This window comes from Mytilus galloprovincialis, chromosome 9, assembly GCF_965363235.1.
Source record: "Mytilus galloprovincialis chromosome 9, xbMytGall1.hap1.1, whole genome shotgun sequence".
NCBI lineage: Eukaryota > Metazoa > Mollusca > Bivalvia > Mytilida > Mytilidae > Mytilus > Mytilus galloprovincialis.
This window is the reverse complement of record NC_134846.1, coordinates 51,533,072-51,600,934: the sequence shown is the minus strand read 5'-3', so window position 1 is coordinate 51,600,934 and position 67,863 is coordinate 51,533,072. Positions and strand designations below refer to the sequence as shown.

General features: G+C 32.2%; 4 protein-coding genes across 10 annotated transcripts; 3 read left to right on the top strand and 1 right to left on the bottom strand.

The window, feature by feature from the left end:
- The first annotated feature begins 7,052 nt into the window (after window positions 1-7,052).
- LOC143045238 (uncharacterized) lies at window positions 7,053-11,488 on the top strand. 3 transcript variants are annotated; one of them, XM_076217600.1, is made up of 2 exons: window positions 7,053-7,135; window positions 9,345-11,488. In XM_076217600.1, exon 2 carries the CDS (start codon window positions 9,363-9,365, stop codon window positions 11,424-11,426), a length of 2,064 nt encoding a protein of 687 aa, XP_076073715.1. In that variant the 5' UTR covers window positions 7,053-7,135; window positions 9,345-9,362; the 3' UTR covers window positions 11,427-11,488. The 3 variants fall into 3 exon arrangements, with proteins under 3 accessions (XP_076073715.1, XP_076073714.1, XP_076073717.1); XM_076217599.1 differs by having other exon boundaries at window positions 7,064-7,220; XM_076217602.1 differs by lacking the exon at window positions 7,053-7,135 and adding an exon at window positions 8,199-8,338.
- Window positions 11,489-21,132: 9,644 nt separating this feature from the next.
- On the top strand, window positions 21,133-30,258 carry LOC143045243 (pre-mRNA splicing regulator USH1G-like). Its single transcript, XM_076217608.1, has 2 exons — window positions 21,133-21,490; window positions 28,566-30,258. Exons 1-2 carry the CDS (start codon window positions 21,324-21,326, stop codon window positions 29,857-29,859), a joined length of 1,461 nt encoding a protein of 486 aa, XP_076073723.1. The 5' UTR covers window positions 21,133-21,323; the 3' UTR covers window positions 29,860-30,258.
- A 7,653-nt stretch (window positions 30,259-37,911) lies between these two features.
- On the bottom strand, window positions 37,912-56,563 carry LOC143045236 (actin-related protein 2/3 complex subunit 1A-B-like). 5 transcript variants are annotated; one of them, XM_076217594.1, is made up of 14 exons: window positions 56,446-56,553; window positions 54,558-54,645; window positions 53,612-53,763; window positions 52,937-53,042; window positions 52,017-52,134; window positions 51,457-51,516; window positions 49,859-49,965; window positions 49,593-49,604; window positions 47,504-47,606; window positions 47,061-47,136; window positions 45,355-45,458; window positions 44,771-44,860; window positions 43,848-43,938; window positions 37,912-38,275 (listed from the first exon to the last, which is right to left on the bottom strand). In XM_076217594.1, exons 2-14 carry the CDS (start codon window positions 54,622-54,624, stop codon window positions 38,237-38,239), a joined length of 1,125 nt encoding a protein of 374 aa, XP_076073709.1. In that variant the 5' UTR covers window positions 54,625-54,645; window positions 56,446-56,553; the 3' UTR covers window positions 37,912-38,236. The 5 variants fall into 5 exon arrangements, with proteins under 5 accessions (XP_076073709.1, XP_076073711.1, XP_076073710.1 ...); XM_076217596.1 differs by lacking the exon at window positions 56,446-56,553 and adding an exon at window positions 56,332-56,352; XM_076217595.1 differs by lacking the exon at window positions 56,446-56,553 and adding an exon at window positions 56,243-56,260.
- A 163-nt stretch (window positions 56,564-56,726) lies between these two features.
- LOC143045235 (protein canopy 4-like) lies at window positions 56,727-67,618 on the top strand. Its single transcript, XM_076217593.1, has 7 exons — window positions 56,727-56,910; window positions 58,463-58,586; window positions 58,816-58,956; window positions 63,141-63,225; window positions 66,469-66,586; window positions 66,858-66,956; window positions 67,387-67,618. Exons 1-7 carry the CDS (start codon window positions 56,775-56,777, stop codon window positions 67,458-67,460), a joined length of 777 nt encoding a protein of 258 aa, XP_076073708.1. The 5' UTR covers window positions 56,727-56,774; the 3' UTR covers window positions 67,461-67,618.
- Window positions 67,619-67,863: the final 245 nt, after the last annotated feature.

Genomic DNA, 67,863 nt, shown 5'->3' with positions numbered 1-67,863 from the left:
TCTTCTATTTGTGATCTGATTCTGATGTTAAGATCTTTGAAATATCATGAAAATAATTTTAAAATTTAATATATATATATATATATAAGGAATAAGATGTATTGAACTAATATAGTACTTGAATCATCATCAAATTGAGTGAATTGGGTTCAGGACTATGTTGGTCTACTTCAAAGGAAAAGATTAATTGGTGATTACGGCCATACTGTGCCGTGTCTGATCCTGTCGTGGACACTGCAGAGATTTTCACACTACATCGTGTAATTAATTGATTTGTTGACCATTGGCCAGGTTAATTATATCAATATGTGCATGCAGTGAGATCAGTTAGTTCATTAATTAGATGATCAGTTTAATAGTAATTGCATTAATGAAATTGAACGTTGAAGTTCTTTTGTTTTCACTAGCTGTTAAAATTCAATTTATTTTGTTCAACAATTTAGATCTCTTTGTGCACATTGTCAATTGAAACTAGAATTTTGACAATACGTAACTATATTTATTGGTGTCCAAGATTTATAAAAATGGTTAATGCAACACTTATCTTCACGAATTTTACAATAATTTGGTCATTTCACACTATTTCGCAATAGACTGTCCTTGGACTGTCATACTAATATAATGGTCACATATTTCGCACATCTCCGAAAAAACATATTATATAGCTGCGTATGTAATAAAGAATATAATAAACCAATATGTCAGTTTAGTTGTTAATTATCACAATTAACATCATCACCATTTATTGAGTTTATCAGACTTGTTAATTGCATTCGACTCATGATGATGACACGCGTGCCATTGTAATTTGATTATTATAATATCAAAGATTAAATTTGGTCAAGGATCACTCGACAATAAAAGATACAGCAATACAAACAAATATAGTATAAAACAGACATTAGAAAGTGGGGTCTAAAAATGCCTTACTAAAAGTTTTTATAAACAATAAAAAAAAATATATATATAAAAAAAAAATTTACAACAATTTTTCGTCACATGGGTTTTCTTACAGATTTGTTGTTTTAACACATCATTATGACACTGACATACATAATCATAATTCAAAGTAATAATATTTATAATCACTTTAAAAATAAAACCATGTCAAAATGATTATCATGGATTAAATGATAAGAACAAGGACATACCCTTAAGGTAAACTATCAATCATTGACTATGTTCTTCACAGTTTAAATAGTCACTATCAATTTAATGACATGTAAGATATGAAGAAAAGGGGTTGTAACGGTACAACTAACAACAATATCCTTGTTGTCTTTTGAAAGCTTCAAAATATTAAATTAAAGAATACATCGATGATCGTCTTGCAATGGCGAGTTATCTCGGACAAACCAAGACACTGCTTTAAGTCAGGACAACGCTTAATTGTAATCGGTATACTAAATATACACTTTTTAAAACCGATTACTTATATATCAGAACGAGAACATCTTATAGTAATGTGACATAGATATGAACCCTGCTTTGTACATAACCGACATGGCGACCATGACTCTGTGTTTAACGTGCTATAAGTAACTATAGGTGAAGTTCACAGGAAGACATCTTATTACTCTGCCCAGACACACAGTTCTGACTCTGCGAGCAGACACGTATCTGCTCTTAGTGCCGTCTGTGCTTAGGGGAGTAGCAGCAGATATCCACAATTTTCAAGTCTATGACTTTAACCGTCCGGAATTAAATTACAACCGTTTGCACAGGAAAGTAGCAGGCTTCCAGGAGACAAACATGGTGGGTTAAAGAAAAAAGAGACAAGGCATAAATGAGATAAAATATTACAGTTAATATTTTTTTAGTTGATAATATAACTTTACTTAAACTAGTACACTTCATTTTAAAAATTTCGGAAAGAAGAAGCAGTATGTTTTTTATTTGCATTTTTTGTTTGTAAAATGCATAACGTCTAGAACGAACGCCAGGCACTAAAGACGTGAGATGTATAAAAACTGAATAACCATCCAAAAGAAGGAGCCTGTAATTCAGTGATTGTCGTTTGTTGCTATGTTGCATATTTGTTTTTCGTTCATTTTTTGTACATTAATTAGGCCCTTAGTTTTCTCGTTTGAATGGTTTTTGTCATTTTTCATTGCTGGGCCCTTTCTGGAATACTATGCGGTATAGGCTTTGCTCATTGTTCAAGGCCGTACAGTGACCTGTAGTTGATAATTTCTGTGTCATTTGATATTTTTGAATGAGTAGTCTCGTTGGCAATCATACCACATCTTCTTTTTCATAATAGCAAACGATATAAATGTATTGTATTTTACATGTACGGTTTTATATGAATTATTAGGTGTCTTCATTTTTAAAAACAATTATTAAATGCTTATAAGGAGTAAGCATGTTGTCATGCTGTCACACATTTTAAAAACATTTTATTTTGTTCAAGTTACATGCGTGTATTGGTTATTTGTGTTTGATTTAGAATTGACAGTATTTGTACCAAGGGCGATAACTCTAATTTGTTCTTATGACTTGAACGCAGAGCACAGATAGATAAATGTCTACTTGACTGAATCGGTTGACTTCATTAGTTCAGAATTAAGGTCTTAGTATTAACAAAACTTATATCTACACATGGTTTTCATATGGTATATTCCATTCCTTGGATTTTTTTTCACTTATTTTATTCGAAGCAAGGAAATTATCTAAAGACTTCTATATTATTTTACTGATACAGGAAAACAGGTGAACCTTCATTATTCATAAGGATACTATTATAATGTTCCCTGTCTCGGCATTCTTACTTGCATATCACCACCACAGAAAAAAAAGACACATTGAGAAACTGCGACGAGCTTACTGGAAATATATAGAGAGTATAGTTACAACACAACAGATCGATCACAAACTTTAAGGCACTAGCAAGGAGCATTGTTGAATCAACATAAAACAAGATACCGTGACGTTCATAGATATTATATGTCTCTGATCAAACAAAAGACCTGAAATTTGATAAAAACTTTATCAACATGCAGATAGATTTCAGCAAAGCATTTGATAAAGTGTTGAACACAGTCTATTAACACATGAATTTGGATCCAAAAGTTCCCAAGAGACAGAAAACAAGCTGTACTCTATTGTAATGGAATTTGATGCGATTGTCATAGAAGTGAGAGGTTTAGCTAGCTTTAAAACCAGGTTCAATCCACCATTTTCTACATAAGAAAATGCCTGTACCAAGTCAGGAATATGACAGTTGTTATCCATTCGTTTGATGTGTTAGAGCTATTGATTTTGCCAATGATTTGGGACTTTCCTTTTTGAATTTTCTCGGAGTTCAGTATTTTTGTGTTTTTACTTTTTGTGACAAAATAATTGATAAAAATCTCAAACTAGGTCGGACACTTTTATTAAACGTTGAGTGGGATCAATATCATTACTACAAATTATAGTTGGGTAGAGAGATGAGACAAAAGAACAATAAGCAGACCATGCTATATTACAAACATATCAACAAAATTTCATTAATTCAACACTTATTGTATTCTAGATTTTCCTGTTGCTGATTCCAGCCTTTCTTCAATTGATTGTGAGTTTGCTTCCTCCTTTATTGTGCATGGTATAAGTCAATACGATAGCTAGAGTTTCACGCTACGATAACAGTTGTCACAATAGAACAGTGTGAGGATGTTTAAAGTGACAGGAACATCAACAAAGCCTGGAAAAACACCTCTGAATTACAGTAAGGAGGTACAGCATAAAAAATAGATACAGCATTTTATCAGTTGAACATTTTACCTGGCCAGATCGTTAACCACAAATTTCAACAAAAGCCACCTGAAATCGAGGATACAACTATACCGTGTGTGCAGGAACCGTGGACACTTCCACCGCAAAATAACTTTCAGTCTGTTTTTTACCAATCAACAACCAGTTGACCGCCTGTTGTGTCGAGAACTTTACAGCTAACAAAAGTTGATCGGCCGAAAATTCCGCACACCTTGCTGGTAAATTCAAAAGGACCAACAACAACTGGACCAGCGCCACCATCTCTTTCAAATACTGGTACTCCGTTGGCAGTAAATACACTCCCGCTGCCTCCTTTACAGACACCGTCTCACTTTTCAGCCAAAACTGTATCAACTACAACGACAGCAGTAACAGTTGGGACAGCAGCAGCAACAACCGTTCCAGCTACACCTACTACAGCAGTTTCGATAACATCTGCACCAACAGCAGCAGTCCCAACCATATCATCAGTAATTTCAGCAGGTTGGACAATAATACCATCCCATGCTGAACATTTATCTTAAAGATTGAGAAATTTATAGGCGACAATTCGCAAAATCCTGAAACATGTTGAAATGATTGAAAGCAATATTGTTCATGTTATGTCGTGGAATTGTCAAAACAAAAGAGTGCAGAGTCATCCCCTTTCCATTTAGGACACCATGTCAGAATTAAGTATGTCACTTTTTAACTATTTTTGACGAATTGCATGATCTCTGTTTTCAAAGCGAGATTCAAAGAATAGCAACGTTTGTTATATATATATATTTACACCTTACAATATTACAAATTCATCAAGAGGGACTTAATCTGTATTTGATTATTTATCAAAGTTGTTAAAACTGACTACACATAGAAATATATCTGACCATATATTACTGAATGGGTTAAGGTCTGATTTTAAAACAATTGTCATGACAAAAGAACTCCAAAACATATAAAAGTTTATATATTGTCTTAGCAACTGTTTCGTTTGTTCTGTCTTGTGGTAAATATTGTACATAATTGACTGTCTTCTCTATATCTATGTATATGTTTTATTGAGAATAAAGATATATATAGTTATAGCTTGTCGCAATTTTAACCAAAGGACAGTGAACCAGCGAACATACATATCTTCATTTTGTCGAAGACAAGTGCCTGTTTGCATATGATTTTTTAAATACCAATCATAAATGGACTTCACATTTTATTGTTTTGAAGTGACATTAAAAAAATAGAGACAAAGTACACACGAGGGATAGGGTCCTTAATTTCTGTATTCTTTATTTTTATGCCACTTTTCTCTATTCTTCTTTATATTTTTATCCCATTATTCTCTCCTTTTTTAAAAATGGGGAATGTGTCAAAGAGATAACAACCCGACCAAAGAGCAAACAACAGCCGAAGGCCACCAATTGGTCTTCAATGCAGCGAAAAACTCCCGCAACCGGAGGCGTGCTTAAGCTGGAACCTAAATAAACTGGACCCTGCTGTTGTTTCAATCTTGTCTGTTGCGTCGAAGTATCAATCAGCGGGTGGCCAGTTAAGAACCTACACAAAAATGTATACTAGTTCAGTGATAATGGACGTCTAGTATCATACTAAATTCCGAAATATACACAAGAAACTAAAATAAAAAATCATAAAAGACTAACAAAGGCCAAAGGCTCCTGACTTGGGTCAGGCGCAAAAATGCGGCGGGGTTAAACATGTTTTTGAGATTTCAACCCTCCTCTGTGACCTCTGGCCAATGTAGAAAAAACAAACACACAACAACACGCACAGTACTTGAAAACTCAGCTCAAAAGAGGTCCGAGACCGATGTCAGAATATATAACAAAAGAATCTAAACAAAATGACAATGATACATAAATTAACAAAGGACTACTAGCAGTTACTGACATGCCAGCCCCAGACCTCAATTAAACTGATTGAAAGATTATGTCTTCGACATCATATGGATATCAAATACAACCCCTCTCGTTAGTGGCATCATAACATATATGGGAGGAATATAACCCGTATCATGCCAACATTTGTCTATTGTCTAAAAGCAATTTCTCTTTCAACGGACTTATCATTTCTAATTATATTTCCAAATGTTTTGAGAATTTTCTTATGAATTTCTCCCTCTATAGGAATACGCCCTAATAATAGTAAAGTTGCAGCTATTGTTGTGCGTTTAGGAAAGTGCTGAATTTGCTTTAATAATTGTCTAAAGAATAATTCCATCTTTTTTATATCTGTATTTGAGAGCGACATGACATCTAAACCGTATAGAAGTCTAGGTATAACATATATTTGTATCAAGTGTACAGAAACTTTTGGATTGACTCTATTCAAACCGTGTAACCCCGCACCCATGAGAGAGTATACAGTTTTCCTTGCAGTAGTAATACGCTTGTTCAATGCTATACATGCTCCTAATTGATTTCTTTCAAAAGTTTGTAAAAGTGAATTATAAAAATCTTATAGGCTGTCGGTAACCAGATATCGCGCGGCCTTGTCTTACACCTTGTTGTTCCTCTATTGAATTTGAAAGCAACCCTTTAAATTTAATTTTTGATTTAAGATTTTCATACCATCTTTTAAAGATTAACCAATTGTCCCCGGTGTAACCAAACTTGTGCATTTCTCTCATCAGGCCAACTTATGCCAAAGAATGTCAAAAGCTTTCCTTGCATCCATTAAAGCCACATATGTTGGTGATTTTGTCTTTATTGCTTGGATTATAAGTTCAGTTAAAATTAAAGCAGCAATAATAGGCATTTCTCCGGAGGTAAATCCTTTTTGTAGTTTATTTTGGTTTTTAGCTACAGAGTTGAGATAAATGAGCTTTCTCAACAACTTTTCCTACTGTACTTGTAATATTTTTTTTCCGATATGAGTTCGGATCAATTTTTGGTTTTCCATCATAGGACAGGCTATCCAACCTTTCAATAAAGTTGGAATATGTAAATGTTTAAAAATAGCATTTACAAAAAAAGTCATTATAGTTATCATAAATTAATAGGTCCACCATATTTCAAATGTTCAGCTGCTATATTTTCTTCATCATCAGATTTATTATTTTTCATTTCACTAAAATACTTTTCATTTCACTGACTTCTGTTACCGGTGAAATATTTTCTATCTTATTTTCAGTAAAAGTTTTTATTAATGTTTTATATCATTTTCAACTAGACTAAAGTTTTCATATTGACGTCTTATTATATAACACACAATGCTTTCCCGCCGAACTTGGCATTCGTGTAAACTTTTTGTTTATGGCGCTCCATTCAAAGGAGAGATTATTTGAAAAATAAGGAGAGGAAACGCATTATTTGTCGTTTCTTTCTCATTTCAAAACTGAACTGCTGGGTACCCATTTTTTTTCCAGGTCTGGAAACTTGTTTAGGTCAGTGAGTTAAGCATTACATGAGTAGTTAGACACATGCCAGCATAGACAACAAACCAACGTTAAAACTATAAAGCGAATGCAGGTACAGAAGACAAATAATACTTTTGGTTTTATTTAATTTTAGGTGGACATGGTGGACGAACATTGCTGTAAATTTTACACCACAGACACTTGTTTCTGTCAATGTGGGGGTTACTATCAACACCCGTACGAAAGTGATTTCGTACGGGTGTGGATAATAAACCCCACATTGACAGAAACAAATGCCTGTGCTCACAACTCCCACAACTGTAAGTGACAGGTTAAACTTAAAGGGTGTAACTGTCATGTGACTGAATGCCAGAGTGGACAGCACAGGCACTTGTTTCTATCTGAGACTACTATAACACAGTTTATAGTGTTATAGTAGTCTCAGTTTCTATCCATGCCGGGAAGACCCACTATCAATGTATCATAAATATACATTGATAGTGGGTCTTCCCATGGATAGAAACAAGTGCCTGTGGACAGTTTCAAATGCAATTCAAGTGTTTTTTTTTTTAAATTTTTACACCAATTGCAGGAAACGGACAAAAATGCACATCGAAATCAAAATAAGATTTTATCTTTCCGAAACACAAAATGCAGTATAGCTAGTTGACAGTCGGAGGGTATAACTTTAAACTTAAATACATTAATTTGTAAAAGAAAAATAAATATACAAATGTTATTTGTGGACTAAAATTTTAATTTATTGTAATAAATAATGATCAGAGCATGCAATGATGTACTGCCCAAGATTCCAAGTAATTCCCAAGTGTCTCATATATTAAGTTACTTAGATATAAGAAGATGTGGTATGATTGCTGATGAGACAACTCTCCATCCAAGTAAGTAACAATTTATAAAAAGTAAACCATTATAGGTCAAGGTATGGCCTTGTATGCCTGTATTAATTAATAAAATATAAGCGCATAAGGTATGAGTGTCAATGAGGCAACTCACCATTTAAGTCACAATTTGTAAAAATAAACCAATATAGGTCAAAGTGCGGTATCAACACAGAGCCTTGGCATGAACAGCAAGCTATAAAGGGCCCCACAAAATGACTAGTGAAAAACAATTCTAACAGCAAAACCATCAGTCTATCCAATATAAAAAAACCTGAGAAACTGTAAACGCTTATGAACCACATCACAATTGACAACCACTGAACATCAGGTTAGTCTTTACCAAGAGTATTTTTTTTTAGGTACAGTCATTTTTGTTCCTTTGTCATGCTTGTTATTGATGAACCTTAACATTAAAAGATCTAAATGTCAATCTAATTAAAAACCGATCTCTCATCGCTCCCGTTTTCTGATATGTCGCGTGGGAGATCTAACGAAACCCGCTTTGAGGTCACATGTGAGTGACCTCGTAGGTGTGTCTTTTTCGACCAATGAAATTGTGTCTTCCATGATCTTGAAAGTTTAGCGAAAGGTAAAGGGGTGTAACTCATTTTATTTACGACGAAATCGTCAGTCAAAATAATTCATAAACTTTTTTGATTGGCTTATTAATAGGTCGTCAACTCATTTGCATATCATTATAAATTCATTACTTTTAGTTCACTCACATGTGACCTCAAAGCCGGTTTCGTTAGATCTCCCACGCGACATATCAGAAAACGGGAGCGATGAGAGATCGGTTTTTAATTAGATTGTCTAAATGTCTAACTAAATAAAATAAAAAAATAAGTGTATTTTGATGAAACACACTTTTTTCTCATTACAAGGAAGGAGCAGCTGAACAAGCCACAGAAACACACACACATATCTATTGGAGTATTGGTCATCAGGTTGCACTGAACTGGTTCAATTTTCATTTTTATACACTATTCCAGTGACTTATACATCTACTAATGAGTCTCAGATTGTACCTGTCCAAATACAAATAAGAAATGAATTTAACATTCTTAAAAAAAAGGGGGGGGGATGAAATGACCAACAGACTGAGAGGAATGTCACAGTAACATTTTCTCAGTTCTGATATAAAACAAATTATATAAGGTGCAATGTGTAATTAAAGAAAGGCAATTTATAGTTGGAAATTTTTGTGTTCAGGAACAGGTTTCAGTTCATTCTTTTTCTTTTGCAGTACTCATTGAAAGATGTTGACATAACTGTCTATCTTCATCAACATATGAAAACTCCTTTAAATTTACACAAAGAATTTTTTATTACAGAAATTAAAGTGAGAAAATATGGACAAAGACCAGCACCATAACAGCTTAGAACCAGCAAAGGGAGAAAACAGCTTAGAACCAGCAAAGGGAGAAAACAGCTTAGAACCAGCAAAGGGAGAAAACAGCATAGAACCAGCAAATGAAGAACAAGAATCTGAAGTTCCAGAAGAGGGTATTTCTCAGACTGACATAACTTCTGATAAAAATACATCAATCATTTCTACACTGAACCAAAAGGACGGGAAATATCAATGTACAGTTTGCCAAAAGTTTTTTCTAAAACACACAATCAGACGGCATATAAAAAATTTCCATGCTGATGGTAAAACGCATGTTTGTAGAATTTGTCTGGCAGTTTTTAGTCAAAAGTATGATCTTATAATTCATACGAAAACCGCACATGCAAGACCTCCGAAGTACAAATGCAATATTTGTGACAAAACTTATATGCACAAGAATTCATTGATTAGACACAAGGAATGCCATTCTGATACAGAATTTCTTTGTAATATTTGTAATAAAAACTTCAAATCAAGTGATAGTCTTAAAAAGCATTGTTCTTCCCACGGAAAAGAGAAAAAATATATATGTAGCGTGTGTGGAAATAAATTCATGGAAAAACATTATTTAAAGATTCATATGGCGTCCCATTCAAACGACAAACTTAGGGAATGCACAGTATGTAATAGAAAATTTAGTACTATCGCTCAATGTAAAACCCATGAAGAAAAAGTGCATGCTGGGAATATTACATTTACATGTCCAGTCTGTAATAAATTTTATTTCGAATCTTATCAATTAAAAAACCACATGAAAAAACATTCTGTCGCTGAAAAGAAACCTGGTTATAAATGTGGCACTTGTGGCAAAAGTATAACAACTCGTTGGTCATTGAAAAAACATGAGTTAAGACATTTGGGAGTTGAAAAAATTCGATGTGATATATGTGACAAAGGTTTTAGTGATAATTATACATTAAAGAAACATAAAAAGTTGATACATACTCTCAACTTTGATTTTAAATGTCAAATTTGCGGCCAAGGCTTTGTCTGCAAAGAAAAGTATAAACACCATCAAGCAAGGCATCTCAAGATTAGAAAACATCAATGTAATTTCTGCAAGAGAAAGTTTTTGTTAGAGAGGAGTTGCATAAGTCATATGAAAATAAAACATCAGGATGAATATTTTGCTGGTAGAAAATCGTCTCTTCATGAATGTGAATTTTGTGGGAAAAAATTCTTGTATTTAAAACTTAGAAATGAACACATCAAGCTTCACACTGGACACAGACCACTTATTTGTCAATTTTGTAATAAATCATATAGAACACAACAGACTCTTGCACTTCATGAGAAAAGACATACAAATCCATTTGAGTGTGGAATATGCCATGCACAATTTATTCAAAAGCATTTGCTTTTAAAACATTTGAAAAAACATGAAGATACTACTACCAAAGACCATCAGGAACAACAGAATATCAATGTTAAAGAACAAACACAATTTGTTCATGATAATCTACTTAAAATTGAGGCCAATAATTCTCATGATTCAATGTATATGGTACACTCAGCAGGAGCAGTGGATGAACAAAGTCAATTTGGAATAAATAGTCAACTGTCCAAAGAAAATCATACATCAAAGGAATTAAGATGTAGTAACGATGTGTTACAACTTCAAGGTGGGATTCAACAAGCATGTGAGACTCCACTAGCATTGTGGACTGAAGGTCTAAATATAGAAGCAGTGAATGATGAGATAAAACCAGAAATCATAAACGAAATTAAGGAGGAAGTTAAAACAATTGAACCAGAGACAAACGATCATCAAATGAAAGAACAAAGTACATTTCTTAATCATGGTCAAAGATCAGATACAGAATACTTAAGTACATGTAGTTCTGGGTTCCCTTTGAAAACAGAACACACTTTACAGCAGAATATAGTAAACCCATTAAATGGTAATGTTGTAACAATGACTAAACTTGGATCAGTGAAGGTGAATACTGAAGATCTTCAGAAAATACTCAATAGGGGAAATATTTTGGATATCATAAAATCTCAGACACCAAATGATTTATAATGAATTACATATGCAAGAGTAAGTTTATTATTATCTATTTATTAAAGTTTGTATTTTTCTGATCTATTCTTTTATTTTTTTAGTGGCAACATTTTTATACCCTGTCTGTAGTGAAGGGGACATTAAGTTTTACCCTTGTATGTCTGTATGTACGTCCGTCTGTCCATACGTCTCAAAGTTTGTTTCTGCTCTATAATTTTAGTTTTCCTCAACCAAATGTTATGAAACTTATATCCTTTAAAAATTGAAATATTGGTAAATTTTTCTTTCTGGTCTCTTACTTTTTAACCAAATGTTATGAAACTTATATCCTTTAAAAATTGAAATATTAGTAAATTTTTCTTTCTGGTCTCTTACTTTTTAACCAAATGTTATGAAACTTATACACAATATAAAAAAGAAGATGTGGTATGATTGCCAATGAGACAACTCTCCACAAAAGATCAAAATGACACAGAAATTAACAACTGTAGGTCACCGTACAACCTTCAACAATGAGCAAAGCCCATACAGCAAAGTCAGTTATTAAAACACAATGCTTATTACCACAAAATACAGATCAAGTTTGAATTTTGGTGGTGTCACTCTAACCAATCTAGATTTGCTGAATTTTCGTATTCATTCTCTAACTTAAGTTTACCTCAACCAACTGTTATGAAACTAATACACAATACTTATTATCACATGGACACATTCACCATTTATTTTTATGATACAATAACATGTGAACTTTGAAAGTTTGCATTGCAGTAAAATTTCCATGAGAAACATGAAAAAAATTAAAGCTTCAGTATTAACACAAATAACATAAACATGATCAATTCCTCAATCCTTCTTGTCCATTATTTTAAGGAAATCATTCAAAGTTTTCACCATTACTCAGTTTGTAAAGACAAGGCATAAGCAGTCTGCACATCACCCCTTTTAATATATAGGTCAATATGACTTACAGGTTGACACCAATAAGACAGCAACCCAAAGATACGAAACACCAATTAGACAGGAACCCAAAGATACAAAACACCAATTAGACAGCACCCAAAGATCTAAAACACCAATTAAAACTAACCCAAAGATACAAAGTACCAATTAGACACAAAACCCAAAGATACAAAACACCACTTGGACAGCAACCCAATGATACAAAACGTCAATTTGTCACCAACCTAATGATACAAGACACCAACCCAAAGATGCAAAACACCAGTTAGATAACAACCTGAATATACAAAACACCAATTAGACACCAACCCAAATATACAAAACACCAATTAGACACCAACCAAAGATACAAAACACCAGTTAGACACCAACCCTAAGATACAAAACACCAATTAGACACTAACCCAATGACACACACACACCAATAAGACACAACCCAAAGATAAAAAACACAAATTAGACACAAACCAAAAGATATAAAACACCAATCCAAAGATACAAAACACCAATTTGACAGCAACCTCAAGATATAAGACACCAAGCCAAAGATACAAAACACAAATTAAACAGCAACTCAATGATACAAAACGTCAATTTGTCAGCAACCCAAAGATACGAAACACCAATTGGACAGCAACCCAATGATACAAAACGTCAATATGTCACCAACCTAATGATACAATACACCAATTGGACACCAACCCAAAGATACAAACAACCAGTTAGACAGCAACCTCAATATACAAAACACCAATTAGACACCAACCCAAATATACAAAACACCAATTAGACACCAACCAAAAGATACAAAACACCAATTAGACACCAACCCTAAGATACAAAACACCAATTAGACACTAACCCAATTATACAAAACACCAATTAGACACCAACCAAAAGATACAAAACACTAATTAGACACCAACCCTATGATACAAAACACCAATTAGACACCAACCAAAAGATACAAAACACCAATTAGACACCAACCCAATTATACAAAACACCAATTAGACACCAACCAAAAGATACAAAACACTAATTAGACACCAACCCTATGATACAAAGCACCAATTAGACAGCAACCCAATGTCACACACACCAATTAGACACCAACCCAAAGGTATAAAACACTAATTAGACAGCAACCCAATGATACACACACCAATTAGACACCAACCCAAAGATACAAAACACCAATTTGACAGCAACCTCAAGATATTAGACACCAAGCCAAAGATACAAAACACAAATTAAACAGCAACTCAATGATACAAAACGTCAATTTGTCAGCAACCCAAAGATACAAAACACCAATTTGACACCAACCCAAATATACAAAACATCAATTACACACTTAGCCAAAGATACAAAACACCAATTAGAAACCAACCCAAAGAAACAAAACACCAATTAGACAGCAACCCAATGATACAAAACACCAATTAGACAGCAACCCAATGATAAAAAACGTAAATTTGTCACCAACCCAATGATACAAAACGCCAATTAGACAGCAACCCAATGATAAAAAACGTAAATTTGTCACCAACCCAATGATACAAAACGCCAATTAGACAGCAACCCAAAGATACAAAATATCAATTAGACAGCAACCCAATGATACAAAACACAAATTAGAAAGCAACCAAATGACACAAAACACAAATTAGTCACCAATCCAATGACACAAAACACCAATTAGACAGTTACCCAAAAGTATAAAATAACACCAATTTGACAGCAACCTCAAGATATTAGACACCAAGCCAAAGATACAAAACACAAATTAAACAGCAACTCAATGATACAAAACGTCAATTTGTCAGCAACCCAATGATACAAAACACCAATTGGACAGCAACCCAATGATACAAAACACCAATTGGACAGCAACCCAATGATACAAAACGTCAATCAGTGGCGTAGCTTGCATGTATGCTCAGATGCTCAAGCATCCACATCATTTTTATCAACAACAAAAAAAGGTTAAAAAAAAATGTGTTCGTAGGAGTTAAACTCGTATGTATCCAAATGTAACAAGAATTGTAATATGAGGATAACGTCCAATCATTTCTAAAGCAGTATGCGCGGTCTTTTATGTATGATCAATTAGTTTATGTAAACAAGATGTATCAATCGCAGAAAAGTGTTCTGAATTTCTGACTTTTTTGGTGAAAAGTCTAAGTTGTCAGCTACGGCAAGCCCAGACAGAGGATGATGACAGTCAGACCCGCGGAGATGTCTCATCTGAAATTGGGCCAAGCGGAGAGATGGTTCCTACATCTGACGTAGCAACGTTACTAACAACTAAACCACCATGTATATCCTGATATCGTTTCCTCTGACATGAAAGACGACGTAATAAAAACGTGAATTTGTAATAGAGTGTGATCATTCATGGGCTTATATATACCCCGCGTTTCCATCTAGATACAAATAATAATTTTTCAATAAAAGAAGAGCCAATGCTCCCCATATTGCATTTTTTTTTATCTATCCAAGAAGCAAGGCCAATAACTAAAAATAATATCTAAAGAGAAATAAAAGATTCAGAGCAAATGCAATGGGATTTCCATTATATTTTTTTATTTCAAAGGGGCATAACCGGTTCAAAATATTTGATCAGGACTTATTTTTGATAGTGTCAAAGACATTGCTGATGATATTTAAGTTTCATAAAAATCTGGCAAGAATTATACACATGCGAGTGCCAACAAGACCGAACAGACGGAGGGACGGACGCCCGATATTTCCATGTCCCCTGCAACGCGTTAAGCGAAAGATTAATCACTATGTTCCGAAGTTCCGGCATATACAGATGTGCCGCTGTAATGGGTCCGTTTTTGAGATGTCAAATATAAGATTTGGTGGAAACTTTTACATCAAATATTTATCATGTTTATGAAGAGAATGATGGTAGTTTTGAGAAAACAATAAAATTATGTTGGAAATATATGAATGGGTGGGTATTTTGAAATTACATAAAAAATCTAACAAGTGTCGGATTCTGGGGGTGTACATGTGCAAATAGTAAATGTCCGAAAGAAATATATAATTTTCTGCATAAAAAGATCTCCAAAATTTTTTCGCCTCGCTACGCTCGGCACCAGTCTGGCGTCCACATCATTTCAACCCTGGCTACGCCGCTGTCAATCTGTCACCAACCTAATGATACAATACACCAATTAGACACCAACCCAAAGATACAAACAACCAGTTAGACAGCAACCTATATACAAAACACCAATTAGACACCAACCCAATTAAACAAAACACCAATTAGACACCAACCAAAAGATACAAAACACCAATTAGACACCAACCAAAAGATACAAAACACCAATTAGACACCAACCCTAAGATACAAAACACCAATTTGACACCAACCAAAAGATACAAAACACCAATTTGACATCATTTCAATGATGCAAAACACTAATTAGACGGCTATCCAAATTACCAAATGATACAAAACGCCAATAGATAGCAACCGAATGATCAGAACACCAAAAGACAGCAACCAAAATGATACAAAACAACAAGAATAAGTTAGAAACCCAATGACACAAAACAACAATAAGGCATTAAGAGGTTAAGATGGTGTCTTTGACAACAGATTTATCTAAAATATGTCAAGGGCTAAATTTTCCTAAGTCTGAAGAAGTTGTAATACATTTAATAGAGTACATCAAAGATCTGACATTTAATTTTACATGAACTGATCATCAATCGACTGCTCTCATTTTGCTCGGGTTTCATTTTAGGAAAATATAATAGATGGAGATAATTTGTAAAAAGAAAGTCTTCAACAAAATAAGGTTTAAGAAAAAAACAAATTGGCAGCAAGTGTTTGCTGACAAGTTGTAGGAGTTATTGCCCTTAAAATATTGTTAGTTTCAGCTTACCTTGCATGAATGGTGATCAGTGGCGGATCCAGGGGCGGGGGGGTCCGGGGGTTGGATCCCCTTTTTTTGGACGATCATTTGAATGGGGACATGTGGTTGGAACCCCCTTTATCCTGTGTTAGGAAGCCCCCTTTTTAAAATGGCTGGATCCGCCCCTGACGGTGATCATGTTAACTTTGCGTCTATCCTTGTTGTTCATTGTCTGTCGTCTACCAAACTACCTAGATATTCTGGTATCTTGTTTAATAACTGTATCTTGGTATAATTATGATCCATCAACAAATATGGCAGCTTTTGCTTAAAATAGAACATATAATGGTAAAATTTTGCAAATTTCTAAGCTTTGGGTTATTTTCTTGAAAACTATAACAGAAAGATAGAAATTTTTTATGAGTAACTTTACCTAAACAATAAGATTTTTACAATAATTCAAACTGGACGAATAGTCAATTGACCCCTTAAAACAATTGTCATCCATGAAAGCTGGTGTTTGTCTCGCCTCTGACAAAAGTCACAGCATGCGAGACTTGAGTATTACTGTCCGGCGGTTGCGGCGATGGTGGCGTAAACTGTTTGTTTAAAGCTTTATATTTCTGAAGGTGGCAGACATGGATGCTTCATATCTTGCTAAGATACCTTACATGTATGTTACGAAGTTTAGATATCTATCATATGTCCATTGTCCTTCACCTCATTTCATGGTTCAGCGACTGCTTGAAAAAAGGAGTTTTTTTGTAATATGAATTCCTCACTTATTATGAGTAATATCTGTAATACTAAAATTACGAGGTCCAATTTGTCAGCCGTCATCACGTAAAAACGACGAATCAAAGAATTCAGCTTTATATATAAATAATATAGTACAAAGGTGTAGATTAAAAATTACACCACTCCAGGCCATTTTGTTTTCCACGTAATTAATATTGCCAATAATTAAGAATTTCCGGGTCGAGTCCGATACCGATACCAATAGTATATTCACCTGTTACCTATTACCTTATCTGTACGTTCCGCATCTAACAGGTGCACCAACAAACGGCGTATTTAGGATTATGCTATATACACGGATCATAATCACAGGGTTGACACCTATTGTAGTATTTTAATCAGTAAGACTTTCTAAGATAACAATACGAATACTAAAAATCTGGACTAAAAATGAGGTGTATATAGGAACCGTTTTCAATTTGTTAGCGGGCATGACATAAAACAGTGAATCAAATAATTCAACTTTATTTATAACTAACATAGGACAATGCTGTTGATTAAAAATTACTCCATTCCAGGACCTTTTGTTATCCAAATAATTAATATTACACATAAAACAGTGAATCAAATAATTCAACTTTATTTATAACTAACATAGGACAATGCTGTTGATTAAAAATTACTCCATTCCAGGACCTTTTGTTATCCAAATAATTAATATTACCAATAATTGATAAGTTCCAGTTCGACGGGTTCAAACAGAAAGATTTGAAAGCAGAGAAAACTGTGTATCTTATTATCGGCATGACTTTATCAGATAAAAAAATAATACTAAAATAAGGCTTGCGCATAGTTATATACTTTAATTCAGTCACGGACCCGCGATATCACGGGTGTGTTCTAGTTAGGATAACCATTTGGTTCATAGGTTCCTTGCAACATCTATATGTCAATCACCAGGGTTCACCTGATCTCGACCTCATTTCATGGATCAGCAATCAAGGTTAATGTAACATGAGTATGTCCGTTCTTCAAATACTATTAACAGTAGGTTAATTAAATGTGATGTATGGAATGACTGTAATGTGTGCATGTCAGTCTGGCAGGTTTGATCTGACCTCGACCTAATTTTTATGGTTATTGGGCAATTTCTAGCTTTTGTGGTTTGGTCTGTTTTTTCAAGTACTAATAGCTGTAGGTCAACTATATTTGGTGTATGGAATGGTTGTATTATTGTGATTTTACAAACAGGCACACATGACTGTTTGCAATAAAGAAAACAATAGATATCAAAATGGCATATATTTTCACCAATAGCCTCTTGATTCATGCACAGTAGGTTAGAATTTTTTTTATTATATGTTTATTTAAACACAAAAGAAAAGGCATAAAATTTATCTTTTATCATCGAACAAAAAGGAAGTAAAATGCTCACACTGATGCAGGAACTTTCTATACTAGAATGTCCCTGGTTGATGTGAGGTTTTAGCTTTCAAAAGTGTTCCACGAAAATAGTTTTTTTTTATGATTTTAAACTTTGCTACTGAAAAGCTAGAGTTATCTGCCTTATACTATAAAAATATCTTGGTGTGGCATGATAAATATATAAAAAAAAAAAATGGAAGAGTTCCGTGGAACCCAGTGTCTCGCCTATACTTTTCGCAGGCTCGACAAAAAATGGGCAAACAAATTATTAATTTTTTTTCTCTAGATATAATTTTTTATTGTAAGAACCAGGAACATTGTTAGAAGCAGAAACATTTCTAATGGTTAGTTATATCGTTTGGTAAAAATCGAGGATGGTTTATGAATCTAATAAATGTTTTAAAAACTTTAATAACTGCAGACTGAATGTAATGTTAACTGGAAGAAAAACTAAGTCCATGTATTAGTAATATACGGTAAAACAGGAAATAAAGGCTTACCAAATTTCCCTTTATATACTAGTCTGTGATCATAAAAATTGGCAGAAATCCAGGATAGTTTTAGAAAGTTAATAGAATGTTAACCACGTAGTGAATTTAATGTTAAATGGCAGAAAAACTAAGTCCATTTATAAGTAAAATACGGATAAATAGGATTTTTTTAAAAACATTCTCATCTGGATACTATCTAAAGATCAGAAACATTAAATTTGCAAAAACTTTAACCAAATAAGGCTGTTAGTTTTCTCGTCTGAATTGTTTTACATTGTCATTTCGGGGCCTTTTATAACTGACTATGCAGTATGGGGCTTTGCTCATTGTTGAAGGCCGTACGGTGACCTATAGTTGTTAATTTCTGTGTCATTTTGGTCTCTTGTGGTGTTGTCTCATTGGCAATCATACCACATTTTCTTTTTTATATTGATCCTTGTTTCTAAAAATTTGGGATTTCAGAGTCAAGATCTTAAGAGCGGGTGTTTCAAGTAAGAAACTATATCGTCGCAAAAGTGTGCTCAACATTTACAGAAACAAGTACAAAAATACAGTTTAACTTGTTATGCATGTTTGTTAAATTGCTTGTTGTTAACGTCCAGTGACAAATACTTCAAGTATTTTCTGGCAGAAAACAATAAACAAAAATCCATTAGATATTTATTTTCGAAGAATAAGTCTACTAGGATGAGAAACGCACAATTTGACTGCAACGATAAAAAGGGGAAGAAGTATGTTTGGCCGGCATAGACAGAAATCTTGCTTTGCAATAGAGCGATCTACGAACCCCTAAAAGATTTGTTCCAAGGGTTATTTGTCTTCCAGAGGGTTATGCATATGAGTCAAGGGATTGGAAGTACCCATTTCGACCAAAAGTGGCTGCGTTTTATACCCCACACACAACCATGCGGACCATGTATTTACATAAATTCACAATATCACAACTCCATACATGTACTTTTGGGTTCTTTTATACATAGATATATAAAGTGCATAGAAATTCAACCTAGCAATGTTACAGTAGATTTGATTCTTTACTTCCGCCCCGGCCGGAACGTGAACATGTACTTTTCACTTCATACAACGCCTAGCATTGCGCAGACGCCTTATCCCACAGATATTGCCGGGTCAAATTTGAATATTTATCCAAAAACAGATTTGAGATAGACGTTCTTCGATGTTAAAAACTAGTAAACTATGCAAACTTTGTGATCTTTTGTGTAAAAAAAACCTTCAAAAGCAGCATATGTGACCGAATAAAAAAATATGGAAATGCGCAAAATTGCTTTACAAATGTTTTTAAAATAGCAATCAGGAATATTCCATCTTCAACTGCAAATTCATGATTTGTAACTTTTATATTCAAATCACATCTTCGCTTGCTAAGGTCACGATCAAGTCTCTTCTTTCCCTGAGGGGACTGGGTTGCAACAGTTGAACTCTAGGCTAGCAAAGATTGTCTAATCATAGACAAGCCGAAAACCAAATTAATACAGGAAAACATAAGTGGTAAAATATTGAAAATTAACCAAAAACAACCACAGGCGATGATTCTGACTTTGGACAGGTATATGAAGGGTTACTACTACTAAGGGGTGTACAATGACTACCAATGAGGGTGTCCCACAGTCGGTTTGAAGGGTTTGCCATTTTTTTATACAGATCTAACAACCATTTTGCTCTGACGGGTGGGGATATGGTTTAAAAAATCTAATTCCCTACTTTGAATTAAAAAAAATGGAACAGGAAGAAAAAAATTGAATTCCGACTTTTAGTATTTGCGATTAAATTTTGTGTTTACGTATTTCTTTAAAGTTTCGTGCGACAAAATACAAATACAATACTTATGCTTGCGTAGTGCAACAAATGTTTTCAGATTGATAAAAAAAAACATTAAAAAAATCCTCAAAGTCAAAATAATGGTCTTTCCCATATGCTGATGGTAATGTTTCTGTTTCGATTAAGATTAACTTGTTTATTATTTACACAAATGAAATAAAATGCAGGTAATTCAAGAATAACATTTCTGAATGTACCAGAGCACCTGGAAGTTTAACATTTGTAGATTATAAAGGTAAATAGATCAATGTTTTGGGAAAATTCGAATTTCTAATCAATTTTTACCTGGACTTAATTTACTAAATACACCTGACCAAAATGTGTCATAGTGTTTGATAATAGTTACTCTTATCGATAAAATGTTACTTTATATTGAACAACATGAATATTCATAACTGAAGACCCAATCTCATATCAAAGTTCGCTCTTGGCTCGAATCTTTCTCAGGTGACTAATTTCTCGAAATCGAATCGTTTAGTTAGTTTATCTATCCGATCACCGAGTAAGCCGCATATGGTACTGTACTATACATATGTATTAGAATAAAACAACCAGTTTATGTGACAAAACACAAGTATTTAATTATGGGGGATGAGAAATTCCACCAAGCTGCTAGAGATGGTTATTTGGACTTACTTCGTAGTGCCACAAAAAGGGAATTAAATAGTACGGACGAAGATGGAATGACCGCCACATTGTGGGCTGCTTATTCTGGGAACTTGGACGCACTAAGACAAATTATTGGTAGAGGGTAGGTATTAGATACTGATATAGTAGATTTATACGTTTTTTTCTTTATTTATCTGCACTTTGGTTCATTCTCCTGATATACATGTATTTCTCATCTTTTTTACTATTTCCTGTATGTGGACAAATTTGTAAAATGATTATTTTCCTTATTGTAAAAAAATCCAACATGATTATAGGTATCACAGTATAATAATAAGGTTATCAAAATAAACCGTTATAAAAAATATGTTTCAGGTGATTTGAACCTATTTTCTGACGAAACACTTTAACCAAGTGAACTTTTCTTCCTTCTTCGAATTCGAACTCAAACAAATGTCCTTATAGTTAACATTTTGCATGCATGTTTTGGCATTACTTTGTAATATCTAATCATACTTTCATGTAGATTAGGTTAAGATGTAAAACCCGCTACCATAAATTATCATAATTAAATACATATACCAAAAAATTTGACTGCTTAAAAGTAATGAAATATAATCCTTGTATGGAAGAAAAGCAAGAATAAGCAATATTTAATGTTGTCCTTCTATAGAAGACACTCAATGTCATATAAAAACAATAGAAATATTTACATTGTTTAGTTGTTGTCGGAGACTGTAATAGTATACATAACCAGAAAGATATGATCTAAGTACGGTCGAAATAATGGTAATTTTGACATACACCACTGGGGTGCTTCAGGCTTATATTAAAATATAATTTTGGAATATTTCTGACATTGTGAAAGCCTTGTTTGTTAAAATTACAGAAAAATCGAATTTTGCATATATTTGGTCCAAACATTTTTCATTCACGTTATTAACATGTTTTATTACATTAAAAATATGATGATTTGATCAGCAAAATAATAAATTTTGTTATCTTGCAATATATTTGAAGCCCAAGGCTTATACAATCAATGTATTTGTCCGTTTGACATATGGCTGAACACTATGTCCTCTTTGTATGTAAAAATACATGTATATTTAAAGTCAATTTTGATCAGATGGCGGTATAGAACAGATTCGAAATATGGAATCTTACAGTATTATTTCACGTCATTTATAAATCTATGCATACTCTAAACTGGTGTTGCGATAAGTGTAACAGGGGTCTAGTTAATTCATACTATTTTTTCTTTACCGTTTATCTCTAATATGGATACCGTCTATTTTTTATGGGTGAATGTCCAAAGTCCTAAGCCTGTGTAGAATTGCAATTGAAATGTAAAGCAATTTAAATAAGCGTGGTCTGGTTGACAAGGATGCAGATCTCAAGAGTGTATGGTTTCCGAATTTAAAAAAGCCTTGAGCCATATCCTACCGTTGGCTTTTTTATTTGGGGGAAGTTAGAGTTAATGTCTGATCTTTTTCTATTTTCTATTTAATTAATTCACGATATTAAGACTCCAGGCGCGATAAATAATTGGACATATTGAAACTGAGACAACTATCTTTTATGGAATGCCGTATTTGCCTCTTGTCTTATGTCTGTGTGTGTCGTTCGGTTGCTGTTGCATTGATATTTTCTCCACGTCTCCTTATTAAGTTGATATAAATGTATAACCATTCAATTGTTGTCTGCTCTTTGGTCGGGTTGTTGTCTCTTTGACATATTCCCCATTTCCATTCTCAATTTAATGTGCATAGCCTTAATGTAAAATTAATCCATGTAGGTATTTGGTTTTAATAAAACCTCATCCATTTCACTTACAAAATATTTCTGTTGGTTAGGATAGGTACATTTCATGTGCAACTATTATTTACACATCAGACCTATAATATTATAATACATATTTTATGTTAAAGGGTTGGATTATATTGTCGGCCTACAATAGAAGTTGTCAGTTTTCAAGGGTTTTTGTTTCGTGATTGTAAATGTTTGCATTAGATAAGGAAATGAGTTATTGAGGACAAATCTCCATAGTTTATAATCGATTGGCAAGGTTTTAAATTGTGCACAGCATATGGCATAACTTCTTTAGATAAAACTTGCATATATATATGCGCATCATGATATTTCAGATTTGAAGATTTCGGGTTGTCTGGTATTGGTGAAATTAAGTTTAATATCTAGCTTAGGATCATACTGCTTATAATCTTTCAAATTTTATATTCACAATAGAATTTAAATTAAGTGTAAAGTTCAACAGATATCTATTATTCTATTCTTCATTGTTGAGGGTCTTGATTTGGCTGACAGAATATATACTAATGGACCAATACAATAAAAAAAAATGGAATAAAAAATAAAAAATAGAGAAAAAAAGGCGAATAAAATTAGAGAATAATGGGGTGCTGAAATATAAAATTAGAGAATAATGGGGTGCTGAAATATAAGTATATAGAATAATGAGCACATAAAATTACATAAAATATTTGTGGACAGCAACACAACAACACAAAAAATACAGCAATCCATGACTTAATTGTTGTACTCTTGGTTATTTTATACTCTCCCAGAAGTCGGAATCTTCAGTAAAAAAAATTGTAGATAGTGTAACAACGTTAGAGGGTGAAAACATTTTATTATAATTTATGGTTACAACTTGAGAAAAAACAAACAATATAAGTTTAATAGCTGGCAAATTTGGAATATTTGATGACTGCAAATAATGCGTTATTTACACGCTACTGTTCAATAAAATTCAGAGTGGTTTGCCCTGGGACCAACTCTTAAACGAGGAAATAGTATCCGTTAGAAAGTACAGTTAAACACGTTTGAATAGTGCCAGTTTCAATTAACAACCCCTCCTTTACGAGACATTTTGTATGATCATTATCAGAATTGTTTTGTCACCAATGGAATAGATGCAATGACGAATGGTAAATATTGTCACGAAAGAATTCTGATGTGACGTCTAAATGAACTGTAAAGAAAAATGTTTTTGTGGCATAGGATGTTGATCTATTTGATAACACCTACATTGGAATGTGGGAGGATAAAACAGAAAGGTTACTATACTCAGGAAACTTCATAATTGAAAAGAATTACATAAATTTATAATAGAGTAAGTCAGTAGATGTGGTATGAGTGCCAATGAGACAAATCTCTATCCAAGTCACAATGTAAAAAAGTTAACAAACCTCGGTCAAAGTACTGTTTCAATACGGAGCTTTGGTTCACACCAAAAAGCAAGCTATAAAGGTCCAAAAAATTACTAGTGAGAAACAATAGATATCAGGATGGAAATTTTGTATATCAGATGTGCGTTTCGCCGACAAAAGACTCGCCAGTGACGCTCGAATAAAAACAAACCTCGAAGGCCAAATAAGGTACGAAGTTGAAGAGCATTAAGGACCAAAAATTCGGAAAGGTTTTGCTGGATACATCTCATGTATCTGTTGCTCATCTGGGAAAGTATTTCGAAAAAAACACAACTGTTTAGTAATATAAATCTTGTTTCAATAGACATTTGTTCAGATTTTTCATGAGTAGTCAGAAAAATTGAAAATGAAGCGTTTAGATTCAAATGATATTTTTACGGTTTTGATATAGAGGAATTTCAGTATGAAATAATACAAAAAGGGACGAAAAAACTAAGAAATAAAAAAGTCGAACATATTTGATTCGGGCAAATCCCGGTTTAAAACAGAGAGAGAGAGAGAGGAAAGGAATTCTATTTCAACATTTCTTATTTATAGAATTTAGACCGTCTTCGCAAATGTCTTCTTATCCAGCAGATTATGTTTATTAAAGAATGAATTGATTGTTGTCCAAGTTGGCCAATTCTTATCTCTAACTTTCCAATATTTATTTAAATCTTTCTTTGCATTACACAGAAGTAGATATACGTTAATATAAATTGCATATTTAGATTAAAGCACATAAATTGTTCAAAATAACTTGGTTACTAAAACTTCAAAGAATATCTGAATGTTGAACAAATATTTTGACACACCTATATAATGTACTGATATGTAGTATAGAGTAGAACTTTGACACCTGGCAACACAAGGGTCTTAGGGATTCCATGTTAAAAACGAAAATTTATTGCCGTTGTAAAATATTTTAATTCTAACAACAAAAATGTCCAAATAAGCAATTTTCCCTAAATTTGTTTCACTGTCTAGAGGTTTTATTCCGATAATTGTTTTTTTATGAACATAAAAATGAGTCGGAATGAAATACTGATAGGATTTTGCAATCCATTTATACATTCATCTATAAAAATCTTATTCATTAATTACATTAATATTATTGATGAGGGATATATATATAATTTTATAAATTATCGTCATTTTTACATGCGCTTAAGTTTTTTGTGAAATTTTGCACCAAACTAACTTATTTTTATCGTGAAGACAAACTCAAAAGTCACTTCTGTAGGTCTTTTTGGTCGTTTGCTTGAGACCGTCCTCATTCAATATTGGGATTATTGTACCCAATAAGCTATATATCTTTTCGACGTAAATCCCATGCATAGATATTTATAAGTGCTTCTTTTGTACATTTAATGCTTATATATCATTGTTCGTTTGTTAGTTTTTAAATAATCTTTTACCGTATTTTTAAACGGATCAAAGTTGCATATGGGATGGAGAGCATTCAAACGCCCAGGGAAGATTACAACCGATTTAGACTCGTTATAAGAATGATCTTTTCAAAGGCAAATGTAAACATTCTCTCCGTATTTACCAATGATCACTGAAATGCAAGAAACCGATAACAAATATTAAGGATATTGTGTACTGCAATACTACCGATCTATATGCACAATATTGTGTATGTGTTATGTAAACACGTTTTAATCAAATTTCTTCAAACTCGATTGACGACGAAACAAGTTACCGTGAACTTTTCTTCAATAATAGTTCCATTCAAAGTTAAGTGGAAATCCTTGTTTCTATAATTCGTTGAAAGGAAGTGCAACTACTAATTTAGCTGATTTTTGTTAAATTCATAACGTAAATCGATAGTTTTGTTCATGGTTGCAATTACAAAACTTTTATCAAAGTTACTAAAAAAATGTCTAATTTCAAATTTTTATCAAATTGATACCGTAGGGTTTTTGATATGAAGATGAAGTATAATTTTCATGTTGTTACTCTTTTGAACTCATCATTTGATTAGAACAATTTGACAATAGTGAATAATTACTATTCCATTTTTTAAAAAAAGAAAACGGATGCTTGTTACATATTTTTTATGCTTACTTTATAAAGATGACTTTGTGATCGTCATATGGGGACGTTTCGATAGATTTTACTTTTTACAGTGAATATTTCATCTGATGATCTGTACTATAAAGTTGTTGTTCATATCTACATATATTTACGTGTATTTGTGCAGTTTTAATCAACCCGAATTGATACCTGTCATTGAAAGGCACTCAAACAAATATTTCATTATATACCACCAAGAGCCACATGATAATTCAAAACAAAAATTAATCCGTGAGAAATCAGATCCATAAAACTGGCAAGGGGATGGGGTCATGATACTAAATAAAGATATACACAGAATGACAAAAGTAATCCAAACAGTACAACCACGCTTAATAGTATATCCCTGAAATGTAAAAATGATCCTATATATAAAACGAAATTAACGTAGTAAGGACATGCTATGGACATGACATAAACGTTCACTTTCTCGGTACTCTAAACTTCGTCACTTTATGGCTTAAATCTAGTACCGTCACATGATTAACACGATTATGAATGAAAGTTCTATTATTGTAAATTATTTATCCTTTTATCAGTTTAATTCAAAATAATTGAAATAACTGTCCAGGTTTGGCCATAGACCAACGTCAATAGATTAGATAGCTATCATCATAGTGTAAACTATCTCCGCCAGTTAAACAAACTTCAATAGATATCATCCTGTTGCGTGTGATAATAACGTTTCAGCAATACTGATAATTCCTTTTCCTATATGCATGATCGGCAAAAATACAATTCCTCTTCATATTCAAATTTTATTCTCATTGATAGATATGTTTACATAAATTCACAAAAAAAAAAATGAAATGGTAACATTGATTTGAATAACGTTATTCAGGAAAAAAAGGATTAAAAAAAAAAAAAGAATTACAAACGGACGGACAGACGCCAACTGATTGCAATGGGACACTTCTTAATTCAAAACAGTGTAAGAGACTATTCACATATTTAATAGTACATTGTCCCATTTCATGAATAAAACATTACATGTACAGTAAAATAAAGACAATAAAAATTTGTATATTTCCGAAGAAACACTGGGTTATTGACCAACATATGGCCTAGTTACTAGAATATTGAACTCTTGGCATCCTAAAGGGACTGTAAAATAAAAAGGACAAGTCAGAATTAAATGAACTTATATCAATATACATTCTTTCACTCATTAAGAGCTTACTCGGGTTTCCTAGCAAGAACACTATAGACTTGGTAGATATAGTGAACAGGGTTAAAAAATACTTAACCTCTAGTACAGGTTTGCTTGGGTTCATTGATTGTTGATTTGACGCCCATTTCTTCTTTTTCGTTTCAAAATTTCGTCCGCAACTTTTATTGCACTTTTTTTTCTCGAATTTGTTCCAAGCAAACCAGATTAATGTCGACATACATTGGTGTTTTTTCCAGATATACTTTAAATGTTAATCATACAAATCAGAAAAGGGCAAGTGTTATTAAAACTTATAATGAAATTTCTGTTAGAGCTAATTTCCTATTGCATGTAGAGCAAGACTTTTGTTGGCTTGCTTGCTTTGTTCGTATATTGTACAATTGTAATTGGGATGAGGTCCAATCATTTAAATATACATGTTTATATATATTATTAGTTATACATGGTGTGTTAGAGACCTTATACGATATATGGGATCAGTATATTCCATATGGGATGAGAGCGAATATCTTATAAAGGTTTAACTATGCCTACAATATACATTGTTTGAAGAATTCAATCTCAAACGTTTATACAAACAAAGCAAGCAAGCCAACCAAAGTTTTATCGTACAAGCATTATGAAATTTGCTCTAAAAACAACATCACAACAACAACTACCCAGGATAACCATCCACCATCCAGTCAACAGTATCCAATGGTTTTCTTACATTTTCTTTAAAATCGTTTGAAATGCTATATTTTCTTTTTTTTCTTTTTCAGTGGTGACCATAACAAGGCCGATTTAACAGGATTTACTCCGCTACATCACGCCTGCAAAAATGGACATGAAAATGTTGTTCACTACTTGGTAAATTTTGGATGTAATATTTGGGCTCTTGATAACGAGTACCACACGGCTTTAGACATTGCAAATCTTTATGACAGACGTGATATTGCACAATTTTTGGATAGTACACATTCAAAGCAAGAATCTAAAAATCCGAAAGTCGTTCAGAGTTTGAAGGAAAAGGCGACGCGCGATGCTGAAAACAATGTGAAAAGGTACGAAAGATTGCAAAAAGAGGTTGACCGATATGTGAAAAAACAGGAAAAACATCGTGAGGAAAGAGAGAATAACGACTTCAAAGCTCCAACGAAAGGAGGTTTCTTTAAAACACTGACTATAAAACTTAAAGGAAGTCAACGATTAGCCAACAATAAAAAGTTTCAACAACATTCATCATCGTCCAACTTTTCCGATTTGGCTATCGGGACGGGTAAAAGGGGTGTTGCGAAAAAAATTGCGATGAAACAAATGAGTCAAGAAGGGGGAGGAACTTATGATCCAAAAGAAGTAGGTACCAGTGGAAGGAGAACATTAAGGTCATTGGCACCTGGGTCAATGTTAGTTCAAGCCGGGTCAGCATCAGATGTCATGTATTTGACCAATCGTGAAAATGATACACAAGGAATACGACCAGCTCTGAATAATGTTTTTACAGGAATGCCAAGTTCGAAGAATAAATGGAAAAGTGATTCTGATTTACTTGACAGTGGAATCGATGATGTTGACGAAGAAGAAGAAAAGCCAGGCATATTCAATCGTCCAATGTTGGGGAAAATTTCATTTTTAAAAAGTCATACCGGAATGTCTGGAACATTTACAGGCATGACTAATGGTCATCGGTCTGCATCTGCAGACGACCTTGATGGTATTGAAACTGTTGTAAATGGCTACCAAAATGGCGACGAACACTCAAGCAGTGGAAGTGAAGACATGCAATTTGCATCACAAACACAGATGAAAGACGTGCCATGGGAAGCCGACGAAGTTATCGATGACGACGACGATGCTACACCGCTCGTTCGATTCCTCGAAACATGCGAATTAAGTGGCTATTTACATATGTTTACAAAACAAGACATTGATTTGAGTAATCTGTCTCTACTCACAGATGGCGACCTTTTAGATCTAGGATTACCAATGGGTCCGCGTCGTGCTATACAACATGCGCTGAAACAACGACAAAATGTTTTATCGCAACCTCGACCAATTGTTGACAGCTTTTTGTAGACGGAATTTAAAGTGATTATTTCTTATCTTGCCAAAAACTGAAAAAATAAAAATTGACTTTAACCAGCATTTTTATGAATTTTGCGCATTGAATGGACACTTATGTTTGTTTTTTTGGTAAATTTGTGCAAACGGTGGTTAGCTAATGAGAAAATTATATCTATAAACTATTCTTAACATATTTTTAAATATTTGATCTAATTCTTAAAAGACAGCAAATTAGAAACATAAATGAAGTGTATGTATTGTCTTAAAACTGTATATATAGAAGTGAACTTCTCCAACATGCTGTCCTATGCTAGCCTGACTGTAGACCGGTCTGGTCTTCATAATTATCCAGGAATAAGATGCTCATTATTGTTAATAAAATCAATCTTTGAATAAAAATGTTTAAATTCCCGGTGAACTTGTGTATAACTTCACCGACGAGCGAAAGATAGGGCGGGTAAAAATATTGTTTGGTCCCTTTAATGCAAAAAAAAGTTGTATTTGTGAAAAGAAACTGTAATGTAAGTATTTTTCATTCCGGATCAAATATATTCATAATACATATAACCATTTGGTTTCAAACTGGCACTTGGTGTGTTTAAGAACAGTGGCGGATCCAGGGGGGTTCAGGGAGTGCGCACCCCCCCCTTTATTTTTGCCGATCAATGCATTTGTATCGGGACATATGTTTTGCACCCCCCTGCACCCCCCTTTGCCCTGGGTTAGCACCCCCCCTTTCGAAAATTCCTGCATCCGCCCCTGAAGAAGAAGAGACGGACACAAGGCAAATATCGAGTCATTTGAGTATTTAGATGTAACAACTTTTCTTTCTCGATTTTACTAAAATTTCAGTGGAATAAGCTTATTTGTAAAAGAATCGTGTTTTGATAGCGTTGCAATTTCACAGAGGCCAGATAATATTAAATAGATGTGGTATAATTGCCAATGAGATAATTCGCCCCAAGAGACCAAATGACACCGACATTATCAACTTTATGTCATCTTACAACCGTCAACAATGAGCAGATCCAATGACCATACCGAATAGTCAGTTTAAAGGCGCCGAAATGACAAATGTAAAACAATTCAAACGAGAAAACTGACGGCATAATTTATGTACAAAATAATGAACGATAAACAAATATGTAACACAGCAACAAACGACAACCACTGAACGAATGCTGTTATCATGCCTCATCATATTATAAAAATCTTTGTTTAAGTACTACTTCATTGGAATATTACCTCTTACGTTCAACCTTTTAGTTAACCAAATATTAGTTCGACAATGCGCCAACGGATAAAGAATACTCTTACTTGAGGTCAGTAAGTCAAAAGTCGAGGTCACTGCAGCAATTGAAATATTAGCAATAGTTTTGGGTTTCTTGGCGGCATCTCGTTATCCATAGTTCATCCTTCGCCAAACATAATATATAAAAGACCAATGGAAAGAACAAGATATGAACAATCAATATATATATGTGCAAGTCAAAAGTCAAGGTTACAATGATTTAAACAGACTGAAATAGTTTGGTTTTGAACAATCAATTGATATATTTTGGGCATTGTTAGGATTTGAAACCAATTGTTGGTGCACGAAAGTACACTTTAGTAAAAAAAAAAGACCTTTGTTAAAAGCACTGCGTCAAAGGTCAATGGTCACGTGAGCAATTTATAGATTGCAATTTTGGCACATTATAAAATTTTAGTATGTATCACGAACCCAATCCTTATAAAATATTCAAAAGTTATCCAACACAACAATCTGTCAAAATACTATGTGCTATAGTAGTCTAAGCTTTATATACGCTAGGTATTCGTGTGTTTCAGACGGACAGAAAATTCATATATCATTTGCGGCGAGGAAACGTGAATTACTTGATGTGTGCACGTGTTGATTGAATTATAACCGTTGTTTTTGTTTAGCCTGCGACTTCTGTCACAGAAAGCCCGACCGTATTGAGATAGTGATCCAACGCAGGCGTTCGTCTTAAAAGCGTTATAGTTTAGAAGGTGGGAGACCTGGATGCTTCATACTTTGTATATAGATGCCTTATGTTATGAAGTTTCCGTTTTTCATATATGTCCATTGTCCTTGACCTCATGTTCATGGTTTAGAGACTACTTGAAAATAGCTAAGATTTTTTGTAATTTTAATTTCTCTCTTATTATGAGTAATAGGATAACTATATTTGGTATGTGCGTACTTGTCCTCATGCCAATCAGACAGTTGCTATTTGACCGCGACCTCATTTCAAGGATTAGTGAACAAGGTTAAGTTTTCGTGGAAAAATCTTTATATCAGATACTGTAAGCAATATGTCTACTATCTTTCAGGTGTAACTAGGGAATGCTTGTAAGGTGTACATGTCCAACTGACAGGTGTCATCAGACCTTGACCTCATTTTCATAGTTCAGTGGTCAAAGTTAAGTTTTTGTGTTTTGGTCTTTTTTCTAATACTATATGCAATAGGTCAACTAGATTTGATGTATGGAAATATTTTATGATGTACATAACGTCAGTCTCGTAGGTTTTATTTGACCGTTACCTCATGTTCACGTTTCATTGCCGATTGCTCAGTGTAAAGTACTTTCGGTCTGTTTTTGTTAAACTATAAGCAATATGTCAACTTTATTTGTTTAATGGAAGGATTGTAAAGAATATTTGCCTTTCTAACAGGTATCATCTGATCTTGAACTCATTTTCATGGTTCATCAGTCAATGTTAAATTTGTTTCTTAGATTCTATACGCAATAGGTCAACTATATGTAATGCAAATTGATTGTTAAGTGTACATGTCCTACTGGCATGGTTCATTTGACCTTGAACTATTTTTTCTTAGTTCATTGGTCAATGTTTAATTTTTCTGGTTAAGTATGTTTCTTAGAAAATATACGCAATAGGTCAACTATTTTTGGTGTATTGAATGATTTTAAGCTGTCCATATATTTACCATTTGGTTTATCTGACCTTTATCTTATTTTCTTGAATCATATCAAGTTTATGTGATATTTTAAGTAAAGCTGTATATTTAGGACTATCAACATAAAATAAATGGTTAGTAGAAGGCGAGACATTTCAGCCTGTGCAGTTTGGCGTACGCTCTTGGTTCATGGACCCACTTTTTTATTTTTATTTTTTGTACGAGTTTTGTTGTTGCTGATGTAGATATTCTTTAATATTTTTACTTATTGAATGTTTTCTTACTCTTGTCCTTACGATATAAGAATGACAGCTGCCCCTCTAATCTTACTGAATAATATTTTCCATTTTGGATTTTTCAAAATTTTCATGTCAGGTCCTTTTAAAGCTGAAAATATGCCGGGTTTAATTTTCCCATGAAAAGATGGCTCGTATAGTCCTACACAACTTACAAGGGGCCTTCAAATACTGTAATTGTACATTACATTATAGAGGGGGGGCAAGGGGGGTCCCAATAACAGCAAAACAGCAAATTGATTTGGCTCATAACAGATAACAAGGAATTAAAATGGACAATAACAGATAACAGTAAATAAAATATAAAAATAATTCGGTCTTTGACAAATCAGTATTTCTTATTTCGGATATAATCCTTTGTAATGCATTCGATTTTCTATGACTATGTTTTTAGTATTAATTAATTTATCTAGAATGTGTTTAAATTACTACTCAAAATATTATAATATTTTTTATACGCTCGTTTACGGAACATATTATGGTATACTGTTGTCCGTCTTTTGTCAACATGTCGGACATTAACTCAAAAACTCTTTAACCAATTTGCATTAAACTTTGGGAAATTGTTTATATCTATTGACGTGAGCTCCCTTTTTTTTTTTTTTTTTTTTTATAAATTTTAGATTTTAAGTTTCTGGGTAATGGGTTTTTATTCAATAAAATTGGTGTGTTTTTTTCTCTCACTTTTCTGATAATATCTCAAAAATGCTTTCACAAAGCAAATAATTTTGGTGAATTGTTTATATCTATTAACATGAGGTCACTTTCAATTTTTATAAATTTTAGATTTTACGTTTCCGACTCGTTAACAGGTTTTATTAATTAAAAAGGGGGGATTTTCCAGTTTTCAGACATTAACACAAAAATGTTTTCAGTAGTTCTCATGAAACTTTGCTAAAATGTTTATATCTATTGTTGTAAACTCCCTTTCGATTTTTATTAATTTTAGATTTTATGTTATTGAGTTAATGGATTTTATTCATTAGAAAAAGGTGGTATTTTCTAGTTTTCAAAAATAACCCAAAAATGCTTTCAGCAGTTCTAATGAAACGTTGGTGTTTTGTTTATATATATTGACTGAAGCTCCCTTTGTTGCTAATAAAAAAAATGACCTAAAAGAGTTTGAATATTCTGACTTTTTCTTAATGACCATTTAATGAGGTATGTAAATTTTTCTTAATAAGACTATGAGGCAAAGTGGTATATAGGATAGCAAAATCAAAAGCACCAATTACAAGCATGCAATTTATCAAGTTCTTCGAACAAATTTTGACACTTCAAAAGCAATTTTTTCCACTATTTTCAAAGGCCTTATTTGAACAATTTTTTATCAGCTGAGGTTTTTGATTGTACCAAGTGTACTAGTAAGTAGAATACATAGTTTAGTAGGGAAACAATGGCTTGAAACGAAAGAAATCTTTGTTTGTAATGAGTTATGTGCAGCTTTGGACCCAAGTACATAGTTGGAACTTTCATTGTACAATGCATTTGGTTCTGCTTTGAAAAGAATCACAGAGCTGAGTCTATGTACTATATTATATAAAAGGTTAACTGGTTGTTAGGACCTAGTCCTTAATTGAGATCCTTGTCAGATATCCTGGCCATATGTTTTCCTTTTTGTCATATTAAGAATTGTTTTAATTTAATATGTTCGTACGGGAAACAAGGAACATTATTCTCATACAAAAAATTAAGATAATTCTAAATACACATTCATAAAAAAATGGAATTTATTACAAAGGATAATCATAAGATATACTTGAATTGTCCTGGACCTCACTTCTGTGATGGGTAAATGTTAATGGAATCCTTCTCTGAATACGGGACAAACATATTAGTAGTGGTAGACCCCAATGTCCAATGATATTCAATTTATACCGAATATTGAATGTCAAAAAAAAAATGCTAACATTCCAATTTTCAATAACAGTTAACAGCAAATACATTACCACAATAACAGATAACAAAAAAACTAATAGCCCAATAACAGCTAACAAAGAATAAGACAATAACAGCTAACAGCAAATATATTTTCAAAATAACAGATAACAAAGAATTAAATTGCCCCATAACAGCATAACAGTTAAACCCCTTGCCCCCCCTCATTATAATAAATACAATATGATTTAATAACATTTCGCCTTTCACAAACAAATACCTAACACATTGACTAGAACAAAGTACAAATATGCTATTCATAAAGTATTCTGAGAGATGATTATTTACACACTGGAAACAATTTACTCAAAACTTATGACGAAAAAAAAACCCAAAACAAGAATATGTCCATTGTACATGGATGTCTCACTCACCCTATCATTTTCTATGTTTAGTGGACCATGAAATTGGAGTAAAAACTAAGTTTCAACTTGATTGGACTTCAACTTTAATGAAAACTGCCTTAACCAAACTCTTGAAGAACTGAAGAACTTTAACCTTGACAAGGACAGACTGACAAACGGATGGATGAACGGACGAATGTACGCACAGACCATACATAGGCCATACAAAGAAAAAAATATCTTCATGTTTATAAAATTCTATGACATCTATCTAAAATGTCTCTGCAGGTTTTGTCACACAAACGGATATTGCTTACATCACGTAGAATCACGGAAAGCTTATCTTGACTTGAAACATATTATAACCATCAACATTTATATGATTAAATCACCAGTCTTTAATATCATCATATAGTGTAAATATTGTAATTAATATCTCAATGGACAAGAGCAAAAACTAATTAAATTGGTGCTAAAGGGTTGAATACCCCAATGATCAACACTACAATTTACGATAAAAGGAACGATTTTTCGTTCCCTATTGTTAATTTTCCTTTTTAGAAGGCGATGTTCCTTTGGCGCCATCTTAAGCCGTAACGGTGTTTATATTTTACAACTAGTGCGCAATGCCTGTGTCTGTTGTGACGTTTTGATAGAAATTAAAAACACAAACAAGGGTTTTATGTCCAAAGTGCAAAGACTGAAAATTGATAAAAAAAACCTGTTAACTACATGTTTACCTTGAGACAGTTATCTTAAGATTATCTCTTGATTACCAGATCATTGACTAGTACTTTGGAACCTTAAGTGTCTATTTTAAATCTATATCTATCCTTTTATCATATTTTAGGTTAACAGTACAAATTACCTCAATAAATTTCTCATAATTTTAGTTTTATCTAAAAGTGCATAATTTCACAACAGTTTTATTATGAAGCAAAATGTATTGCTGCCAGAGATATTTGTGACAATCTGACTTTACTAGTGATAACCCTTTAGACCATCTGAGTATGGTATCTATATTTAGATAATGAGAACACGTTTCTAGAAAACATCTGTCAAAGAGATGGATAATATAGATCACAGGTCATGTTTTTCTCTGGCTGTTTATGACGTCTTTACACTAAATCCCATTGGATGTTGGATGTGTACGGATTGATAGTTTAGTCTTAGATGCATGATTTTTTCATTAGTTGTTAGTGGCTTTGAACTAGTTGTCAGATAACTGTGAGTACTCTCAGATCTGTTCATTGCGTCTTTTTGTGTCGGGATGTATAAGTTCCTGGCCACGTCCACTTGTATTTTTGTCCATCTGATGAGTTAAGCCTTTTTCAACTAATTTTTATAGTTCGTTCTTATGTTGTACTGTTAAACCACTGTCTCAGGTTAGGGGGAGGGTTGGGATCCCGCTAACATGTTTAACCCCGCCACATTATTTATGTATGTGCCTGTCCCAAGTCAGAAGCCTGTAATTCAGTGGTTGTCGTTTGTTTATGTGTTACATATTTGTTTTTTGTTCATTTTTTTTACATAAATAAGGCCGTTAGTTTTCTCGTTTGAATTGTTTTACATCGTCTTATCGGGGCTTATTATAGCTGACTATGCGGTATGGGCTTTGCTCATTCTTGAAGGCCATACGGTGACCTATAGTTGATAATGTCTGTGTCATTTTGGTCTTTTGTGGATAGTTGTCTCATTGGCAATCATACCATATCTTCTTTTTTATATGACTAATAATGAATCAATTTTAAAAACTAAAAAGGTATGACAAGGCAGCGTTTTAGACACCCCTTTTATTTCTATGTCCACACATATTTCTTGGTGTCTAGTCCTTGGACAAAAAGTGACAAACAATGATTTTCTTGGTGTTTGAATGCATTTTTAGAACAGGAATTAAGGATATTACAGTTTAACTACAATCAGTATCTTGATGTTATAATGCATCTTGGAAAGTAAAGAGTAAACTCTTTAAAAAATTGTCCCTCTTATCAACAATGAAGTATGACTAGATGGAAAGTTTATTTAGGGAAAAACAAAGTATGAATTTTATATTTACAACGTCATTTTTTCTCTGCCAAGCCCAATATGCTAGTGACTATTACAATGTGAATAAGTGAAAATTCTATGGATGTTAACTTTTCTGACATGATAGATAATTTAATGGGGAATGTGTCAATGGGACAGAGATGATCCCCTGTTTGCATATAACATTACAAAGGGACATAACTCCAGATCACTAAAAGTGATGCTTCCCAAATTATACCTGATCTGAGTTTTGTTATAATAAGCATTGTGTATAAGTTAACATTCGGTTGAGAAAAAACTAAGTTAAACAAGAATGTGTTCATAGTACACTGAGGCCCCACTAGCACTTTATTTCTTACGTTCAGTGGACTGTGAAATTATGGTCAAATTTCTAATTTGGCATTACAATAAGAAAGATCATATCATAGGGAACATGTGTACTAAGTTTCAAGTTGATTGGACATCAATTTTATTCAATAATTCATGTTTATGTATGGTAGACACCGGTATTGGAAGGCAAATGAAAAAAAACATATGTATCTTTACTCTTTTTTTATTTTATTATTTGATAACCATAAGCAGTATAATATAAAACAAGTAAGAAAATAAAATATTGCATTTTTAATATATTGATTAAAAAAGTCAATTAATTGCGAGAAATACAATTGTTGTATATGATAAACTATATAACCATATGTAGTCCACTATTTTGATTCATAAGATACTACGATATAAAATCACCCAAACTTTCTCTTAAGTTAATTACTGTTCCCTCTAACAAAGCAAAGTTAGCAAACTATTTGATCTAAATACTGATGTGTTGAATGTCATACTGCTGGAAAGACTTTGGGTACGTGAAATTTTATGCAATGCGGAGTCCAGATATACTCTTCTCCAGAGACTGAAATGAAAACAAATATAAATCATGTTAATAAATATAATCAACAAAGGTTTGCACTCTCGCAATCAACACAGCCACAATTTGTATGTGCTCTCTCCCAAGTCAGGAATTGTTTGACATTTGTCATTTTAATACCTTTTAAAACTGGCTATATCATAAATAAATTTAAGGTGCTTGGTTGGATTACACATCCTTCTTATTTTTAATTTTAAATTGTATCCCTACTCCCCCCTCCCCCTCCTAACCAAATAATTGGTTTTCTATAGTTGCCAAATTCCCTTAAGTCTTTTTTGAACTTAAGCTTTTAATAATTAGTCCCCTTGAGGTTTCACTTTAGAAAATTCTCACTGTTGACTGACAACAACACAATAAAACAGTAAAACAAGAAAAGAAATTTTGAGGTCTACATAAGAACTTTTAAAACATATATGTATCTAAACTAGTTGTGAAGTTAGACTTGATGCTAGTCAAGTTTCACTTAAATATTTTTTTTCAAATATGTGTTTACTTTCTGTAATTATTAATAAATTTCAGTAAATATAGAATAAAGGACTTTTTGTTTTTGATACTGACTTTATCACAGTAAAATATCAGGTGAGCCCGAAGGGCGAGCCTGATATTTTCTGTGATAAAGTCAGTATCAAAAACAAAAAGTCCTTTATTCTGTTTATCGGTAATTTAAAAAAAAACAAAAATTACTACTAATATAGAGAAAATAACAAACGAACTTCTTTTTCGCGTCCAATCACGGCGAATCACACTTGACGTCACAGGCTGCATTACGTCATTTGAAATTTTGTCTCAGTGCAGTAAACATGGCGTTCTCTTGCACAAAGTATTGAAAAGGAATTATTGCATGTGTTTCATTAATATTCTGCTTTGGACATGACTCTAACAATGGCAAATATAATGGTAACATACCGGTAAGTCAGATTTCTTTATTTTTCACAAAGCATCAACATAGAGGGGGGATAGGAGGGTCCTGATCCCGAAATCCCGGGTTTAATCAAAGAGCTGAATAGCTCTGAGGGGAAAGACGGCCCTTGTTTCTATTCATTTTTTTTGGGGGGGGGGTATCTTTTGATAGTCTTCATAAAAAGAATGAAAAAAAGAACAACTAGAACATGTAGAAAGGTTGACAATATTGAAATCAATTGTTGTTTAATGTAATTTCCTTTCCTTAGTTTAGGATCCAATTTGGACCAATGGAAGAGATCTGCATCTTCTAAATCTAAACATTCGATTAAAGTTGATAGTTAATTATCTAAAATTCAACTGAATTCTGTCATTTAACAACAACTACAATATTTTAGGAAATCTTAATTGTGTACCACTGAACTGCAGGCTAGGGCCATTTTCCATTTTTTTTTAACAGTACTCTAAGATTTTAAAGTTTTTTCTTTGGAAAGTTTGGACTGAAAAATCTATTCAGTTTTAGATTTCCATTGATAAAGTTCCCAGTTACAACTCTCATCACAGGGATACAGGTACTAATAAAAAACAATAAGATTGATGTAAACTTTGTGAAGCTTGTTTCCAAATCCTACATTTTGAAATATTTCTAAATTTCATGAATAAATAGGTAAACACAACAAAATGCAACATTGTAATTGAATTCAATTTATTTTTACCATTACAATGATTATGTTGGTACACAAAGATTTAGTTTAAATGGAAGACTACTAATCATATATCAAATGAAATGTCACATTTTAAGTGTTCAGATACATTAACTTTATTTTAGTGGATAATTACTATTCAATTGAGGTGCTCCTGAATTGGAGGAAGATTCTCAAAACAGAACTTAACAGAAAAAAAATGAAAAAAATCGTTTCTCTCCCCTCTCTCATGTATCCCCACGATCTGTGTTTACTTTGAAAGTTGTTGACCTACAAATTAAAGTATTGCATGTTGATGTTTGAATCATCTACAGCAAACATTACTATGTAAAACATTTAGCAAACATTTAACAAATACCAATGTTTAATTAGTACAGGATCTCTGATAATGATTTAAATAACCGGTGAAGGATATCCCTGCTTCTGCGTAGTGTGGCATTCCAATGTAGGTTGGATATATTTAGAATTCTGAATATCTCGTCATACTGATTTTTCCGGATTGTAAAAGAAACGTAAATAGTTTAAAGGAGAGCTCAAAATACGATAATTTCGTGAGAAACAGACGGGAAATGTGTAAAAAAGTGTTTCAAGTCAAACTATTCATTTGTGTGTCTCCCTCTCATCAATTTCAGTAAAATTTGTTAGGGGGTTTTCCACACTATAAAAACAAAATGAATGATGTGAGGGAATGTCACTCTGGTCGACCCCATAGGGGATTGACGGCTTCAAGCCGTCTTTCCCCAAAAACACGAAATCACAAGGTCCCGAATTTAAATCACAGGAGTTTGAAATCCTATCAATAAGGGGTTAAAAATATACCAAAGTCGACTATCACAGTAGAGCTTCACTCGAAGAGTTTGAAATCCTATCAATAAGGGGTTAAAAATATACCAAAGTCGACTATCACAGTAGAGCTTCTCTCGAAGAGAGCTCTTCAAGAGAAGCTCTACTGTGATAGTCGACTTTGGTATATCAAACTCCTGTGATTTAAATAAAGTAAATCCCGATATCCCAAAATTACGAGCTTAAAGACGCCCGATCCCGGAGTCCCGATTAAGGTCCTATCCATGTAACCCCCCCCCCCCCCCTCGAGCATAGTAAGTCAGAACATTAGAATGATATGTTATGAATCAGCAGATTTTTCATCGATCATCATTTTTAAGTTCAACGACGTCAAGTTATAATTATATTTGACTTAAAGCTGACTGTAATTTGTAAATTATCTGAACAAGCTCATGTATTGTCTACTTCATAATTATTTCAAACATTTTAATAGATGGTGCCCCGGTTACCCCCTTTCTAAAATTTATCCTAGATCCGCATATTAATAAGTTCACTTTTTTGTTCTTCGTTCTATGAATATCTGTCTTTAAATTGACAATGAAACAACACCTTTTAAAGTTGTATATGATGGTCCCACAAAACTGTCGAAAATGTGTAAATTTCATTTTTTTCTAGCTTCTCTCATGCGATAGCGGTACCTTTTTGGTCACTATTTATGTGTTGCGTTAAATATGAATTGTAACACTTTATAGTGACTGAACAGGTAAAACAAATACTTCTCAAGAAACAGAAAGAAAAAGAAAACTACTTGGAACGGCACCAGGCTATGTATTGGTATTGTATGAATAAAAACTCGGATTGGAACCATGGACTTCATATATCAATTAATATAGATAACGCTTTTTTTTTTTTTTAAGTCTGTCAGCTTTTTCATGCATTTTCTGTTCATATTTTCACAACAAAAAAGGCTAAACTAACTTTGTGAAAGTTATAATCAATGTCAAGTGTTTCATTCGCCAAAAATCTCGTGCGTTTCTGCGATAAAAATCACGCGCAATTTTGTGAATGAAGGGCGGAAGAAGATCCTTACGCGTTGCATTCGCGCATGTCATTTGTGTACTAACCCAATAATTTTTATATCACGGCCAGTCCACTGATACTGACATTATCAGCGAGTACACATCAAAGGAAAAATGTACAAATTACCGATAAAAAGTAAATACTGGTACTATAACTCTTTCCACTGCTAGAAGCTTTGTTATGAAACTTTTCCAATAAAATAGTAGCAATATTAACCATTGACCTTAGATTGTTTTTTACCAGTTTGGAATTCCATGTATAACTTGTTTCTGATTAGAATAGTTGAATTCAGAGAATGTGAAATACATATATGCACCAAAAGAGATATGGGTCAGGTAAATGAAACAGCATGCCTTATATCATCTAATGTTTTATAAACATCAGTATATCAGATTTAATTTGTTTAACGAATATTATGTAACATGACTTGAAAAATTAATTTAAACGTCAAGTCCAGCCATAAATTAATTTTTTATCAAGTGTTTTAGTTTTTAATCTTTTCTTTTTACAAACATTTCACTGGAATATTTAAAAAAGAGACTAAATACTTCAAGGTATGACATATGAATTAAAACAAACTAAAATTGGATAAAAACTAATTCATCAAGATAAAATTGCTTTGTCACTAGTTATGAGATAAAAAAATTGATTATTTGTGAATGATAAATTAGTTCCACTTTAAACTCTGGCTTTGTTTCAATAAATCAACCTAGATTTAACTGACAGTTGATCTATTGATTGGTCAGATATGCACTTCCTTCTTGTGCAATGAATTGGCAATTGTAAAAAGGGAGATAACTCCCAACATCCTGGTTCAAAAGATATTGTGCTATCATATAAAACAACAGGAAGTAAATAGTAATATTTTCTTCTCCCTTTTTTTTAAAAAGTTAAGCAGCATGTTTTTTTAACAAGGTACAAAATACTCATAGATACCAGACTCTTATATTTGTACACCAGATTAGATTGATTAATTTTAAGAACCCCTCTTGGGCTATTTTGTGGTCGCCTGTATTTATAAGTGGAGGAAGCCTGAGTGCCTTGAGAAGACCACCGACCTTTGAAAACTGACAATCTTAGTCAATTAAAATTGGAGTCCAGTGCACCCACAAGAGCAAGCTTCAAACTCAAAATCTCAGTGTTGACTGGCTAGTGATTACAGTAGTAACTACTTAGATCACTCAGCCACAGAGGTCCCCTATACCGCATTAGTATTTTTGTCTAAAAAAAAATTAATGGCAGAAGAGTTCATATTTGTACCTCATGAAAATAGAAAAATAAAAAGGTTTTTGATATTACAGTCGAACCTCATTGTGAGATTAAAAAGATTAAAGCTGAGTAAATATACTTGTTTGTATAACAGTTAAAATGACATGTTTATGGTGACCGCTAATTAACACCTTTGTTGATTGTTCAAGCGCAATGTTTGTGTGTTGAACATTTTTTATATGAGATAAAACGAAACGAATTAAGTTGACCCAAGCTAATTAAATGAATCTTTAAATTTAAAACTCATAAATTACCATAGATAAAAGGATTAGGACAATTATAATAAATTCATGATAATTTAATGTAAAGCAAACGACCTCATCAGAGACGGTTCAGAACTTATTTCGTTCCGTGAGTGATTTCATAATTTATAGCGACTGACCTTTGTAAATATTTGTGTAGACTATTGATTTTATTTGTGCATGATTTGTATCTGTACTTGTGTTTTTAATTATTACGAAGGACCAAAAATGGAGATTTAATACACAATCATAATGTGCCTTATCGAGAAAAAAAAAAGGCACACTGTTCATTGTATCTAGTTTACACAAATCTCATACTGTATTTCATGCATTAAAAATTTATGGCGACACACTCGAACACGGATGAGTCGAACCTCGGATGAGTTGAATACTTTGGTCCGCTACCTTCGACACAACGAGGTTCCGACTGTATATGATGTTGATGAACAAAAACATGTAGTTCATTTAAATTGACATCCTATACACTAACTAACGCATTGTCATTTTGAAATGTGGTAAGGAAAATAATGATTATCTTCCCACTTTACTATCATAAATTATCTTTATCTAAGATGTTACCTTGAAGTCCCAGATAATGACTTGTCCGTCAACTCCAGAGGTAGAAAATTTGGTGCAATCTGCCTTAGTTCCTGTATGAATAGTAACTTGCCTGTAAATTAATAAAAACCATATTAAATTTTGAAGATCTTGCTTCCTTTTAAAATTATAAGTACATTTTATCTCCTTATAAGGATAACATTGTACCAGGACATGTTATAATCTAAGGAAATGTGTTGTTTTGAAAATTTATAACAGTATCAACTTCCGCTAGTTGACTTATTTTAAGACTTACCTTTCTTAATACCAATATGTTTTAAGACAGATTATCTAAACTAAAATTTTTTTTAACACAAGATATTTTGCTCAGCTAAGGCTTTTTATTCTCTAGGTTTTGAAGGATAGTAAGTTCTCTACAGTGTCTACCGTAGCATATAATATCATGTTTTTTTTTAACAAACTATATGCATTTTTTCTTTGTATATATTTGTCATGTATTGGTTCAACATTTAGATACAAAAGAAAAATGATGCTGTAACATATTGACCTATGAAGGATTAATAGATTGTTGCTTGCTTTAGTTTGGTGTTCATTGCTATGAAGTCTGGCAATTTATATAATTAAAGCTTAAGTTGCTTAACTGATGACACTGACAATAAATCTATCTTTAATATATTAGATATAGGAAGATGTGGTGTGAGTGCCAATGAGACAACTCTCCATCCAAGTCACAATTTATTAAAGTAAACCATTATAGGTCAATGTACAGCCTTCAACACGGAGCCTTGACTCACATCGAACAACAAGCTATAAAGGGCCCCAAAATTACTAGTGTAAAACCATTCAAACGGGAAAACCAACAATCTGACCTATATAAAAAAATATATATTGCTTATTTTGAATCTGTAATTTTTTTTTAAATAGATCTAGATTTGTACACTTACGTAATAGTATTCTGATGCTGGGTTTTAACATCTGTGGAAGTTTCTTTGGCAGAAGCTTTCTTATCTAAATTTTTGAATCGATTCATGGCGCTGAAAGAAGTAAATTATACATTACAGACTTCATTTCAAGTTTGCATGTAAAAAATACAATAAGGATGTAATTTATGGATGGTATGATCGACAGATACAAATAAATTGAACAAAAAAAAATATGTCTTTTGACATATATGTGGGATAGACATAAAATATCATGATGTATGTTTGAATCTCTAAAATTACTAATGCCTGTTTTTCAATAAACTGTGGAGACCATAACCTTGACACTTGCCCAGTTACATGAAAACATATGCATTCAAATGCAGTTAATACAGATATTATCATCAGCATTTTTTTTAATTTAAAGAATAGATATTTATCATGAAGTTGAACTTTAAATCTTCAAAGAACATTTTTTGACATACTTGCAAGGCATGACAATTGATCTCTAAGAAATTAAATTAAGAAACAAAACAATTATTGATAATTAAACTTTCACATTACAAAATAATAATGTTGATACAGTAATTGTAAAGACATAAACATACCTAATTGTTCCCTCTTCTTTTTCTTTTGGAATGTCAAGGTCAGAAATGAAGCTCAAATTACCTCCATTATCTTGGGTGAAAAGCTTTGGACAACAGTCATAACCCTTAAAATTGACAAGTAAAATTGAAAATGCAATGTTAAACAATCTAAACATGAATAAAAAACATGTTTAATGATTCATAGAAGACCATGGATCTTTTTGTCTCTAAAAGTGTGAACTGTATTATATAGAAACCTCAAATATAAGTAATTTCTATTCTTCAATTTTAAAAATTACATGTTCATTCTGGCAAAAGCAGAAAGCAATAAAATATACATATATTCATATGATGAAGACATAATCAGTTTAGTTGAAGTCTAGAGCTGGCATGTCATTTAACTGCTAGTATTCTGTTGTTATTTATGTATTATTGTCATTCTGTTTATTTTCTTTGGTTAAATCGTCTGACATCAGACTCAGACTTCTCTTGAACTGAATTTTCATGTGCGTTTACTTTTCTACATTGGCTAGAGGTATAGGGGGAGGGTTGAGATCTCATAAACCCATTGGACCCCGCCACATTTTTGCGCCTGTCCCAAGTCAGGAACCTCTGGTTATGTTAGTCTTGTATTATTTTTTTAATTTTAGTTTCTTGTGTACAATTTGGATTTTATTATGGCTTTCTTTATCACTGAACTAGTATATATATTTGTTTAGGGGCCAGCTGAGGGACACCTCCAGGGGCAGAACATTCTCGCTACATTGAAGACCTGTTGGTGACCTTCTGCTGTTGTCTGTTCTGTGGTGGGGTTGTTGTCTCTATGACACATTCCCTATTTCCATTCTCCATTTTAATTGTAGGGAAATGATTTAAAGAAAAATTAGAACATGTGAAAAAAGTTCCTGAGTATTTTTAGATTTGAACTATAACTAGATTTTATTTTAAAAAGATATGGAGTTCTTTTAAGCAATATTGTCACAGATTTGTTTGAACTCATTATTTTTCACAAACAAGAGATTTCTGATGTTAATCTCATGTTTGATTAAGTATTTAAAAAAATGTGTGTCTTTTTAAAATCTATAAATAATGGTAGCAATCAATACTATATTTTTTTTAACTTATTTTCTAAATTATGTTGGATGAAATTTTGTTTAATTGAACTCATTTTTCTACTTTATCTTACAATCATGACATTACTTTATCAAAATGCAGAAAAGACAATATAACTTAAGTATTATGCAATTCATTAGTTTTTTTTGCACTTGCTTCAGCTGATGAAAATATCAGATACTGTAAATTCGGAAATTATTGCGATGTTTTTATTATTGCGAAAAATGCTACAGGGTTATAATGGCAATAATAGAAACTGGCATTTTGAAATATTTAATTAGAATCAAACAGGATTTTTCTGAATATTACAAAAATTAAAATCGCATTTTAGTCTAAAATTACAAAATTGCAATAATAAATGCATGCAATAATTTCTGAATTTACAGTAATCAAAATAGCAATTTTCCATTTAGGGCTATTCCATCCAAATGTATGTGGGAGTGTAGGTAGGGAAGTTTAATTGTTGACGGTGAGTCATGGGTCTGTTTTCAGTATGTGTCTATTACCATTATGCAAAATGATTTGTGGTTGTAGGGATATTTTGAAAGTCACTTCTTACCCTCCCACATACATTTTAATGGAATAGACCATACAGTACAGCAAACAACACTTACAGCTGCTATCATGCTGTTTTCTGTTACCCAAGAAATATCAATGAAAGGTAAAAAGCTTCCTTTCACAACAGATAATCTGCAAAAGAAAACAAAATCAATCATAATGAATGAAAAAGTTAATGACTTAAAACTCAAGATTTAGACTTAGAACAAAAGTATGCTATAAAGCATTGAATATATTTGAATAAATTGCTGTTGGCCACACATCTTTGATAGTTTTTGATTAATTTACAACATTTCTTAAGAATTCAGGCAATTTGAAACATGAAATTTTACATAAATTCCAGTCTATTATTGAAGACTGTATAGTCATCTCTATAAATCTTTTGATTTGTGTAGTTTGGCTGCTTTCACATTAACATACACCCAATGTTTCCTTTAATCTATATAAACCCATAGACATGAAATTGTTATTATTGAATTGGTGCATTTTCTTAACCTACTTGTTTCCATTGGCAGCATCAGCTACAGAAACACTTGAATCATGTCCAACCCAAGCCAACTTATCTCCACTGGGAGAGAAGCTTACACTGTGTACCCAGCCACCTGTAATACACAAACGTGGTAAAATGAGTCATATCCTATTGAAGCCAAAAGCAATACATAAACATGTTTAAATCAATGAGTTATAACCTGTTAAAGACACGGCCCAAAAGTGTGAATGATAAATAAAAAACATAAATGAAGAGTACTATCCTGTTTGTCAAGGACTTTTATAAAGAGCTATATATATATATATAAATGTGTGAATACTAAATCAAAGTGCTTGTGAAATATTATTATTATGAAAAAAGGAAGATAACTCAAATTTTTAATATTACTTTAACAACAAAGTCAACAATATCATTGATATTTTTAGAACTGATAATAAAATCATGCACCTTGCAAAATTTATGAGTTTTCTTGACATGCATGTTTATACACACACACACACACACACATCATTGTGTAACTTGATTATCTGAATATATATCTTTCATTGATATATGTGTATGCCAAATAATGGCTATAATGCTCTTTATTTTGTTTACCTCAAGAAACATGAAAAAGTTTAGATTATTTGATAACATTTAAGCCAGACACATAAGAATTTTGTTGCATATAAAATGCAATCTTTAACCTGAAAACTGTAAAAACACAAGAACTTTTATAAAACATCAGAATCAGTTCCCAACCATTCAAGACCCTCAGTGGAAGTTAAGATCATTAAAAACCACCCATGTCTTTCTATTAGTTCCACTTTTGAGGGAAATTTGTACTATACCACCTGTTATTCAAAAACAAAATAACAAACAGAAAAGACCTGCACTTGTATTATATTGTTTCTTACACAGACCTGTAAGTTCTCACACTAAATGACTCAAACTTCAGTTTGATATATCCTCATAGTTTAAATATTGCAAAATGCTTGCACTCTGTGTCTGTTTTCCACAGCTTTCTGCGGCGAAGACATTTCACTTGATTGAATTAATAAATATAATCACCAACAGGTACAGTTGTAATCTTTCTAGAATTGCATTAGAGGGAATAGATTATTGTGTTGGATACCTTTTTGATATTTTTAAGGGGTGCATTGGGTTCGTGATAAAGACTGAAACTTTACAATGTGCCAAAATTGCAATCTATAAATTGCTCATGTGACTAATGACCTTTGACACAGTGCTATTCATATGGGTCTTATTCATGGAAATGTGCATTGGTGCACTAACAATTTGTTTAAAATCCTATTACCATATTAGTGCTCAAAAGATATCAGTCAATTGTCACAAAACAAATATGTTCCAACTATTTTATCTGTTTTAAACTTTGTGACCTTGACATTTGACATATCTTGTTCTTTCCATCAGACTTTTATAGTTTATGTTTGGCGAAGGATGAAAGTATGGTTAAAGAGATGCCACCCACAGACCAAAACTGTTGCTCAATTCTAGTATTTCAATTGTTGTGGTGACCTCAACCTTTGACCTATATAACATGTATATAGTGACCTCAAGTAAGAGTCTTCTTTGTCTGTTGGTGCATTGCCAAACTAATATTTGGTAAAGGTTAATCATTTACCTATGAAGTAGTATTTAAACAAAGGTTTTTTATTACATGATGAGGCATTCAGCGTTCAGTGGTTGTTGTTTGTTGCTTTGTTACATATTTGTTTTTCATTCATTCTTTTTGCAAAGTTTTTGCATCCACATCATTTCAATCCAGGCTACACCACTGGTTTTATATAGATATAAGAAGATGTGGTATGAGTGCCAATGAGACAACTCTCAATCCAAGTCACAATTTATTAAATTAAACCATTATAGGTCAAAGTACAGTCAATAGAGCCTTGGCTCACATCGAACAGCAAGCTATATAGGGCCCCAAAAATGACTAGTGTAAAACCATTCAAATGGGAAAACCAAGCCTTATCTATATAAAAACCAGAAAATTTTATGAACCACATCAACAAACGACAAGCACTGAACATCAGGTTCCTGACTAAGGAAAGGTGCAAACAAATGCAGCGGTTTAAACATTTTAATAGGTACCAACCTTCACCCGTATCTGAAACAATAGTTTATCATCACAACATAGAAAGGCACACTATAAAATATCAATTGAAATGGCTTAACTCAATCAAAAAGATATATTAACATAAGTGAACATACACTGAATGAATAAATTTGATCTATGACACAATGTAAATACAAAATCAATAAAATAAGGGGTTAGATGTTAAATGAAATGAATATTTCTTAGTTAAAATGCAATGTTACATTTAACATCCTTTTCAAGGAAATAATTGACAATTTTCTTACCTCCACCATTAGAGAACTCTGCCATTAAAGCCTGGAATGGCATCTTTGTTCCCCAAGGAGTAGCAGACGGCTTTCCTTCTACCTCCTTTACATAGGCAGAAAATACTCTGAATGACAGAAAAATATTAACCATATTACAGGAAAATATGCAATGTAGAAGTTATTTGTCACATCAGATTTCAGTCTACCGTGGGTTCATTTCTATTCGTTGAATACCATTTTTTTAGTGAATATTGTGGGTACAGGGGAACCACTAATTATATTTAAGCAGTTCAATTTTACACACTTTATATTTGTAGTGGGTCTATGTACTAATCTGCCCATCTAAGGCCAACTAAAATTATATAGTAGATTTTCATTCAATTTTTTGAAAAAAATGGGACGGGTGGGAGTATTTTATTTTCTAAATTTTATTTCATATGAAACCCTCTTGTCACGAGTTCTTCATACCACAGGGGTATACACAAGTGTAAAATAAGCTTATATAAATCATGTATATACATGCTGTATAAGTAATGTACACAATTTTTCAAACTCTTAAATAAATATCTCTTGATTGGCAACCACTGTTATACATGTTATGCCATGATTGCCGCTTTAGAAACCTATTTATAGTATACATCAAAAACAAAGAGAAATGCTCTCTCCAGTTGGAGTCAGATTATATCTACACCAAATTAATTTTGCTTTTTAAATAATGGTTTGTAATCCCCATAAAATTAAGAAAACGTATTGGTACAATTGTATGTAACACAAGTATTATGAGTACAGAATAAAATTAAAACTCAGTGTTGAAAGTAATAGGATTGGTGCTAAAGCAATATGCAAATATAATTCTGATGTAAAACATGAACTAAACCAAAAAGAAGTTGTTGTTTAATGACTTTATTGAGGGTATAGGGACAGAAGGTGTTTGCATTTTGTCAACAAAAAACGACAGGCATGGGTAAACCAAGGGCTTGATATAATAAAATGTGTTTGTTTGTCGACTTTTTTTTCTCAATATACGGTCATAAATCTAACAAGTTTGTGCTTGAGTCCATTTCTTTAATCATGTCATGTTTTTTGTACCAATTTAGTCCACAATTCTTGCACCTTGGATATCATTCACAGTCCAATTTTCCTGACACAAAGTCATTGTATAAATAAAAAAACCCACAGTTTTCTAATTAATCATTTGTGACATACCACAATTTGCGGTCTTGGACACAGCATTTTACTCGTAACTCAAATATTTCATGCCCTTCTCGTAATCAATCTCTATTTTCAGTAGATGATGTTGTCATTATAGAGCAGCACAATATATCGACTTAATAATTTTCGTTAAGAATACCTGAAGAAATATTATACAAAACTGAAATTTGAAACAGGAAGTTTTGAATGAAATGAAATTATCGATGGTTTCCGGTAACGGACATGAACAAAATCCGGAAATCGTAATTTTTTTTTTAAAATACTAAGATATTGTTTTTGTATTTGCAGCAAATAATAATTTATTTGAACTATAAACAATGCATACTACATGTATTGACCTTGTGAACAACCTATAATACCATTTTAAAAGAAGTCTAAAAATCATTTCAGAGTTAAATACTGACCTTGCTTTAAAGTCTGATGACCCAGCTGCTAGGAGATAATTATTGGGATGCCAATCCAAACTGTGAAGGAAAGCAAGATGAAATATTTAAATGAAGAAGTACAATTTTTTCATACAAAAATTTCTTCCAGAAACAAGTATTTCTTTATTCAAGGGGACACAACTTTTTTTTAAAAGCTAGCTACAGCTGTTCTCATTCATTCAAATAGTGATATACTGACAGGTTATATCTGATCAATAATTCTATACTTCTGAAAAAATACTTTATGTATGCAAAATACTTTTCTGTATACAAAATTTCACAAAACTTTTGTTTGATTCATATAAAGTTATAAACCATTGAATTTTTAAAGTGTTGAACAAAATAAAAATCATGCAAATAGAAAGAGGTGTAATTCTAGTCTTTAGGACTGGACTTTTACAAATACCATTTATAATCCAAGATTTTTCAATGTATATATATAAATACTTCTCTTTATTCTGATTAATATCACTTGACAAAGAGGCATTCAGTTTGTTATAAATATCAATCTTAATGTTTATTTTAAATGTAGTATTTACCAAGTAATAGTTGATCTGATTGGTTTCTTGATATGCTTGCTGACCCACCAATTGTTCTCTTCATCAAAATAACATACGGATATAACTCTGGCACTGCTTCCTACGGCAAACTTATTTTCTGGAATATAAAGGTCATAATTTGTTAATTAATATATTTGCCATTACTATAATATACAACTCATGACCAAGTTAACTACAAAATCAAACATTTACAATTGAATTAATTATTATTTGTATGATACCAATTTTTGTTGTCTTCATGGGCATAGTTCAATCATAAACATGTAAGTTTTCCTCAATCCATGAAAACTGGTACCCCCAAAAAATAAATGAATCCCCTATATAAATATATTTATTGATGTCTGTTCAACAAATATTGTCTTTGATGTTATTTGAGAGTTTTATAATACTTTTTGATTTTTGAACTTAGGTGGCCAAACAAGTGTCAGACAATATCATATATTTCCTCTATTTTTTTTTAACTTAGAAACACTTCAATTTCACTACATAAGATAATCAAAACTTTTACCAAATGAGCATTACTGAAAATTTTAAGAGAGAAATCTAGATGCATTATTTTTATTTGGTAATTGTCTGATTCAGAAATGGAAATTTAGTCCACATATGTTTCAATATTGCAAAGACACCTGTATATATGTCAATTTCAAAGTGGAAATCATAAAATAAATTTATCCTTTTAATATGTATTTCATATAGATAACTGGTATAAATAGAATGAAAAGGAAAATGAACTTTATCCTGGTACCTCCACAATTAGCACTGTTAAAAATATACATGTCACTGTTAAATAAAATTTTCAATGACTTTTCGGAATATATAGAATAAAAGAGAGTCTAAAACAGGGACAGTCTGGAGATAGAAACCAATATTTTTCTTTGCTTCAATAGTGGAAAACCTACCTAGTGGTGACCAGCGTACTGTTGTTGCTGCTCTATTGATTCTAAGAATTACCAAAGAAGGCTTCCATTTTCCATCAACTACTTCCCATACATAGGCATTTCTATCCTGTTAAATAACCATACAACAATGTTTGTAAATAAAAGCTCAATTTATAATGTGATTTCTACTTTTTATACCTGATGTATGATTTTGAGCTTTTTCATCTTACTGGTACATTTTACATTTAACTCCAGAATTTAACTTTCAAGGCTCTTTTAATTGTGCTACATTTGTATGTAAATTTTAAACTACCGGTATGGTGTTCAATGTTTTCCCCTGAAGCAACAAGATTAAAGACACAATTTTGATTATATCTCATTAATTTACCCCAAATGGCTAGATATAATCCAGAGCTTTCATGTTTTCCAGGCTCAGCACTGTCAATTTCAAGGTAATTATTATTTCGCTTATGTATTTTGCTAATGTATTTTCATATTAGAGCTTAACCAACAACAGTCGTAAGATATTTCCATTTTATCTAGTGGCTAGAATATTTTACAACTTTACTACACAGCATAGCCAATATACCAAGCTTTAAATATACAAAATATCAAGAAGTTGTTTTTTGTAGTTTCTAATTTGTAAGTTCACATTAAAACTCATATATCAAATATATCCTTGTACATTTAACTTACAGCTCCACAAGTTACAATCCTGTTACTTTTAGATGCCCATTCAATTCCCGTTACTTGTTGACCATGCTCTGTGAGACTGGCGGTTTCATCAAATTTGTTTCCACTTTTCTTGTAGATTCTCACTATTGAATCATTCTGAGATAGAGCAATTTCTGAAAAATGTTTTTTTTTATAAAAATTTTCAACATCTGTCATTGCATAATCACGTCCTAAGTCAGGAATCTGAAGTACAGTAGTTGTTCTTTGTTTATGTAATTTATACGTGTTTCTTGTTTGTCTTGTTTTATATAGATTAGACCGTTGGTTTTCCTGTTTAAATGGTTTTACACTAGTAATTTTGGGACCCTTTATAGCTTGTTTTTTCGGTGAGAGCCAAAGCTCTATGTCGAAAGCCGTAAAATGACCTATAATGGTTTACTTGTAAAAATTGTTATTTGGCTGGAGAGTTTTCTCATTGGCACTCACACCACATCTTTCTATATCAATCTACAATGTAAACAATTTTTTTTTTCATTTAAATTGATTTCAGAAGTGTGTTAGTTTCTTGATGAATCTGATCCCAATTTTTGTGACAAACATAAACCATGACATACATGTCATGAGACGAGAGACTTGATAACAGCGGTTTCAATATTTCACTTTATTTTAATACATTTTCTAGTATTTCTTGTTTAATCTAGATTTGATACCAATTAAGAAGCATGTAAGTAGGGTATTTTAAAGTACTTTTTTCAAACATTAAATGTAAGTTGCAAATCAAGCATCTTCCATAATGGCATATGAGTATGTTCAAAAATATTAGCATTTTTCATTTATTTGTCTGTTCTAAAAATGAATGAAAGGAGATATTGCATATATGATATATATGTCTGAGAAACACTCAGAATCCAATCAACACACAAGGTTGTTTTTTTTTAGGTAAAGCACCTTTTTTTATTATACACACCTGATCTATTACTATTCCATGCATGACATGAAACTGCTGTTACACCAAAACTATGCTTTTCTGTCATCTTTTTGTTTTACCAGATAAACTGAAATATACATGAACAGTTTTTATCATATTAATGGTGAACTTCTTTTAATACTTAACATATATGCTTATCGGTTCAATGATAACAATGTAACTATCACCGTTTCCAGTGATCGGGAAGGTCGTGCGCCCTGCGCCTATAGCGCATATTGACCAGAAATGGCGCATAGAGTGACTTATGTAAGCGTCCACGTGGCGCACGATATTTGTCACTTCATTTCAATACGTTTAGATATTGCAAATGGATTTCCGATCGTGTTCCGTGCCGCCATGTGTGTGTTCACAACTGTGTAATGTTCCTCCAATGATAGGAGCACCTATATATTTTTGGGACGTCTCGGGTGTTTTCCTATGGAAATAATAGAACCATGGGGTGTAACTGATTACCCAAAAAACGTAATTAACCATCATTCATGATATGATTTTTTACAACCTTAAATTTGTAAAATTTGGCTAGTACAGACGAGATTTGTCTCTAATTATTATCTTTTAACTTAGTTCAGCTTGCTACTATTTCGATTGAAAAACCCGTAAGCCTTTTTATGAATATAGTTTTTGTCACCATAAAAGGCGACTAACTGTCCTTGTCACTTTTTTGTCTTTGGCTTGTTTTGACATTTTGTAAACATGCCTTCAGCGAATTGTTGTTTTGTTTTATCAATTAATGACACTCTCTACTGTTATTGTTGTCATCGTGGTGAAGTAATAATAATACAAGTGCAGAGGAAATGCTAAATTCGTCCTCTAAATACAGAACGTCGGGAATAAGTATGGTATCGACGAAGACCCAAATTTAATGTAAAAAAAACCCATGCACATGAACAAGACAACAGTAGCAGTAGAAACATTGTAAATAAAGGATATCTTAAATATTATCTGGTTTGGAAGAAATTATTTTACATTCTTTGTTGAATTGAAATAACAAAATCACAGGCACAATATTTATAATATTATTTAAAATCATAAAGGTAAGTACCACCATCTCTTTGCCGAGATATACACTTTTTACTTTTTTCACTGTAGTCAATTCAAATGGCCCATTCATTTGACAACGTGGCCCATTATTTTTTAAAATGGCCCCTTGAATTTAATTTTGAGGGGCCCTGGGCCCATAGAGAAAAAATCCTTCCAGATCACTGCGTTTCTAATTAAGAAAGTTTGAACCCCTGCTTTAAATTAATACATGTACTTTCCCGAACTCTGCTTAATACATCCTGTTGGATGGAATATTTTCATAGCATCAATTGTGAATTGATCTCTATTGGATCTGACACAGCTTTCCTTTAAATTAAATATTTTTTTTAATTCACATTTTTCAAGGCAGTGTCTGCACGTACCTGCACATTCATTCACATTAAGCATATTTTTATTCTTTTAACGTTCTTTTATAATTTTCGTGTATCTTTCACATTTCATTCCTGATCCTATGACAGTTTATTATAAAGTCGGTTGCGGGTAGGCATAGCCTACAAAGGGCAATTTGGCTAAGCATACACATATTCGGGTACGTGCAGACACTGCCTTTTTCACCCCTTTTATTTTTTAACGATCATTATGCATTTGAAAGGGGACATATGGTTGGACTTCTCTGCTTTTACCCCGGGTTGGTTACCCCCTTATAAATATAGCTTGATCTTCCAACTTCTCATTTGAGGAACTATTCCTCATTCGGATTTCTTTCCCCAACCTGATGAAGATGCTTCCGGGTGGGAGGATCTGCAAGTGCAATGTTTACAAACACCAATGGAGATACTTTTGCAACTCAAATATAAATATGCATACGTAACCAATATATATTCACCCCTTTTTATCTGAAAAAAATTGAGAAATTCCGTGGACTCTGATCAGTCAACACGAAAAGTTAGAGATAAAAGTTCTTCTTCACACTTGTTTCCTCTCTGACTAACCGGTACTTGTTTGATGTTCAACATAAAATATTTATCTTGAATTAAATCTATGTCTGAATAAGTAAATATACATTTAAGCCATTTCATTTATTATATATTTTTTGATAACTGTTTACTATTTTTTAACTGAAATAATATAATATTTTATTTTCTGTATGTTGTATATCTTAATAAATACTTCCTTCATGGGTCAAAGTGCAAAGGAAATACTTCCTTGTTGTGAATGTATACAAACTACATGTGCAGGATGTGTCCACTGAAAATGGCCAGTTTTCTTCTGTTTTTAGGCATTGCCATTCTTCAAAAGTCATTTGCTGATGTCAGCAGTGATGGGGTTATCATGCCAAGCAAATGTGAAGGTAATTTTTTATCACTAAAAAGTAATTTTATATTTAAAATAACTAAAAAATATATAAAGGCTGAAAAAGAAATTGATATTGTGAAAAAAAGAAGTATTCTTTTTTTTGTAATGAATCTCATTAAATATTAAAAGAAATTTAAAGTAAAATAATTTTATTTAATTTTTTACTAGAAAGTGCATTATCCACTATAAATCCAGATGGCATTCATTGATTGGCTGTTAAAAGGAATTATCTTCCTTATAGAATTTAAATCCCTGTATGAATATTTTATGCTGTACAAAATGTGTATTATGTCTTAAGAAAGCTTTCAATTATTTGCATTAGTCGAGATCAAATCTGTGCTTGTCTTTGTTTCCTTTTTAAAGACTTTTGAATATTACATTTGTCTCATCATTAACATTAAATTGCAAAAGGTATACATATATATACCTTAATTGTATTGCTTTATATTTATCTGGTAGTCTTTACATTTATCATGTTTATTTCTTCTTTTCTTTCAAAATTTAAAGATATATATGTTTTTTTTTTAATTTCTTCAGTTTCATTTATAAATAGTATAGACAGGTCTGAGGACCATCCCTTCAGAATGTTCAGAGACAGAAAAAAATTGATAACATAATTTCCCATAATAAATATGGAAAATTACAACAGCTGTAATTTAGGATGATGTAAAAGATAAAAGTCATCAAGTGAAGAGTAAAAAAAAAAATATGTAGTTGCTGTCATAAATTTATACAGCTGTTGTGAAAGATAAAACTCAATAACTATATGTTTAGTTATACATTTTATATGTCATTGTCTTTCATAAAATTAATCAAAGAATTTTATAAAAAGGATCACTGCAGGTGATCAATGCAAAATCCTAAAATTGATAAATTTGAGTAGAAGATGTTTCTATTTGAATGGTGTTTTTATACACACATTTGTCAGGGGAAATTGGAAGGATGAATAGGTCAGAGGAAATGAATGAGTTGAGGATGAATCTAGTATTTTTCTGTTAAACTTTTAGTCATAGTAAAAGTAAAATAGATTTTTTTCTGGCATCTACATCATATGTTGCTAATAAATATAGATTTGGTTGAGGGTGATTAGATAATCTTTTGAATCACAAAAGATTAGAAAAAAGTACTACAAATAAGGTGTAAGGGAGGGTTTAGATCTCACAAAATATGGATAACCCCACCAGAATTATGTGTCTGTCCCAAATCAGGAACCTCTAGTCTTTGTTATTTTTTTTGTGATTTTGAAATTGTGGTTCATGGATATGTTTTTGAGTTTTAAGAAGTGTACATGTAGCATTGATTTCTATAAACTAGTATACATTATTATTTAGCGCCCAGGAAGATTTTCTCTCTGCATTGAAGACCTTTGGCATGCATTTACTGCTCTTTGGTTGGGTTGTCAGTCGCCTTGACACATTCCACGTTTCAGTTCTTAATTCTATTAGACTTGACAAAATATTTGGGTGACAAATCCTTATGAATTTTATGTACGTTTATTATTAGGTTAAAATCCTGCCTTATGAACACTATTTGCTTCTCCCTTTCAGTTTGTAAATATTTAGTTATTGAGCTACAGTCCAGACTTGATGAAACAGGAAAAAATAAAGAAGTCATAAGAACAGGTCATGGAATTGACCCATCAAAGAAAAAACAAGTAGATTATAGAAAATCGTAAGTTGAAACATAAACCTGGTATAAATATATCAATGAATCTGACTGTTAATCAATTTGATTTACAGTTCTGCTATAATGGATATGCTAGAGTAATATAAAATAACTTAAAAGATGACTTGAAATTCATGGGAGACAACTCCAGTAAGATAAAGTATTTAAAAATATTAAATCAAGTTTAAAGATTTGTTTTGAATAGATGTCATAATTCTATTGTTTTATGTTTCAGTGATCTAAGACTTATAGAAGCTATACATGAACCACATGTATGTAAAAGAATTTTAGAGTATAATCTACATAAAGAGAGGAAGGGTAGTCTAAGATTTGCTAAGGGCAGAAGTCAAACAATGGACACATTACATGGTCTAGTGTAAGTATAGGTAAAAAGAGGTCTAAATGTAAGTAAAAAAGATACTAGTATATTACTTATGCTGCTGTATCGACTTCAGCCAGCTGTTTTAATGGAGAATCGGTGCTTTTCTTTTGATGATTAGACTTTAGTTTATTTTAGATTTCCTCTTCAATATTATCCGGAATTTTATTTTCATGAGGTACAAATATGTACTTTTCTGCTGGTAAAATCTTTTCTACTAATCTGGTGTAGGGGGCCTAGGTGGCCAAGTGGTCTTAAGTTGTTCTACTACTATAATCACTAGCCAGTCAACACTGAGAATGTGAGTTTGAACCTCGCTCTTACGGGTGCACTTGACTCCATTCTTAATTGACTAGGATTTTCAGTTTTCCTACCCAAGAGGGTGGTTATTTTCATGCAACATGATCGTCGTATTTTATTTCATGTTCCACATGTTTTTACTTTTTAATTTGACGTTCAGTCGTGCAAGACAGGTGCCTCGTTCAAAGTGTTCTGCTTTTTAATTTTACGTGCATCAGGATTTTGAAATGCTTATTTTGCGTGCTCAGTATTTTTTGAATAAAATTCAAACACATGGCAGGGATCGTCAAGAAATACATTTTTAAAAGCTGTTAGCCATTTATACCAAAAATGTGTATACTAAATCGGGAATATCTAGTAAAACAGAGAGTTTATATATACAAGAAGACAGTGACTCAGTCATAAAAGGTTCACATCAAAGTCTATTTTTTTTGTGCAATGGTCATGATAGAAATTATTTCATGTTCAACGTGAAATGATGTCTTATTTCATGTTTTTTTCCTGTGCAAGCACCCCCCCCCCCTTTAACACCCTCGTCTAAGGTTCATGGTTTTCTTCAGGCATTCCAGCTTCCTTCGCCAATTAAAACTGACCACCATGAATAACCCAAAATTTGTGCTTAAAAGTTGCATTAAATACAAAAAAATATAATTTGAGCTGCCTCATTTAGATCATAATGTATATGAGGGGGATGGCCACTTTTGATGGATTCAGGGGATAAAAAAGAGTGGGGATTTGGGATGTAGGAAGTAAAAAAAAAGTGGGATCTTGGAAAAAGACAGAGAAAATTACAAAACAGTTGAACTTAAGAAATAATCACCCCTGCATATTTGATATAAGAAAATTGTATTTTGTCTGCTGTCGAAAGAAGTGTACAAATTGTATACTGGAAGTATTTAAGTATGTATGTAAGGAAATCAAGTAAATTAACAATAGTTTTAAATATTCATATCCTGTATTACAAGTGCTTTGTTCACATGCACATCGATTTTTTTCTGTAAAATTTTTTTGAGTCATCAGAAAAATAATGTTCATAAAGATATTTTGTAATTATAGATTATCCTCATTCAATGAGATTGATGCGCTTTTAAAAGCAATTGAGATTAATTGACCAAAAATTATCTGTTTACTTTACCTTTGTTAACATTATTGACGACAGCTCATGAGCCCTTAGTTTCTTGTGAAACTTTTACCTATGTTTACTTCATTGACAACAGCAAATGAGCCCTTAGTTTCTTGTGAAACTTTTACCTATGTTAACTTTATTGACAACAGCAAATGAGCCCTTAATTTCTTGTGAAACTTTTACCTATGTTAACTTCATTGACAACAGCAAATGAGCCCTTAATTTCTTGTGAAACTTTTACCTATGTTAACTTCATTGACAACAGCTCATGAGCCCTTAGTTTCTTGTGGAACTTTTACCTATGTTAACTTCATTGACAACAGCAAATGAGCTCTTAGTTTCTTGTGAAACTTTTACCTATGTTAACTTCATTGACAACAGCAAATGAGCTCTTAGTTTCTTGTGAAACTTTTACCTATGTTAACTTCATTGACAACAGCAAATGAGCCCTTAGTTTCTTGTGAAACTTTTACCTATGTTAACTTTATTGACAACAGCAAATGAGCCCTTAGTTTCTTGTGAAACTTTTACCTATGTTAACTTCATTGACAACAGCTCATGAGCCCTTATTTTCTTGTGAAACTTTTACCTATGTTAACATCATTGACAACAGCTCATGAGCCCTTAGTTTCTTGTGAAACTTTTACCTATGTTAACTTCATTGACAACAGCAAATGAGCTCTTAGTTTCTTGTGAAACTTTTACCTATGTTAACTTCATTGACAACAGCAAATGAGCCCTTAGTTTCTTGTGAAACCTTTACCTATGTTAACTTCATTGACAACAGCTCATGAGCCCTTATTTTCTTGTGAAACTTTTACCTATGTTAACTTCATTGACAACAGCAAATGAGCTCTTAGTTTCTTGTGAAACTTTTACCTATGTTAACTTCATTGTCAACAGCAAATGAGCCCTTAGTTTCTTGTGAAACTTTTACCTATGTTAACTTCATTGACAGCAGCTCATGAGCCCTTATAAGTTTCTTGTGAAACCTTTACCTATGTTAACATCATTGACAACAGCAAATGAGCCCTTAGTTTCTTGTGAAACTTTTACCTATGTTTACTTCATTGACAACAGCAAATAAGCCCTAAGTTTCTTGTGAAACTTTTCCATATCATTCTACTGTGCTGAGAAAGGAAATAATCTGTCAGTAAGGTCAAAGGAAAATTTTGTAAAATAGTGAAAAATATCATTATATGCTTGATACTGATCACAAAACTTCATTTTTTTTACATAAATAAGGCTGTTAGTTTTCTCGTTTGAATTGTTTTACAATGTCTTATTGGGGCCTTTTATAGCTCACTATGCGGTATGGGCTTTGCTCATTGTTGAAGGCCGTACGGTGACCTGCAGTTGTTAATGTCTGTGTCATTTTGGTCTTTTGTGGATAGTTGTCTCATTGGCAATCATACCACATCTTCTTTTTTTATATATTCATCACTCTTAGTATTTTTTCCAATACAAGATATGTTGTAAGTTTTTATATTTCTTCTATTTTTTTACACTGGTTTTCTCATTTGATCAGAGATTTTTATTTTTAATATTAAGATTTGTTTGATGCAAACTAAGGTTGTAAATATTGATCTTACAATTCTTGATCCTATCAAAACATGTTAGATGAAGTCTGTCTTTTAACTATATTTTTTTTGGAAAGGAGTCAGTGCAATAAATTAAAAAAAACTGTCTTATTGGACATTAAAGTTGTAGTAATAAAAAATAGGATTGCTTGGTTTCTGCATACTCAGCAATTCTTAATTCCAAATATTATGAATAATGACTAAAAGTTTTGAGTTGAAAGGCTGGACAAATTTATGCTCTTCAACTTCATACTTTATTTGTCCTTTTTAACTTTTTAGGATTCGAGCGTCACTGATGAGTCTTTTGTAGACAAAACGCGCGTCTGGCGTATGTACAAAATTTAGTCCTGGTATCTATGAGGAGTTTATTTATATATTTTTGCCATAAATATTAAAAGTGCACATACATAAATTGACATACAATGTATGCCATTGGCGGATCCAGGGGGTTCCGCGGGGAACCCCCCTTTTTTGGTCGATCAATGCATTTGAGTGGGGACATATAGTTGGAACCCCCCCCCCCCTTTTTTTAAATGGCTGGATCCGCCCCCTGTATGCCTATATATTGTTTTGTTTATAGTATGAAAGATAGTGTGCATGCAAGAACCAGTTAAATATTCTTAGAAAAGATGTATTCCAACTAAAAAGATACAATGCAAAATGAAGTTGGTTCATGAATGCAAAGCCATATATGGGCAAATCATGAAAATCAATTGAAACTCATTTAATTTTATATATGAAATAACAAAAATTCTTAGAAATAGTTCTATTATGATGTTATAATTGCATGTTTTAAATCTATTGATTCTGTTTATAAAAAGTAATGCAACCTGTTGTTCTTTGTCTAAATATAGGACTTTATATCAGTATATATATATAATAAGATGTGGTATGATTGCCAATGAAACAACTTTTCACAAGAGACCTAATTACACAGAAATTAACAGCTATATTTCACAGTACTGCATAGTCAGTTATAAAAAAGCCTGAAATCATAAATGTAAAACAATTTAAAGGAGAAAACTTATGGAAAAATTAATTTACAATCAAAATGAACGAAAAACAAATATCTATGCAACAAACAACAACCACACAATATAAAGACATGAAAATTGTGGTAAGATATAACAAACATCTTATAAATTCCATAATAAAAGTTTTCTTTATGTTTTCAGTGATAAAGGAGTCAAAGTTGAGCTTGGAATTCCATATGAACTTTGGGACTCAACATCAGTGGAAGTGGCTCATATGCAAAGATTGGTAAGAACATTCTTACTGGACAGTGTATATGTACATAATTTCTTTTGGGAAAATGGATGCAAGCTTATAATAATGGCACAATTATATATAATAGTATATGCTTTGCTAACTATGCTGCTTAGGAATTATATTCTATTATATAACATCAGAATTTTCTATAGCACTTATTGTAATTTCTTCCTGTTTATACTCAATCTATTTGACATAACAAAAAAAGGTTAAAGGCAGTGGCGGATTCAAAACTTTTCCTAAGAGGGGGCCCGCTTCATGCTTCAATGATGCCCTATATAATGAACCAATTTTTTCCTACGAAAGGGGGGGCCCCATGCCCCAAGCCCCCCCCCCCCCCCCTTGGTTCTGCCTATGAAAGGTAGCTGTTTTAAAATTAATTAATGATTCTGATTTCATATTGGGAAATTTCTGTTTTAACTTAACCATCCTTTGGCTTTTGTTATCTTTGAATATAGTCCATACGGCCTAGCCAAGATCAGATGTGCATTTCATATTGGGTCTATGTTATAGGCTTGTAAAGACAAGAAGATAAACTTTACATAAGTAATACATCTTTGAACTGAAGAAGAGGATGTAGGGTTTCACAATGAATATCAAATATCATGTATAGGTGTTACCGTTTTGAAAAAAAACACTAAAATACACGCTGAAAATGGGCAAAATTACACGTTATGTTGTTTCATTTAAAATTTACCTTTTTTTATCAATTGATAGTTAATAATTGAACTAAATTTGAACTTCATTATTGGTTCACTGTTATAGACAAATTATTCTTCTTTCTTTTACTGGTTGTTGCAACAAAAAATCTTCAGTGGTTACAAAGTTATGATAAAAAGTTGAATACTATGCGCTCGTTATGCAATTTTGTACTTTTGTTTTTAGCTTGCTCAGTGTAGTGATAAAAGAGAAAAATAAATTAAATGTATGCTATTATGTCTTTTATTTTCTCTTCTAGTATATACATTATCAGAAACTACCTCATTTATCAAAATTGCAGTACCCTAGCTGGAGATATATGCCATCAAAGTTGGATATACAAATAAAGTGTAAAAATGTCTTGTCCGTAGACATGCATTCCCTAGTAAACTGGAAGCATAATTACATTTATGTTGCATTGCTAAGTTCCTGTTCTTTTGTAGATATGAAAACACTACTAACATTTTTTTCTACCATCTATTAATAGAGGAAAAAATTCAAAAATATGTCAGAATGTCTTGTCCGTAGACACATGTCTTGTCCGTAGACATGTCTTTTTATCAATATTGCTTGGCTTTATGGGTCTTAATTAGTCCTATGTGTTGTTTAAACTTAGAAATATCTTATTTTTAATAAATGAATGGTAATTTAAGTGTTCTCAATTTTTGTAAAATGACTTTACAGGAATGGATTTTAAAAAGTGTCAGATTATCAGTCATAAAAAGCATACCTTATTTTACTTCAATATTGTTTATTCCAGTTGATGCATACCTTAAAAGATTAACTAAATCAAATGAAGAAAAAGTATTTCTCTCTCTCTAACTTTATCTTTTGCATTTCAGTATTAACAGCAGATGAGGAAGTGTCTACGGACAAGACACTTGTACATAACAAGTATTAAATTCAATTATTTGTCTGCTATGGAACTTAAATCTTATTTATAGGTGATGAAAGTTATCTATTCAAATTAAAATTCAGTATTTTCAACATGAATATAGTCACAATTAATTCTAACAGATTTTTTTTTTAACTGAAATTGTCTTGTCCGTAGACATTACCACAATATATTTGTATCCAATTTCCTTGATTTCAGCCTAATTTGATAGGTAAAATGTATGTTATTCTTTTAAGAGAACACATTCAACTATGTCAAAATTGAGTTTTAATAATAGTTTGATTGTTTTAAACGGTCAGATATATGTATTTCAGTTAAAAGAATGTGTCTTCAGTTTGGCTTAATCAATAAATTATTGAGATATGTAAAGAATTATGGGTACATTTTTGTATTTTCCAAAATTTAAAAAACACAGCTTAAAATTTAAATAGTAACTTTTAATCTTAACTTTAACAATCATCTTTGAAAGCATTTAATTGAATATCAATAAAATGTCTTGTCCGTAGACATTATCAAAATGTATTTGTTTCCATTTTCCTCGAAGTTAAGCATCATTTGATAGATAAACCTGATAAAATGAATGGTTTTTTTTTTTAAGAGAACACTTTCAGCTGTATCAAAATTAGGTTTTAATAATGCATTTCATTAAATATGAATACAATGTCTTGTCCGTAGACAAAACATATAAATTGTATTGCTAAGTTTGATTGTTTATTGTAAGAATATGCATCAAGTTATTTTAATGTTCTATACACCAAAAGAAAGGGTTTTTTTTGAAGTTTTGTTATTTATAGATAATTTTAGATACAGTTTTATCAGATAAGATTAATGATCAAAGAAAGCTACTGTTGTTTGAAATAACTATGAGTTAAACATGTTCTTGTCATTTTTTTTTCAATTAAAATGTTTGATATTCAATAATTCTAAACATATTTTGTTGTCTTTGTCATTGACCAAAAATCTGACACTGGTGACCATGTCTTGAAGCCAACCATTAAAGAAAATTATACAGTTTTTAAACACCATTTATTTAATAAAAATATTAAATATTTCTTCCAAAAACTGCATGTAATTATATAAATGCTTCCAGTGTTAGCCTAACGATAGCAATTTTTCATAATTTAAACCATTTTTGAACCAAAATATCAAAAGAGTTTTTCCCTGAGGTGATACTCATTTTTGACTTCATGTGAAACACAAAATGCACATCTGATCTTGGCTAGGCCGCATAGTGTAAAACGTGTATATTCCTTGCATTTTTTCTTATACTTTCCTAATTTATTTCTTGATAGTTTATGCTTGAAATATTAAGTTAGGGAAAAAAATACATGTTAAACAAATGGGTGCTGAATCTTTGTGGTTTGGTCAATTTAAAAAAGGTGACAAATTAGAATGTCTTGAAGCTGTAAAACTGAATTTAAGACCCCCTTAACATATAATTGTCCTTATTTAGAGTAAGAGCTTGTCGACTTTTCTATTGTTTTGATATTATTTGTCCCAATAGTTGTATACTACAATGTAAAAATATTTTTGAGGTAGAGCAGGTGTGATATTTTGATTTAAATTTATTGTCTAAAAGAGAAATGCACATTGAAATAACTGTGTTCTCGTGCCAATAACTGATACTTTTACACTTTTAGTGTGATACAATTGTTGAACAGTATGATGAAGATCTAGAGGACTGGTATTATAATCACCAGGATGAGGACTTGATGAAATACCTATGTAAAGACAGAGTTCTACCAAAAGATGACCAAGGTATACATCATTTTTTCCTAGTACTGTAAACCTAACTATTTTTTAACAGTGTTTTATAAGTGTGACTTTTATGAGATGAAAAATAATAATTATGAATTCTTTTAGAAGAATGAGAAAAAATAGATGCAATACCAACTATAAAGAGCAAATCAAAAAAATAATTCCTTATTCTCGGTTTTGATTAATATAAATCAGATATCAGGTGGTTACACCTTACAATATGTCATATATATTGAAATTGTCATGAAATCTTATTCCTCTCTCTTTTCAGAATGTCTGGTAGAAGAATTTGTACCTGAATTAGAAGAAGACGAGGAAAAGAAGGAGGAAGAGGTAGAAAAGAAACCAAAGAAGAAAAACAAGAAGAAAAGTAAGACTTTGAATATTTTTTTTATGTTTCGTAATGTATTTATATTTTCACGGTCCATTGAACATAGAAAATGATAGTGCGAATGGGGCACCCGTGTACTTTGGACACATTCTTGTTTTCACATGTAAATTCACCTCCCTACTTAATTTTTAATGCATAAAATATAAGAAAAATGAATTTGGAAAGTATATGAAAAAAATTGGTTTGTTATACGCTGTCAACATTAGTGACTATATTTGTAGAAATAAAAAATCAAAGGTCCATAACTGTGTCCTCAGTCCACTTTGGTGGAGCAGTTTCAATATAGATTAAGCATTACTTGTAATACCATTTTAGTAGTTATAGTGAACTACTTTCATTGTAAATAATGTTAATCCAAGATTAAATTTGAAAATACAATTTGTAATGATTAATTCTGTAATTTTTATAGGTAAGAAGAATATGAAGGGTGAAGAAGGAACAGCGGAGGATCAGGAAGCAAAAGTTGGAAAGGAGGAATTATAACAATCTAAACACTGTTTTTTTTTATCAAGGAAAACCTATTGATGTTTTCTATAAGGAACACATTTTTTTAATTTACAAGCTAAATGTATTAACCATTTGGAAAAACGATCTTCATTACACAGGTTTATGAAATAAAACATAAACAAACCAAAGAAAAATCTTCTTTTACTTTTATCAGTAGAACTTGAACAAGTCCTGTCACTGTGTTTCTAATTAAATTGCTTCTAGCATTTACTCATATATAGAAAAACAGAAATTGAATTAAAAATTTATTTGTCAAAATTATGTAAAGAAGACATTTTTTCAGGATTCGAATGATAAAAAAAATGAAAATCGTCTTTTGGCTCATAATTTACAAAATATATATTAGACGGAGATAGGTGTTTGATACATTCCTTGCCTT

Excerpts from the sequence above, each read along its gene's own strand:
- LOC143045235 (XM_076217593.1), top strand. The coding sequence starts at position 56,775 with ATGTATACAAACTACATGTGCAGGATGTGTCCACTGAAAATGGCCAGT. Across the intron at positions 63,226-66,468 it reads TGGCTCATATGCAAAGATTG|TGTGATACAATTGTTGAACA; the intron begins GTAAGAACATTC and ends TTACACTTTTAG. Across the intron at positions 66,587-66,857 it reads TCTACCAAAAGATGACCAAG|AATGTCTGGTAGAAGAATTT; the intron begins GTATACATCATT and ends CTCTCTTTTCAG.
- LOC143045236 (XM_076217594.1), bottom strand. The coding sequence starts at position 54,624 with ATGACAGAAAAGCATAGTTTTGGTGTAACAGCAGTTTCATGTCATGCA. Across the intron at positions 53,764-54,557 it reads ATGGAATAGTAATAGATCAG|AAATTGCTCTATCTCAGAAT; the intron begins GTGTGTATAATA and ends AACATTTTTCAG. Across the intron at positions 38,276-43,847 it reads TCATTATCTGGGACTTCAAG|TCTCTGGAGAAGAGTATATC; the intron begins GTAACATCTTAG and ends TTTTCATTTCAG.
- LOC143045243 (XM_076217608.1), top strand. The coding sequence starts at position 21,324 with ATGGGGGATGAGAAATTCCACCAAGCTGCTAGAGATGGTTATTTGGAC. Across the intron at positions 21,491-28,565 it reads AGACAAATTATTGGTAGAGG|TGGTGACCATAACAAGGCCG; the intron begins GTAGGTATTAGA and ends TTTCTTTTTCAG.
- LOC143045238 (XM_076217600.1), top strand. The coding sequence starts at position 9,363 with ATGGACAAAGACCAGCACCATAACAGCTTAGAACCAGCAAAGGGAGAA.